This window comes from Callionymus lyra, chromosome 5 (assembly GCF_982586985.1).
Source record: "Callionymus lyra chromosome 5, fCalLyr1.hap1.1, whole genome shotgun sequence".
In the NCBI taxonomy this organism is placed as follows: Eukaryota; Metazoa; Chordata; class Actinopteri; order Syngnathiformes; family Callionymidae; genus Callionymus; species Callionymus lyra.
Genome location: NC_141822.1, coordinates 7,305,760 through 7,377,848, shown reverse-complemented (window position 1 = coordinate 7,377,848; position 72,089 = coordinate 7,305,760). Strand labels below are relative to the sequence as shown.

Here is a 72,089-nt window from a genome sequence, read left to right as displayed (position 1 = left end):
GGAAGCCCACAAACGACATTGGTAGCTCGCTTGAAAACTCTTTGAATGATATCCCTTGTAATGCTGCCTTTCTGACACAAACTTGGGAATTATCTATTGAGGTTTTCTTGTTTTAAGATTCACACTGGAAGTGATAAAATCTTGGTTGGTTTTGAACAAATAGATTTAAAAATGTTAGATTTCACTGTAGCAATTGGTATTGTTCAGTGAAAGGAGGGTGTATGATTCATATCAAATTCACAGGTTAAATAGTTTTTGAATGCTTCCAAAAGTAAGAAACAGACACATAGGGTGTCCGTAAAAATTGAAAGATTGTATGAGATGATGTTTTTGGGAGTAATCTGTGAGCATGAATTTAGTTGGAAGCCACAGTATTTAAAAAATAATAATAATTTGGAAAAAAGAAATGAGAAAAAATCGAATTGTATAATCTACAAAGTCTGGGATTTGTAAAACAATAATTGTCTTTGCATATTATAATTCTCACTTATAAGGCCATATATGAAATTGTGTTGAGGTTTTGGGGAAATACATGTAGAAATACATAGACCCTATGATTAAAAACTCCAGAATGAGTTATTAGAATAATTCGCAATGTTTCCCATTAGAAAAACTACTAATACATAACTTAGAAAGTCTGGCATTTTAAAAATTAGTTGACATTTTACATTTAAAAACATTAGAAGCATTATTTTGAGTTAAGAATTGAGAACTAATGTTAAATATAGTTGGTTTCATTTATGTAAGCGAAATAATGAAAGAGGCTTTGTGACATAGTTTTGTAGAAACTGGTCAGTTTAAAAATAAGATACATTTAAAAAATATAAATGAAAAGCTAATAACATTGAAATGTAAAATACCTAAGGATTACAAGGGGAAATGAATGAAATGTGAAATGATTTTGTTTTTATTTTTTTGTTTAGAAAATTGATATTTTGGGTTTATTTCATGGATTACATAGGATAGGAAAATAAGTTTGGGCTTCAGCCTGCTCCTTTTTCGATTACAGAGTTTGTTTAAGGGTTTATGGTGAGAAAATGGTGTGTAGAAGTTATGGAAATAACTGCAAACTGATTGATCATTTACCATGTACCAGATTTTGAGACAAAAGGTTTGTTTTGAACTTCAACATTTTAAAGGTTGACCTCTGGTTTCAGAGGTCAAAGGAGGGATTGAAGACATATTCTAAATTACTTTCCTATAGGTGTATCCATTGATGAGTTGAATGTATGTCTTCTGTGTATTCAACTGTTAAACATTGATAATGTCATCTCTCATTCAGATCTTAAAACATCCTGTGTTGTGTTTTACGACAGCTCCCTTCCCACAGCAGGGGTTGAAGGCTCAGGGGCTCTGGCCAACTGTGTCTTAACTTTTATGGCCCTTGGTGACATGGCTTAAAGGTGACTGTGAAGATAACATACTGTATGTATTGGGGGAGGAAGGATAAAGCCACGGTAACAAATGTTGTGATTGTTTAGACAAGGATGTTCCCAACTTTTGAAGTATCAAGACACAGAATTTAGGGCCCTCGAACCTGGTTGGAGATAACAGGTGTGAAGGAGGTCAGGAGATTCTTTGTTTAGATTAGTGATCAGATCAAACAACATCTGTTGTTCATTATGGAGTCAGATTTGGTTCTGGGAGTGTCTTGAGTGTCTTGAGGGCTTTAAAAGACGAGACGATCTAAAGATTAAGTGCCACTCTCTGGGAGGACCTGGGTGAGCCAGGATGTCTGACAGAGACTGGACCAAGCGCTGGAACTGTGGTATTTCTGAACAATTTGAATAATTTGCATTTCTTTGTTTAACTGTTGTATTAAAGGTCTTGTAAGGCCTACTTTGGTAATCATACTTTGTTATTAATAAATTGACTGTCTTAATTCTAAAATGTCACTCTTCCTTGGATCAAACGAATGCGCAGAACTCATTAGACAGGAAAGAGATTTGAGTTCCTTTACCGACAGATACATAGTGTTCCTTCTAAATCTACAAGTGTACACGTGCAAACACTCACACACACACGTCTGTAGAAACAGCAGAAAACTGGTGACCTTATCTTGACTTCAGAATCAGAATCAGAATCAGAAAACCTTTATTAGTCCCGCGAGGGGAAATTCGGTTTAACAGCAGCAAGAGAAATAAAAACACCCAGAAATAAAAACGAGAAATAGAATAAAAGATAAATCTGCGCTATATAATATATACACAATCATATTTACATAAATAACAAGAGGTGCAGTTAAATAGTTATCTTGGTGTGTTCTTGTTGTGGAGTCTGATGGCAGCAGGGAGGAAAGACCTGCGGTACCTCTCCCTCACACACCGGGGGTTGAATATAATAAAAGTAGGTGAGCCTTAATTACTTTTCCAGCTGCAATCACTGCAATTTTTTGCCATGTAGTTAATCGAACAATTTAAGAATAATAAAAAACACAAGAAGTAGGAGTGATAATCTACCCAGTAACTGTGTCTCATGACATTTGTTGTCGTAACAGAAGATCAAAGCACTCTTACCCAAGAGTCTAGCATAGCTCTATCTAAATGCTATGACGGAAAAAGGTCTCGGGTTATCAAAATAAACTCTCAACCTTTTCACTCCTAAATTATGACCCTTCCATTCTGTAAAGCCTTTAACTACGATACCTCCAATATGTCTCTCAACATACCCCAGACTATATAAGTGCTGATGCTTTGGTTCTATCGGATCCAATATCGAATGTACAACAACAACAAAGCTTAAAATTATTGGTGAAAAAAATTGAATGAAGTCAGATGAAAGGAATCAGCTAACACAACTACAACCCTGTATTACTTATATCAAGATCTGAATGACCCAAAAGTTACTTTTATTAGACTCAAAACTGAGGTTCTGCTAGTTGGTCCACAGCATCTCAGACAATTTGCATTAGCATGATGTGACCAAAGTACAAATACATCTAAAGGAGGACAGAAAACACTTTTGTTAATACACATGTTCATTTGTTATGCTTTCTAAAAAAGTACATATAACATTGAATTCTAAATAGTGGATTGGAGTTTCTTGTAGAAAAAAAATATTATCATGATGAAGGGATGAATAAGGTAGTAGGCATAGCACAGGTTTGAAATGGGTACCCAGAACTTCAGTGAAAGGAAGCTCATGATTAAACCTAGAAACACAATAAAGTATTATTATTTATAATTAACGACAATCAAATTGACTGACTTGAAAATAAAGTTTGCGTTTGACAATGTCTCTTTATCAAATCCTCATTGTTAAGGCACAACTAATACCAAAACCTAACTCTCTTGATTCACATGTTTGAATTGTTGCAGTAAGTTCCTCATCAAGACCATGTTTTCAAATTATTACTTTATAAAGTTGCTTTGAAATCTTGGCGAACGAGAGGTTACGAGAGCGGAGTCCATTATGGTGTAATAATGGCTTCTCCAGCTCCTCCAGCCAGCTGTAATCACGCTCTGTTTGTTTATACAACCTGGATGTAGCATGTTTAGAATATACGCTTACACTAGTTTTTGGTTATAAAAGGCTAGATGGATCAGAAGTCTTAGCTCAGCTCATGGAGGAGATGCAGGAATGGAAGACACATAAAATATTTCAGTTTCAATAGTACTATATATTTAGACAGAGAAATGTGAACAAAACTTCCTCTAACCAAAGTTAAAGGGTAATATACAATTGTATCAAAAATAAATAATTCAACCGCTCAGGTTTGAAATACAGAAAGATAAAAAAAGAAAATCAGAATCATTATCAATGAGACCAGGGTCCCAAGAGTCCATTCAATCCTTGGTCAGAGGTGCACGTGTGTGAGGGACCATAGGAGGGGGAAGGGGGGGAACCGTGTGGTGTGCGTGTGCTTCAGTGTTCTGACTGGATCGCAGGAGCTCCTGTCCAAACCGGCAGGTGCAGGGGTGAAGATTTTGCTCTGGTCACTTGTTAGCTCGCCATCATATTTCTCAGCGTTTGCATAATCATCATAATCATCATAATCATCATCATCATCATCATCATTATCATCATCGTTGGCACCTGGCCTATAACAGGGCCAGAGCAACAATAAATGTCATGTGTACACATCAATATAAATTGCGGGATAAGTAAATGTTTCATTGAACATGCTTATCATGCTGCAAATGATCAAACACTCACCAGTTCAGTGCGCGCGGCGCGATCAAAATTCTTTGAATAACTTGCAGCGGGACCGGCAGAAGTTGGATCTACTATTGATTAAAGTTACTGGGGCGAAGATTTCAACCCAATTCATTCTTACCTGCTGCAAGGACGAACATGCATGCCACTAACCCCGGAAGCGACAGGGATCTAATATGCATTTTAACGGGGTGTAACTCACCGCGTCAGCAGCGACGCCGCGGTTGCCTTAGCAACGCGATGTCAACATGCGGAAGAGGAATGCACCCAGGTTACATGGAGTTTACTAAATTGAAGATAAATGATATGCAACAGTTCGCTAACACTGATTTAAATCTGGTGTGATCACTCAGTTGAATGTATGCTGTGTTCAGACATATTAGGTCATGGGACTGTGTGCAATGATGAGCTAATGAAGCTTCATGAAACACTGTCCTACTCTTTAGGTCTCAGTAGGTCCTGATCTCAGTTTATGCATAAGTTACTGACAGAAAATTATAAAGTATCTGTCCTTATTGAAACCAAAATGATCTTGACTGTAGACTCTAGTTGACAGTAGTAAGCAAGGGAGGTTACAGCCAAACTCCCTTTTAAAACAATTAAAACTTGGTCCGTTTCTGTCGCTCCAACACGACGTCACGTCCGGGTCTTAATACTTTGCTTTATGGAGAGAATAGGTCAAAATGCAGAGTGTACGGGTCGTTTATTCGCCGCTTCAAGTCAAACAAAGATATCAACTTTTACGATCGAAAGGACTCGCTCTTTGCCGGCAGCTCTACAGGTCAATAGCGCCGGGAAAGACGTTCCCGTGTTATGGAGCTTCGCTATATTTAAGGGAAAGTTTCCTGTCCAGGGGGTCGTCTTTTCCGGGGCAGTGGTTCTTTCAAGTTTCTTCATGTCTCGGGTCACCTGGTAAGTAACTTCCTTGCTTCCCTGTTGTGTGGGCAAGTTCCTTTGTCTTCCAGCCCCCCTTTTTTTGGTGTGTTCCATTTTGCTCTTTTGTTTCACGCCCACAGGTGTGAGCCGGGGAGACAGACAGATGTTCAACTAATCGCTGTTTGGCTCTAAGTCTGCTCCAAGCTTTTCTTGAAACAGTGTAATCAGTCTGAAGTGAAATGTTGGTTGTGAATGTGTATTCAAACGTTTAAGCTCTTAGATGAAGCTAGTAATTTATACTTTATATTTTGATTATCTTTTTAGCATTAATTTAACTATGGCATATACGTATAGTGTATAATAATTTCCAATCTGTAAGGAAATGACAACTTTACTGTAATCAATCACCTAGATTTAACACACATTTCAAATAGTCACTTGATTAACTGATAATCTTACATATTTAATTCATATTAAATAATCCTATTCTTGCATTGCATTCACTTAAACTAAACTCAGGTTCACAACCCAAAGGCCGAGGTCACAAAGCCTCACACACACAGAAAGATTAAACAATCCCAGATTCCAGGACGTCTGGACACCTGTCTGAGAATTCACTCTGAAGGACACATGTCGCTGGGAACAGATTCTTGAAAACAACAACTTTTGGTAAATTTCCACTACGATCACGTGCAACCGGCCATCTTAGAATCAAATGTTTACACTTACTGACCAATCCTACATTCACATTTGACTAGAGGCGTTAACCTGAATATTCTACTATAAAGATCCACCATTTTGTCTGATCTTTGCGTTCTGGCATTCGAAGACGTCTGCGATAGATCTCTCTGCTTGCTAGCGCCCGTGTTCACGTAAGTTTGTCTCTGACTTTTGCATAATCCACTAAACGAGCATTTTTCTTAAACTCATCAATGTGTCTGTCCTTCATTCCATCACCATGTACGAGGCTGGGGAGGGGTCGGTTCATAGAAACACAAAAACCCCGAACAACTTGGTGCACGTGACCCTTGGCGTGGACTGATGGTTTGAAGGCCTTTTCGATTCCGAGACGAACTCTGAGCTGATTGTTCTCCAGGCAACCAGGCCGGCAACTATACCTTACTTCAAGAATCAGGTGAGAAAGATTTTATCTTATTTTTTACATAGATTTTATTTTATTTTATTTTATTTATTTTTTTATATTGTAAGTTAGGAAAGATTAGATATTTTTTAGTTTTGGTTGCCTGGACGAATAAACGTAAGTCTCTGGTTCTGTCACAAATTTAGATTATATTTTTTAATAGTGCTTTCTTAAAGCTGATGCTCGTTTTTGAGGTATTGCATTGTCTGTTGCTGTTTGTTGTTGTATTAAGTGTAGACGACATTATCGTGTCCCGGGAAGAAGAAGCATCGTTGAAAAAAGGAAAAAAACGTTGATTAGAATTTAAGTTGAATTGATAGGCAGAGGAGACGGTTACACGACCTGGTAACCCTTGAGAATTCTGAGTAGGGGTGGAGTGTAGCTGGCTCCCTCTACAGGGCATCTGACGTTTTTCCAGATTCCTAAACTAGTTAGGATGCTTGGCCAATGGGTGATTATAGTAGACGTACTTTTTCAGTAAGCCAAGTAGCTATCATTAATTTGGGGATGTGTGGGATTTGAGCGGGTCTCTCCCAATATCCTGGTCTGAAGACTCTGCCAGCCGGTGTGTAGGCCAGTTAGATCTCATTGTGTTTCTGTGTCGAGGGGCTCCACAGGTATTTGGCAGTATAGTTAGGGCTAGTTAATTTTTCCGAACAATCACGGTGATGGATAAAGTCTCATTGATGATTAGTTTAGAGTTAGTTCGACGGGGGTTGAAATAGAATGGATGAGTTGAGCGGTCTCCTATCCAGGGTGTTTTGAAACTGATTACGGATCGAGAGGCTCTCCAATCTGATTTCGACACTTTAGACACGACAGGCTGGTCAAGAGTCTCGTTCCACGTAGCATAGTGTGTCTCTCTGGCCTGTTTTGGTAAAATACTGTTGTCGTCGTATTGTCATGACATATTGTTCTGTTAAAATTGTCTGTGTCTGTATGTTTGTATCTTTTGAATAATTTTTTTCTCGCTGCAGTACTTGTAAAAATTATCATTCATTTGTGTGAGATCTCTGACTTTCTGTGACTCAGCTGAGAGTCCAGGTTCGTGTGTCTTTGGACACTATCTCTTGCTGATAAGAACTGCTGCTTGGCAGACTTGTCTGCTGCAAGTACGAATGAGCTCCGAAAGAGTTTTTCCTTGTTGGTGGGAGTGGTTTCGCTTGGAGGTTGAACTTTTAAGACTTCCTTCTTTTCCTCACCGACCCTCCCGTTGTATTCATGTCTTCTTTAAACACACATTCTTACGTCATCTTGAATTCTATTCACTATTGGGTTTGATTACTTAATTGAGGTATATATGAATATATACAGTTAATTACTGGTATAATTGGTTTAAGAAGAAAAACAAACCAACTCACATTTCAATTTTCTCCTTCTTCTGCAGTGTTCAATAACAATAACACAATTGACATTGATTGTTGGCACACTGTTGTATGTATTAATGATCTTGATCATCCTCTCTTCATATTTCACATTGTCAATTGATCAACTCACAATTGGTCACATTGAGTGTAACTTGGTTGTTTTGTGTTGCTAATACTGCTTATCTAAAACAAGTGTGTGACTGACTGCTTGCACGTGTGTACGTTTGTTGATATCTAGTTCCTGTTTTCTCTTCTTCTACTCTCAATTTCGGATCTTTGGTGTTGTATTTGCTATGCTGCCCCCTGCTGGTTTGCTCTTTGTTTACTTCCTAATTGACTTTTGTTCTGACTCAATTGGTGTAATTATTTAATTATTGATTAATTGAATCAATTGCAGTTTATTCTGTTTTCTTAGTTTTTCAATTATTACTTTAAATACATTTTATTATTTTAACAATTAGTCATAAATTATTCCATTTTATTTTTATTTTTATTTTTTATTATTATTAATATCTTAGTTTACTATTTGTTTTATTTTTATTATTATCTCGGATTTTATAATGGATTTTAATTAGTTAATTGAAGTTTTGGTTCTTAATTTAGATTTTTAAATTCTTCATCTTTTATATTTTCATTTAATTTTTTTTTTGTTAATCGCTTCTTTACTTATTATTATTTCTAGCATTATTATTAATATTATTAATATAATTATTAATTTGTTCTATTCATTTATTGACCTCCTCTTTTTTAAGACAAAAGTAACTTTTACTACAGGTGACAAGTTAAAGCTCCTGACAGGGAAGAAAATAAGAAACTTTAAACTCTGTTTTTTAATTATTGAGCTCTTGAGCTAGCTTGATACAGCTAATTAAGATTCAAATTAAAGACTTGAAAGAGCTTCTCTAAAAAATAGAGAAGATGATAGATGATGATAGTTCTAGGGTCCTATCATAGCTCCCTATTGGCCACTGGCTGGAGTGCATGGGTGTGGCAGGAGAAGAGGACGAGGGGATGGAAACAAACAAAGAATGTTGGTCAACAATGGCGCATCTTTGGCTTTTACTCCAGGAACTTTGGTCCAGTTCCCTATTGGTGACACCTACAATTGAAGCAGTTTTCCTGAGCTGAACAAACAAGAACTCAACCTCAACAACTCTCCACCAAGAATGAACTTCTGCTCCAGAGAGGGAGGAGCTGTACTGGTTCAACATGATTGAACATCTGATTTCCCTGATCTTGAAAAGACTTTTGAGACTTCATTCCTATGATCCACCTTTGGACCCCCCACACAGCACTAAGAACTATGTCTGGGATGATGATGAACGTGATTATGAAGACAAATGGCACGATCTGGTCACAAACATGAACTTGACTCTTGTCTGCGGTGACATTTTTGTGGGTCCTGATGGTGTGGCTGCTGAACTAACAAACGAACAAGGTGTTCTCTATGCTCTCTCTGACACTTCTGTCTCTCGTGTTGCTCCTGCTGTGGTTGCTGGTGGAGAAGCTATGGCCCTGGGACACATGAATAAGAAATGCAAAGTTGTTTGCGATTTGACGAAAAAATTAGACAAAGCTAAACTGTTAGAGACATGATATCTTAAATTGTAACAGTAAACAGTTAATCCCAGAATAACATACTCTGATTGCTCCACTCAGAGCTACGATGAAAGCAGCCATAAGGCAATAAAAAATAAATAAAAAAAACGTGTGAGGTCGACTGATGCAGAATTTTATTTAAACTAATTAAAAGTGACTCTGTCTAGAGCTGCTGACTTGTCACCTCCAGAAACTAGACTATAGAGACTAGACAATAAAGAATATACTATAGAGACTAGACTATAGTATACTAAACCACTCCATCTTGATGTGAGTGAAATGTATGATATTGTTCTTTTGGAATTAGACGAAAATGGTAAAAATAGAGACTAAATACTGTAGGAGGAAAGGTCAAAGAAAAAATAATAGATTAAGAGATACATTAAAAGAAACACTGAGAAAAATAAATATGGCATTCTTCTCTCTAGTTGCATAAACCAAACACCTATAGACCAAGAGGAAATCTCATTGAAGTGAATATTAATTAAAGAAACTAGTTAAGATAAGCAAAATAGTAATCTAGAATAGATACTGTATTTCTGTTGTGGGTAAATAATCAAAGAGGTCTGACTCACACCTGATCTAATTAACTATAACATTCATAAACAGATTTGAACTCACACAACAATCTCAGACATTCACATAGATATTACAAATAACACACTGATCTCAGAGACAAACAAACAAACACATGACTTACATTTTAAATTGAATAAGATAAAAAAGTGTCTCTGCTACAACCTGCTCCCTGTGTGTGTGAGAGAGTGAAAGAATTCTCTCGAACACCCGCCTCTGTTTCCCTCTTCACCATGAAGTCAAAACATACTGATCATTTCTGCTAACTTCAAGGTTTATTCAAATAAAACACATGACAATCTTTAACAGACATCCACAGATCAAAGTTATGAATACACAACTCATGACACACACACAATATCCTCATCATCACCTGAATAGATACATAACTTCTGATCATTCTTATCCTGTTAGAGGTGGTGTTGAGAAGCCCTCCAGTGAGGGAGAAATAAGAAGCCACTGTCCACTGCAGACTTTTAAATATATCAAAAGATCTCCTTGTTAGAAGGTGAACAAGAAACATGAGCCAGCATGAGTAAAGCTAAAAACTTGACTAGCATACTTTTAAATATATATATGAACAAATGTAGTTTTAGGAAACTACTCTTTGGACATGTGGTGAAATAGTTAAGATGTTTAAATTACCAAACACAAGAAATCATGATTTGCGAAAAATACAACTTCCCACAAACTAATAAGACTTTACTTAAAGCTAAAAGAAGGTACATATTGGTGTTATATATTTAAAAGGACAATCAATTGGGCTGGAAAATGTCCAAACATTGGAGAAGTTTCAAAGAACAGAAAACATATTGTCATGATTAAACATATTTTCGAATTAATCATTTTAAGAATATGCATTTTTTTTAAATAAATTAGTAGAATACTTTTATCTACATCAATAGCAGCCAATTATACAATAGAAAATATGAAAAGTGAAACTTGGAATTAAAAACTGAAATTGATTTATTGAAAAAGTTCAATAAGAAATGGAAATATGTTTCTAAAGCTGCTTCTAACATTCTAAGACAACTATAAACATTAACAAAAAATATAAAGCAGGGAAAAGAAATTGACTCTGGAAAATGTAAGAATAAATTAATAAATAATGCCTTCAGGAAAGAAAATAGTAAATAATCTATTTAGAAACTACAGAATCATATCAATCTTTAAATTAACTTTTTTAAGGGTAAATATACCTTAAATCTAAGTTGATCAAAAAATAAGAACTAGAGCAAGAGATTGATGGAAAATAAACAAGTTGAGTTCTAAATTAAAATATGGACTAGCAAGTGTAATTTATTGAAGGAATTGAATTACATAAGCATTGAAAATTACTAGTCTTCATCTACATGACAAAATGAACCTGAATAAACCTAAAATAAATACCAATTTGAAATACTAGAGTTTAACAGTTATTTGGGGAACTTTAAAATAAAGATAATAAATTGGTTGTAACGATAAGACACTTAAAATTAAATTAAATTGAATTGGTTAATAATGGAAAATAAGGTTACAAATTTTAGTGGAGTTCTATATCTTACAAAGGAGAAGAAAAGAAAAAAGAATGAATCATTTTATAGAGTAGATTTTTATTTTTTAATTTTTAATTTTTAATTTTTAATTTTTTAATTATTCATAAATTAAGTCTTGGTTAGTCTTTTATTAATTGGTTCAACTTAGGTCCGGAAATCCAACAATAGAAATGCTAATATAGAAAAAACAAAATTGAATAAATAAACGGATGCAGAAATGGTCACTTTTTTATTTTGATATTATCCATTTACTTTAGCAATAGACTTTCAAACCAAATCTAAGAGGAATAATAAAGATTAAACAAAGCTTAGAATATATTTTTTTAGCTAATAATGTCATATATTTTAATTTAATTTAATTAATAATTAATTAATCTAATTTAAGAGAGTTAATACAAAGAGTATTATGATTTATTAAATGATTTGACAATAGATTTGGATATAAAGTTGTTCAAGAAAACATTTTTTAAATACAAATAAATAAGGTTGTTTATTTGTCCCTCAGGGGGAGGACTTAGATAGATACTTAGCTGGATAATAGGTTTGTTACGTGATGGTGATTCTTGTTGCACGGTTCTGTCGATCAACACTGCTGAAGGGAGCTCTGTCCAGATTGCATTCAATTAGTTTAAATTTTTGGTGTAGAAAACAGCTCGAGAATAAGGTACGACTGTGTTTTACTATCTCTCTGACTTGGGTAGTAAATAGGAAGGGGTTAATTTTGTCTGCATGAAGTAGTATGAGTCAATTCTAAATAAAAAGCATGATTTAAAGATGTATTGTTTCTCATTTGTCCAAAGAATGCGATGCTGTTCATGTCTTTCCTATGTTGCAGGACGAGCTCAATGATGCACTGTTGACGGGGGAGTACGTCAACAACACCTCACACGAAGAGCCCACATCCAAGTCGCCGAAAACGGGGCTGCTGCTTTCTTTTTACCTCGTTAAAGAGGTTTTTCAAAGCAGTGGATACTGGCTCCATATCAATATATATTTTATCAAAATCTCTACTTCAAAATAGACTTATTAGATTTGAGTTAGTTATTGTGAATATGTTTTTTTTTATGATTTGGCATTCTATTACTTCAGTTTTAATTCATAGCATAATTTGGAATTATTATTATTATTAATTATTTTTTTTGGATTTTTTCTTTTTTTTTGTGATTTGAGAGAAATGCTCATAATGTATAATTGTTTCCATTCAATGAATCTGTGTTTCCTCTGTTGCTTTCTCACCATATGTAATCTTTGTGTGGCACTATACGGATGATAGTTTGGCATGTTTAGTTTATAATCAGATTCGCGATCATTATTTTGAAATCAGACTTGTCTTTGTTTTATTGCATCATTAGTTCATGATGCAATCAGGGGGAGTGTAAGGAAATGACAACTTTACTGTAATCAATCACCTAGATTTAACACACATTTCAAATAGTCACTTGATTAACTGATAATCTTACATATTTAATTCATATTAAATAATCCTATTCTTGCATTGCATTCACTTAAACTAAACTCAGGTTCACAACCCAAAGGCCGAGGTCACAAAGCCTCACACACACAGAAAGATTAAACAATCCCAGATTCCAGGACGTCTGGACACCTGTCTGAGAATTCACTCTGAAGGACACAAGTCGCTGGGAACAGATTCTTGAAAACAACAACTTTTGGTAAATTTCCACTACGATCACGTGCAACCGGCCATCTTAGAATCAAATGTTTACACTTACTGACCAATCCTACATTCACATTTGACTAGAGGCGTTAACCTGAATATTCTACTATAAAGATCCACCATTTTGTCTGATCTTTGCGTTCTGGCATTCGAGGACGTCTGCGATAGATCTCTCTGCTTGCTAGCGCCCGTGTTCACGTAAGTTTGTCTCTGACTGTTGCGGCTTCCAAACACAAACTTTTCGCCGCTGAGAGTATGAGGTTGGGTCCTCAGGTACGTAGATTTATGACGCGCTTTGGTTTCCTTGTGATAACAGATACGCCGAGATCCAGATATGCTTTTGGTGCATTTATTGTTATCCAAACAGCACAGTGTAGCGTGTAGCGTGCAGCGTTTAGCGAAAAATTACGGCTACTTCCAACCTTGACTCTCTCTCTCTCTCATCTGCGTCACCTGTGAGTGCCCACCTTTACGCACACACCTTCCGCACGCACACGCCTACTCCCATGTGAACCGCCCCCTCTGCAACACACACACACTCAAACACACCGTGCAGCACATCTTCAGCCTGTATGTCTCTTACACACCAGCCCCTAATTATTAGGACTCACATAATAATTCACATTTCAAACACAATAGGAGAAATAATAAATCATATCAATTTCAACGAAAATGCAAAAAATGTCTAATAAATTGCTCAAGTCCATGAAAAATCATTATACCAAATATTCCTTCTTCTGGTCGTCATGACCAATTAGTGCAAAGTCCAGCACAAGTAATAAAGACAAAAACAAAAACAAAACACAAAGTCCATATAGAGGTCAGCAATGTCCTCATGCTGCCTCCTCCTTCTCCAGCAACAAACACACCTTGGATATGGGTCTGTCCAAACAATTTGTTCTCGTCTTAATCCGAATTTGACGCACAAATCCCTTGCAATCGGGAAAAGTTTGCAAGACACGTCCCATAATCCAAGAATTACGAGGTGCAGTACTGTCCATAAGCAAAATTAGATCTCCTGCGACAAGGTTTCTCTGGACTCCAGTCCATCTCTGTCGCTCCTGTAACAGAGGCAGGTACTCCTTTGTCCAGCGCTTCCAGAACAGATCTGTTACTGTGCCACTTGGTCAAACAGAATCCCCCTTTAGCGCACAGAGACATGAGCTCATGACAGAGGGTCAGTGCTTCCTCCTCTGTTGCAACTGCCACCAAACAATCATCCGCATAAAAGCAGTGCTGCAGCTTGTCCACTGTCTCCTCCTTATGCTCATGTCCAAAATCCTCTGCACATTTCTTGAGGGCAAAGTTGGCGCAGCTAGGGGAGGATGTAGCTCCGAAAAGATGTACCTTCATCCTGTATTCACATGGTGCTTGGTTCAAGTCTCCTTGTGACCACCAGAGGAATCGCAGCAGATCAGTATCATCTGGGGCCACTTGCACCTGGTGAAACATAGCTTCTATGTCAGCCATGATGACGACAGGTTCCCTCCTGAACCTGGTCACAACTCCAATCAGTGAGCTGGTTAGATCGGGCCCTTGCAACAGCTCTTCATTTGGAGATTGTCCTTTGTAACTGGCACCACAATCAAAAACAACTCTGAGTTTTCTCTTTGTCGGGTGGTAGAAACCATGGTGCGGTATGTAACAGACCTTGCCATCACTTCTTTCCAGCTCTGCATCAGGAACTCTTTCAGCATAGCCTTTACCAAGCAGATCATTAATAAAGGTGTTATACTCCTTGTAAAACACTGGATCCCTCTGGAGCCTCCTCTTCAGATGGTTTTGACGCTGTTCCACCACTTTCCTGTTATTTGGCATGCAGACGTTTGAATTTTTCAAAGGCAGGGCAACCTGGTAATGACCATTGACCCGTTTGGCTGACTTTGTGACCATGTCCATGAACCTCAGGTCTTCCCTGGACAGACCCACTTGTTCCTCCACAGCAGATTCTGGAAAGTCCATTTTAAATTGCTGTTGCCGCAGTTCATCCAAATTTACAATGGACACACGGTTCACCGTTACTGGCTGGTCACAGTAATTGGCCTCTCCACCGTTTCCTGTCAGTGGTCCATTTACCGTCCAGCCCAGCACCGTCCTTATAGCGTAGGGTCCATTGTGCTCACTGCGGATGACTTCCAGCGGTTCCATGGCTCGTGGAACATTCGTTCCAATCAGCAACTCAATTCCAGCCTCAATCTGTGGTAAGGAGATGTGTCTTAAATATGGCCACCTTGTCAGATCCTTATTTGAAGGTATGTTTGCTTTGTGGACTGGCATTGACAACTGAGTGTACGCTTTTGGCAACTCAATGAAGCTGTCATCTTCAAGTGCTGCCACCTCCAGCTCTGGCACAATGTAGCTACTGACCACCTTCTCCTGCCCCATGGTCCTGAGAAGAATGTTGGCTCTCTTCCCAGACAAATTGAGCTTCTGCTTCAGACTCTCAGTACAGAACACTGCAGTACTTCCCGGGTCCAAAAAGGCGTATGTGAGAATGACTTTATTGCCCTTCTTCGCCTTCACTTGGATCGGCACGATAGGAAGCTTGCAATCTGTCTCACCAGCCCCTGTAAGCCCACTGGAAACCAAAGTGTCATCCACTGTAACCTGGATGCTTCTCTCAGCCGGTTCTGCTGTTGCCACACTATCCTTATGGAGCACAGTTGGATGTCTTAGGCCACACTTCGAGCAGGAAATCTTCCTTTGGCAATTTTTGCTTATGTGTCCTATACACAGGCAGCGAAAACAAGCACCATTTTCCTTCAGGAAGTCAATTTTCTCCTTGTGTGCCATTTTTTCCAACCGAGCACACACATCCAATGTGTGTCCTCCAGTGCAGCAGGGACAGATCTTCCTTGCTGGTGGTTTTATGTTTGTAGCTTTATTCACAGGTTGAGCTGTTCTCTCCACATGATTCACTGTGGTAGCGAAGCTGGTTCCTCTGATGCTGGTGCGAGGGGGTGGTTTGTATTTCATTTGTTTAGTTGTCATAACAGTGTCCTGAATGTTTCCAAACACAGGGTCTGTCAAGATTTTTACTTGTTTTTCAACAAAGTTGGTAATGTCCACAAACCTTGCTCTCCTATTGTACCTTTCCTGCAGGTCACATGCGTCGCACCTCCAGCGGTCTCGGAGTTTGTACGGCAGTTTTTTGATGATTTCCACCATGTTTGTGGGTGTGTCAAGATCATTTAAATACTGCACATCCTCCAAAGCGTTGCAGCATCCACGCAGAAAGAGGCCGTACTCCTGAAGGGCTTTCCCATCTTCTGCTTTAATAGTGGGCCATGACAAAGCTCTCTCCATGTATGCGGCTGCCACCTTTTGCTCATTGCCATAGTGTTCTTTCAATAGAGCCTTCGCCTTTACATATCCTCTGCTCGACTCCATGTGCTGACAGCTCCTCACTAGTCCCTTTGCATGCCCTTTGGTGTATTGTTCAAGGAAGTAGAGTCTGTCACAGTTGTTACTGGTGTTTCGCTCAACTCCATTTTTAAATGCTTTAATAAACGAATGGTATTTGAGTGGGTTACCATCGAAAATGGGAATTTCCCTTTTTGGGAGTGCTGAGAGGCATTGTTGTTGCATCAAGAGTGTTGAAATTTCATTTTGTTTTCTCATTATGTCCAGCACACTGTCGTTTTGTGATGCATCAGTTTGTGTGACATTAGTCACAGGATCTTCAGGAATTGTAAGATAACGTTGGAGCATGTAAGAAGGATCTGGGAGATGTTTTATGTCAGGTAAGTGAGTGACTTTAGGCGTCACAACTGTCTGTGTGGTTTCAATTGCATTGGGTTTTAGTTGTTGTTTTGAGCATGTCTTTTCATAGTATGAGTTCATCCCTTCTGAAACCTTTGACTTTGATTTACTGCCGACACTGCTTTGTGATTTTATAACACTTAGTTTTGCCATTTCCTCAGCGATTTCATTCTCCAGTAAAAGCTGTTCTCTTCTTTTGCGTAACTTTAACTCCTCTTCATCCAATGCATGTTTTTCCTTTAATGCCTTTTGTCTTGTTGCCAAAATTGCAAGATTTGTTTCCGTTTTAAAGCGAGCAGATGAGCGTGAAGCTAAAGATGAGGAATGATGTGAGCGCGATTTCTTGGTTGCATTTGAGATGCTGTCACAGGGCTGTAGTTCATCCTGAGGATCTTGTTCAGTGGTAACAGGTACTGGAGGGTCAGCAACAGACAAATTCTTGCTTTTTTCGACAGGAATTTGTACTGCATAATTTATTTCCTTTGTAGGTTGCTCAGAAGTATTTGTATGTAGTGGTAATTCATTTGAGTTTTCATGCGGATTTTCCTTTATCCATTTTTCCACACGTTCCTTGAATGCATCACTGTAATCCATAATGCTAGAAAACCACTCCTTTTGTTTTTTATGTTCATCATCGGGAAGAAGTTGCAATACTTCGTTGTGCAGGTCAGTGGCCTTTTTACACAGTGCATTCAAGTTATTCAGTTGTGATGGGATTTCAGTTACATTTTCTTTCGATTTCATGTGCGCTTTAATTTGCGGAATAAGCTCTTTGATTTTATTAACGGCACTTTTGCGCTCATTCTGCAACCGTTCGATTTTATTTTCCATAGCTTTGGCCGTCAGTTTAATTTCCCTCTTTTCACGTTCCATGTTTGAACATTCAGCATCGGCGTTTATTTGACTCATTTCCGTTGGATTGTATTTTTGTATGTAGCAAAACAATCATATTTCATTCAAGAGCGTATTCAAATCCATCCATAGCATTTCAATTCTTTGACAGAGCAGATTCGATCCAAGAATTTCAACATCAGCCGCCACATTCCACAAAGTCCCGACATCACAATCCAATAAAGCACAGAGAATATGCGCCACCATCAATGCGCCAATGCAACCAGCGTAACATCCATTTAATACATTGTCCTCACTTGACACAATGCATTCCAGTTGAAGCGGATTCCTTAATCCACAAACATTAACAGGTTCAGGCCTACCTGTTCCCAGGTGAATGGATGGCGTGGTGTGGCACTTATCTGTGGCAACTTTGTTCTCAGGCTAGTCGGTGCGTGACGACTTGGTTCTTTGATGCGGCTTGATGATTTTCATTCTACGCCTTTTTTGTTGACAAATGTTGCGGCTTCCAAACACAAACTTTTCGCCGCTGAGAGTATGAGGTTGGGTCCTCAGGTACGTAGATTTATGACGCGCTTTGGTTTCCTTGTGATAACAGATACGCCGAGATCCAGATATGCTTTTGGTGCATTTATTGTTATCCAAACAGCACAGTGTAGCGTGTAGCGTGCAGCGTTTAGCGAAAAATTACGGCTACTTCCAACCTTGACTCTCTCTCTCTCTCATCTGCGTCACCTGTGAGTGCCCACCTTTACGCACACACCTTCCGCACGCACACGCCTACTCCCATGTGAACCGCCCCCTCTGCAACACACACACACTCAAACACACCGTGCAGCACATCTTCAGCCTGTATGTCTCTTACACTGACTTTTGCATAATCCACTAAACGAGCATTTTTCTTAAACTCATCAATGTGTCTGTCCTTCATTCCATCACCATGTACGAGGCTGGGGAGGGGTCGGTTCATGGAAACACAAAAACCCCGAACAAATCTAACATTAGTGATTAAGTTAATTAATTAGGGATTCTTTAGACTTAGATAGTATCATCTTGTTCTTTCTCTTTGTTCTTCTTCTTATTTTATTTTGATTTATTTTCATGAAAAATTGCTGTATTTGCTGTGGCTTATTGGAAAAGAACAATTTCAATCAATAAAGTTCTACCTACCTACCTACATCCGCGCCTCCATCAAGCTCAGATTGCAAAAGCGCAATTGATAACCGCAATAAGCATTTTCCTATGAATATAATCTCTTGATAAAGTATAGTTCTTTGCACTAGGTGTCTATTATTTTATTTTTCAACATTGTTTTTGAGCATTTCTATGATGCAGATAGCAACGAGGGCTACATTGCCTGGAAACTCTCAGCGGCGGCAGTAGCGGTGGAGTTCGGAGAAGGAGCTCTCAAACTTCAGACACCAGTGGACTAGAGTTGGAGAGAGAAGTAACTGAAGAGCAACAGCTGGAAAGAGGCCAATGCTGCTAGGCCATATCTCTAATAAAACACAGCACAGACAAAGAACAGATCTTCATAAAAATGAGAGCAACATTAAAACACAGACAAAAGTTGATCATTTGTGATGCAGCACAGTGCTTTCAGTTTTTCCAAGGTACATTGACACAAAAGGCATTGTAAGTGTAAGGAAATGACAACTTTACTGTAATCAATCATCTAGATTTAACACACATTTCAAATAGTCACTTGATTAACTGATAATCTTTCATATTTAATTCATATTAAATGATCATTTTCCTGCATTGCATTCACTTAAACTAAACTCAAACTACTCAGGTTCACACAGGTCAGGTCACACACACAGAAAGATTAAACAATCCCAGATTCCCAGCAAGTCTGTGGACACCTGTTTGAGAACTCACACTGAAAGACACAACAGGCCAGCAAGTCGCTGGGAACAGACTCTCTCAATAAGACAACAACCTTTGGTAAATTTCCACGACGACCACGTGCGACCGGCCATCTTATAATCAAGTGTTTACAATTACTGACCAATCCTACACGTACAATTGAGTAGAGGCGTTAACCTGAATATTCTACTATAAAGATCCACCATTTTGTGAGATCTTTGCGTTCTGGCATTCGAAGACGTCTGCGATAGATCTCTCTGCTTGCTAGCGCCTGTGTTCACGTAAGTTTGTCTCTGACTTTTGCATAATTCACTAAACGAGCATTTTTCTTAAACTCATCCATGTGTCTGTCCTTCATTTTACACCACCACGTACGAGGCTGGGAGGGGTCGGTTCACCGGAACACAAAATCCCCAGATTCTGTGAAAAAAGGTTCTACCAAATATAGTAAAGTATCTCCCTTTTATGGTCCTCATGTATGTAACATCCGGGACCTCTTTCACCCCAAAGTTGAGACATGTTGGAACATTCTCGAGTTACATTTTAAAACTGATCCTGAAAGAAACTGGCAGCCAGTGAAGAGTTTTGGGGAAATGTGAGTTCTTCTACTAGAGCGGCTCAGAATTGTCTCTGCAGAGTGTTGTATTAACTGCAGGCGAGACAGCACCTTCTTGATTACACACCAAAATAAACTGTTACAATAGTCTAAACGAGAAGACGCAAACACATTTTCCTTTAGTTTAGAGATTTTACTCAGTAACAAACTGGTCAGCTTTTTTGCAGTGTTGCAATAGAGACATGTCTTTGTCAAATACAACAACAAGGTTTCTTAAGCTTGATTTGACACACTTGCCCAAGTCACCCAAGTACTGACTCAGAATAATTAGATTTCATATATTTATTACAAATATTATAATTAGAATGATTCCAAATTATCCAAAACAAATAGTTAAAAGCTGAAACAGGAATAGAGAGTTACAGAGCTTAAGGAAGAAATTCAGGATGGAACAGTTTAGTTTTTAGTTTATATTGTAAGAGGAAGACAAAGTTGCTATAATTTATGGAAGGCAGGACGAAGAGTTTTCAAGACTTTTGGAGCAGAGCGACTTAAGGCCCTGCTACCCATCGTGTCGAGGCTGGCAGAGGGTACAGAGGTGGATTGAAGAGGAAGAACGGAAGAGCCATGTCCAGGACGTCAGACAGGAAGGGGAGAGTGAGGCTTTAAATGACCATGAATGTGAAAAGGAGCAGATTTTAGTTTATTCATTGTTTGATGGGAAGCCAGTGGAGGTGCTGGAGGATGGGGGTGATGTGATAGGCCTTGGGTGTGGGCGGCCGAGTTCTGCACCTATATTATTATGGAGGGCCTTCTGAGGGTGGCCAAAGGAAAGGGAGTTTTAATCCACACCTTTTTTCACTTCCACTTGAGAAGAGCAAACGGTTTCTCCACCAGCACAGTCAAAACATAGGCCAGGACAATGGAGAGCACGACGTGACCAAAGTACAAATACATCTAGAGGTAGACAGAAAAAAAAATACAATGAGAAATACATGTCTGTTTGTTAAGCATTCTTGAAAAAAAAATTACTTACAAAGTTGAATTCTAAAAAGTGGATTGGAGTTTCTTGTAGAAAATAATATATTAACATGACGAAGGGATTAACAAGGTAGCAGGCGTAGCTCAGGTTCGAAATGGGTACCCAGAACTTCAGTGAAAGGAATCTCATGATTAAACCTAGAAACACAATAAAATATTATTATATACAGATTTCTTCACTCGACAATAATTCAATTTTGAGTATTGGATTAAATTTACTCCACCTGTTTGTTTAATATGCAAATCACAATTAACGTGAATTTTGACAGATTATGTTTGATGGTATGTTCTGGAGTAAACTATCTGAGCGTCCACTATCACAGTCAAGCCATCAGACGCTAAATTTGGAGTGCCCGTAACGACAGAACATTACGGTAGCAGTGAACAAGATTTAAAGAAATATCCGGGAGAAAACAACTTTTAAGAAAGTGAAATAATGAATCCTTTATTCAGGTTTCTGCCAATTAAAACATCTTCTCTCGTTTTAACAGAGCCCTCGTCATTTTCAAGTTCATTCAGTAACATTATCCTCTATGACATCAAAAGCCTAGATTGCTCATGGCTAAAACAAACAGCTATGATCCAGAATATCCTTTTCTTTTTTCTCCATGATGAAAATCAATTTGAAATGTTTGTTTTGTTTTAAGGAACACCAGAGCACAGAGACCACTCTGGTTAGAGTTGGCATCCTGACCCAGGCTCTGCCTAAACCAGCCCCTTTTCTTATGCTGCTAAGGGCTTAAATTGTTGGAGTCTTTAGACACCAAGCTCTTCCTCTCTGCGACCTTCTTCCCTGCATAATGTTCATCACCTGTGCAATTTAAACCCACACATTTCTTCTTCTTCACTCACAAAGCTCCACCTCCACTTGTCGAGCTGCTGCTGCATCGACTATCTCCTCCACAATAATGTCAGTGGACCAAGATTTTTCTCCATGACCCTCCCTGACTGCTGTTCTACGCTATACTCTCTTTTCTCCAACTGTATTGTATCGTCCCTCACTCTTTTATTCATCCACCTGTATAGCTATCCACCCCTTCAGCCAGTCACAGCAGGAGGCCGTCCTATTGAGTCTGGTTCTGCTCTAGGTTTCTTCCTTCTAAAAGGTTTTTCCTCACTGCTGCCACGGTGTGATTAACTTATTGTTTATTTGTGGAATCAGTTAGTTCTTTCAATATAGTCTTACTTAAAATGTAAAGTTTCTTGAGATAATTATTGAACTTTAAATAAAGTTACATTTAATTGCCTGACAGAAAAAAAATATCCTTCCTTATTTAAACCAAAAGGATCTGTAGTTTAACAGTAAACGAGAAAAGCAGGTTTAGGTACCTCCACAGCCTTCTTCACAGGCTAATATGACCAAGGAAAGAGCCATCGCCCAGACAGGTCTTTGTAAACCCTGGTAAATGTACTGGGCTACTGGTGGATGCTGTGGGACATGTATGAACACAAAGCACAGTCCCAACACCAAAGCCAGGACTGACAAAGAGCATATCCATGCAAGGGCCACCTGCCACTACAGCAAGACAGAAAAAATAAAATGAGATTCAGAGACAAACAATGGGTTACAAAATAGCACATCTCCAATCGCCTACCTGTTTCTTTAAAAGCATTTCCTTTCTTATTTTCAGGTACATTCCAAACATGATTCCAATTAAAAATGGTCCATATCTCGAATAAGGTTTGACATAGTACAGTCCAACATAATCCTCCATTGAACTGTAATAACATACAGGTGTATATCTATAAGATGTTGTTTTATGGTACGTGATATTGAAAGAAAACAATTTTGTTTTCATTACATATTACAAACGGGTCTGTAACACTCACCGACAAACTGAAATCACAACAGTACCTGTGACAATCACCATCATCAGCAGGCCGACACACAAAAAATAAAACACAACTTTTTTCCTGACAAAGAAAACAAAATTATTAAGATAGAAAAATTGAATTATGGTAAATATCATGAAGTCTAATACATTTATATAGATATTTTTAAGATTATTCTTATTTTTAATTCAAATCTTTGATTAGCCAAACGTACATAGAAACAAAAACAAAGTAAAAGTATTTAAAAAATATATATATAAATAAACAAACATACTTTCTGTAGGCAAGGATCAGTAGAGGGGTTGTGGCGTAGCATTGCATGTCAAGCGGGATGTACCATGTCCAAGGAAGACACTTTTGGTGATTTGGTGACAAGGGTGAAAATGTGCTAGTTAATGATGAGTAAAAATGAAATGATACGAAAGTAGCCGGATAAGAAATCATTGGCAAATGAGTTTTGTTTGACTGACTTACAGTTAAAATGGTTGGGAATAGATTGTTAATCATCAACAGGTTTGTCCACCATGTGTCACATTGTATTTCGTTTTGACGCAATTCCAGGCCATAAGGTCCCTCATTGAAGACAGAAAAAACGCCAACATGAAGTAAAATGAGAAACATATGGAGGGGCTGGATCCTGCAATGACATTAATATAGCATGACTTCACTATTAATTTATTCAAGTAATTCTTGTTCCTTTTAAGTCTAACCTTCTGATCCTCTTGAAGAAGTAATCTGCCACAAGACCTACACTCATGGTGTCATCGTTCCTCTGGATTGAGCTCAGAAGACTTCTGGCACTTAACAAACCCCTGAAACAAAAAGACAACATTATAACAATGCTTTTTCTTACAAACTATAGTCAGTTAGTTATAGTTAGATAGTGCCTCACCCCAAAAGCAAAAAACTGTCCACAGCCAAGGTATACAGAGGGGGGTTAGTGTTCAAAGATGCAAAATATCTTGTGCTGTTATCTGTGGTTGAAACATTTTTGACTTAAATAAAATCCCCAAAACCTTTATACTTTCTGAGATTGCAGTCATACCAATATAGTAAAAGGGTAAGGATTCGTGAGTATGTACATAGATGACCCATAATGTACTCAGTGCTCGGATGCCATTCAAGGATGTGTAGTTATTCTTGACAGGGGTGCTGAAGATTCCCTTAGATGTCGTCTGTAGTGAGAAGGCCTGAAGAAACCGCTGCAAACAATGACGTACAAAGCCCTTCTTCTTTTGCTTGTGGTCTGAAACGAAATCCAATTATTTTAAATGTCAAATACAGAGACCTGTGGACTTCTATGGATAAATGAAAAAACACTAAATTGAATAGAGGGAATCCGCTTAAACAAAAAGTGCTTTACGGCAGATACCCACTTTCTGCATCCGTTTGAAAGATAGGAGTTGAAGTGACTATATGCTATCAGGACAGAGGCTGCAACAAAGAAACTTGAAAAGTTTTGTATAACAAGACAAAAAAGAAAACTACCTGGATAAGCTGTGATAAATGGATTGTAAAAGATTAACATTGGCTAGTGGTGTGGTGTGAAACAAACTCAAAGGTATAGTATAAAGGACACACATTTCAAAGACAGCAAACCGCAACATCTGAAATATAAAGTTTGGCGAAAATATTTAGTTGACGAAAGTCAGTCGTACTTAATCACAGTGGTTTTATTGTCTCAGTTTATGTGCATGTGACAGTAGTTTGTAATAATAATGGTTTCCTATGAAGTCCAGAACGGATGCACAAGTCCCACATACCCGTAACATGAGATGTTTACTTGTACAATTAAGTTGCATTGACATAACTACATATTCATACTCGTAATCCAGAAGGTACGCATGCGTAATTGAAGACTTTTTCAAGTTTACGTATGATTGAATCTGCTGTTCTCAATCACATCGAGAAAAAAAGACGAAACGTGCGCGTGCACACTTTTGCACCACTTCGATCGCCACTCCTACTTCTTTTTTCACCACTTGTAACTTTCCTGAAGTGAGGTGTAAACTCCCACCAGTCAAGTGCCGTCATAAACTGCTGCAGCACTCCTTCCTTCCTTTGACTTCATCGCTATAAAAACAGCTTCAGAACAAAACCTCTGTCACATCGAAGGCTTTTAAATTAAAGTCATAAGGAGCTCGACACTCGTACACTTAGAAATGTTAGATTAAAATTATTATACACTATACTATACGCCATACTTAAATTAATGCTAAAATATAATCAAAATATAAAGTATAAACTACTCGCTTGATCTAAGAGCTTAAACGTTGTAAGACAAGCTTGAAACAGAATTAGAGACACGACACCGGTTATTTAAAACATCTGTTTATCTGCCAATCACACCCTCAATCGTAAATACATTTCTGCATTTAGTTTCGTCTGGCTGAGTAAATCGATGTCTGGTGCTGTGTGAGTGGAATGAGTTGTAAATGGTTCCGCTTCTAAGGCAAAGAAAAAGATAGCTTGTTGTTGTTGTTGTTTTGTGGTGTGGTTTTCCGCTAATGTGTGTTTTTCAAGTTTCGTGTGAAGAAATTCTTAAGTTTCTATTGGGTTAAAAAAGAGTTTTTTTCAAAGGGTAAAAAAGAGCTTTCTTGGTTAATTATTTTTAATCAAGTTATAGGTAAAAGTAGTTTTCTGGTCAATTATCTTAGAAACTTCTATTGGGTTAAAAAGGCATTTTTGCTTTTGAGCTTTTTTTTTTTAAATACATTTTGTGATTATAATATAGGTATTGAAGCGTGACAGGTCTCTTATAGAGAGGGAGACGAACAGTCAACCAGGTCACTGGAGTAATGAATGTCCTTTTTACCAGCAGATCCAAGCATATTACAAATCTCTTAAAATAAAAAGGGGATGTAGATATCTTTAATACACAGACAACAGTATTGGTGCTACTGATGTTCCTAGTTTGGGGATTCCGGGTTTTATGTCCTAATGGGGGACGCCCCGGGTAAATGAAAACGAAAAAGAAAAGAAAAATGAAAATAGAAGCAAACAAAAACTGAAGAATGAACCTAAAACTTAAACTACACTAACAATAAGAATTAACTCATTTAGATTAAAACTAAAACTAAACTAAACTAGATTTAAAATAAACTAAAGAAGAAATAATATGAATAAATAAATAAATAAATAATAAATAATAAATAATAAATAATAAATAATAAATAATAAAAAATAAATACGAACAACAAAACAAATGGGGTGGAAGAAGATGTATTGTGGTCGGCTTCATTGTGATTCCAAGGTGCTGCATTTGTTTGTTTTTGGTATGTGTATGTGTAATTAAGGGTGGAACGGATAAAACATGTCAAAATGGTGGACTCATACTGAAAAGTATGTAGCGTGAAGCAGGACAGACAGCCACAGTTTACGTTTTTATGACCATATGCATACTACTCACTTCTCTGAGTGTTGGGGTGGCTCTGTAATTTATAGTCCTTTTCCATGAGTTTTTTCCCAATCTCATTTACTACCTGAACCCTCAATCTCAACCCTTACGATCAAAATCAGCGCTCCTGCTAAGTTCTAGTGTCCCAATTCTCAAAAATTTGAGGTTTGAGAGTAATGGCTGTAGTAAGCTTCTTAGGGACCTCCCTTGGTTAGTAAGTGGTATTCCAGAATTCTTTGCCCATTAAAACTGAACTCAATGTCAGTTAAAACAAGGAAATAACCACATCAGGCAGAGCTCAGATTGGCTGCCATGCATGTCGATCAAATGGTTATTGAGCCAATTAGTTGGCGTGCAGGAGGTCAGTCTCGGCAGACCTCTTTATTTTTTGGGATTGAGTTGTTACTGTTGGTACGTCCTACTCTGCTCCGTCTCCACATTGAACCACATTCTGAACATCGGAACTTGCAGTAAGATCTACGATGACCAATCTAGTAAGATCATGTATAACGTAAACCACTACTTCATCTACATTTTCATTACAAATCTACTAAAGACGCTAACGTTTGATACTGTGTATGTGTGCCATGATTACATGGCATACATTAATAATCAACATTCTCTTAAAGACATCATCACTAATGGATTACGACAATATTACAGTTTTAACATTACCAATGTGAACTTGCTTTGGCTAGGCAAAGAAACCTACAACAATATGCATTTGAGGTATATTCTACTTACCTGCGTTTTAATTCAGATGTATGGCCCCATCTTGAAGAACTTTTCTCTAGTGAACAGTTTAGCATCTGTAGCTGACAACCTTTAAAATATGCCTGAATCTCAAACAATGTTGTTTTTTTGTTGCCAAACATAACATCATTTCACATTGATGGATTTGGAATACCGCCGATAACGTATACCTATGTGTTCCATTTCCAAGTTTCCAAATAACCGTCGACACGCAGTTTTGAGGGCAAATGGCTTGAGGGTTTGAGATTTAGGTGTTAAGGGGGTGGTAAATGGGATTGGGCCTAAGAATCGATTTTACCAAACGACAGAAGAAGCTGACTATACATTTTTCAAGCTCTTAGGTTATAGATAAACTTTATCACATCGAAAAACAACATTCAAAACTCGACAAAACTCACTTTGGAATAATAGAATTGACTAAGATTTGAAACAATATAGGATAAAAAACGGAAAAAAAAAAAGATTCAGAAAGAGATGGTAGAAATGTGTTGTCTGTGTATTAAAGAGTGAGATCAATAACCTTCTGGAATATAGCATTGATAAACTTATTACACAAATCAATGTTAATGAGCAGATTCAACTTACTGTCTTGATGTAAACTGCAAAGAATCATTTCAGAATTTGAAGAATAATTCAAAATGCAATCTCCATGAATTTGCTCTTTGTCCAATGGGGAAGATTTCTCTGCTGACAGAAGTTTTCTTCTCATATGTTCCTTCAGCACAGCAGTAATCAGTGTTGCAACGAGAGGAAGGGCAACCAAAACACAACAAAGGACCCTGGGAGAGAAAATATAAATTAATCATTTAACTGCTTATGTTCAATCATGATGTAACCAGTCAGGGGGAGGACAAGACAGACAGGCAGTCAAACTGATGGACAGATACATGAAGCTGATTCAATAAGTGAAGTGTCATTATTTTTGAAGGAACCTTCTTTGTGAAAGTCTGTTTTATATGGGGACAGACAGGCTGAAAGACGAAAGTCACCTCGTTGGTGAAGGTCACGAAGGTTTGTGAATTACAATGAATATAAGATTAATATAATAATACGAGACATTTGTGTAAAACAGAACTGCTGAAAGGTATTGGTCTGGAGAGACTAACATATATATCCAAAGGAAAGAGAAAGGAATTCCAAAATCTCTGGAAACCATATATGAACATAAGAAGAAAGGAATGCACGAATAGAAAATGTATAACAACCTCGCAAATTTTGTTGTATTATACTTTTCTGTTTTTGAATAGGACTTTTTTTTTTTGTGAACATGAATTTTTATGTACATATACCGTGCAGGTGTGAGTGAGTGGACGTATGCCTGTTTTTTTGTTTAGTGTCTAATAAATGTGTTTTTGTTTTGTATTCTTTAATATGAGAAAATTACAATAAATATATATTTAAAAAATATTAATAATACGAGAATTATTTCACAAACATAATTTCTTTTTTTTGGGGCCATTTGTGTATGGTGTTTGTTTACTCACAGACAAGTTATTCCGGAAGCATCTGGATCAATAACAGACGACAAACAACTTGTCTTCACTACATCCTTTGTAGAATTGTTAACTAGAATTGATGGTAAAAGAGGAATAAGGGATACCTCTCCAAACTTGAGCCTCCCTTGAAATCAAAAAAGGGAATAAAAAACTTATTTGATTATTGACAACATGTTTGTCAACTACATAATACATTGTTAACTTACCTTCAATCACCAGCGTGTTTACCTCTGTGTCTTTGCATGAGTCAGGAACACAAATCCCCACAAAAAACAGGAACTCTCCCTGTGGTGAAAATTTATTTTAGAAAATCCCCAAATGATAATAATTAAAACACACATTATTAGAAGAAAAAAAAAACACCACACAGAGGGAAAATAATTAAAGCACAAGGTTTTAAATGACTTTGACAAATCATGTTTAATTCAAAATGGTTGAAGCAGATTCTACTCCTTGATTTAATTTGGAACCACAGTATGATGTGTGTTATTTTGTTTATTTTGAAAGTTAAAGATATTTCACCTGAGTCCTCTTTTCTCCTCTCCCTGGGGCTTCACTTTGTACCCTTGTATTTGGATTTTGGATATTGGACTTCGTATCTTGCCTAAGTATTTAAGTTTATTTTTGGGACGGTTTTTGACTTTTCTGTTTAGTGTTCAGAACCCCTTTCCTGGTTTTTCCTTCTTCTTTTTATTCCCTTTATTGGTAGACAATTTGGTTTTGGACTCTGGTATTTATGTTTTAAGATTTGGACTCTTGTTTGTGTTTGAACTTTGTATTATTAAATTGTACTATTTACCTGTTTTGACTCTTACTCGCACTTGGGTTCTGTTACATATAGATTTTGACAGCCTTGTTTTATCTTCTGTTTTGTATAATTACCTGTTTCAGAAATACTTTGCAGTATTGTCCAGAGAAAGAAGTCGCGTGGGCAGAGCGACATTCCGACATCAAGCCAGGTTGGTTGATGTTGCCTCCTTTTACGTTGCTTCCCATCTTTCCATATGAATCATACACTGTAAAGAGGTCACATTTTTACACAAGAAGATGCAAAAGTTACTTTCACTTATTTTATTTATAAACCATGTATGTTTTTAGTCAGTATGTGTTTTGCGGATGCCACGGCTGCCAAGAGTTTGTTGATTATTTATTTCATTTTGTTGGTTTTTATTTTCTTGAATGTCTGTTTAAGTCTTTAACTGTTTTAAGTGTCACAATTTAATTTATACTGTATGTCTTAATACATGCATATTTGACAATAAAAGAACTTGACTTGACTTGACACTTTTGCCCTCTAATGCATTGTTTTTCGGTTGAGTTTACGGTAATTTTAGGCAATAAATCTTTCACGTTGGAAGTGGCGGCGAGATTGCACCAGAGATCCGCTACTGACGGTTTTTTTGACCAATCTGATCGTTACTGACGGCATACAGTTATGAATTTTTTTTTTAAATCTTCAATTCAGAAACTGACATCTTGCCAACACTCAATTCTGCTTTTCCACAATTTTCAACAGCATGAACATTTTCTAACTGACTATACTTTGTGGATTTGATTTGATTGACTGCTCCTGTGTGGCAATCAGGTGTAGAAGAGTGTTAAAGCGTGGGTCGGGATGGCATCGTTGATTTATAAGAAGATAGAAACATATGCTTCTTTGACGACTCAATGTGAAATAAGAGAAGAAACGCTGATTGCATCAAAAAGACAATGTCTTGGTTCAGGACTCAGAAAATGGAGAAAAGTAAAGAAAGGTAAATCTACTTTTTAACTGAAAGCTGATGTATGTATCTGAGACCGGCAATATTTTATAAGCAGCTAAAATAATTAAAAGGAGAAGTTTGGGCATTGTTTAGAGGCATCAATATATTCAAGAATGTAGTACTTACTAGTAACTGCAAATTCTTTTGGATTTTCTTGGTGGAGCTCCTGAAGGAAAACATCAGTGTCATTCCTGCATTTGGTGAGTGCAGAGCAGCCCACGATCAGCAGCAGGAACAAAAAGCCCAAAACCATTTTAATGTCTCTCTGTGGAACCAATGCTGAGAATTTCCAAGTAATACCCGGTCAGCTCAAAATATTTCAATAAAGTCAATGTTTACATGAAGGCTGTCTCTTCAAAACCTAATTATCCAGTACAAAAATATTTTTCCAAATTATTCATTCCATTTAAATGACAAGATAAAAAACATGTTTCTATGTTTTAAAAAAAAGAGTAAATTCTGCCCTTAAAAGAATATATAGACGTATATCCAGTGATGATCAAACTGTATTAATACTGTGTGGATACAGTCACTTAATACGTGCTGGATTGTGAAGGATTTTACATGCAATGACGCTTAACACAAACGTAAATGTATAGTATATATTTTCCTCCAAGTGTATAAAAATGATATCATTTAAGTTATTTCAGAGTTTTTTTAATTAATTAATTTTTTTAGACAAACTCTTGTAAAAAAAACTCTTGCATGGCACTGAGGATGCAGAATTTGCAAGCATGCATAGAGGTTCCAATATGTGGATTGATTCAAACACCAATATACTGTTAAAGAGGATCTTTGAAATGTTTCTCTCCGACATGAAGCTATTGACTTCAATAAAGGAGTCGGCAGTTGCATTTGTTCATAGTAAAGCTGCTGCCATAGAGTTTCTAAAAGAAGAAAAACCGCGTTAGCAAATACATGCCAAAATAAACTGACAAAACTGAACATTGCAAACAAATATTTTTAAATGGATTAGTCAAATATTTTTGTTTCATATGTCAAACAACATTAACTGATTCCACAAGCCTCCAGCCAACACAATTAGTTATTTAAATTAACCAATCATTCTCGTTTAGAACGATAAGAAAGGGGGCACAGAAGGTCCTCTGGTGAAATGAGCAAGAATGGCTGAGGGATGTTGGATGTTGCTGCGATTAACAGTATGAGCTGTGCTGCACCTGAAAATCCCAAAATGAAAATATCTGACAAATGCATGAAAGATATCAATTCAATTAATTTTTCTATTTACTTGCACGAGTCTGCCTAATCTACAGGTACATCTAAAAAAAATTGAATATCAGGAGATAGTTAAAAAAAATGTTGTCTCTCATTTCAGAATGTGAAACCCATTTTTTTTTTTAATACATATTCATTACACATAGACGGAAATATTTCAAACATTTATTTCTTGAAATTCTTTTATAGATAATGAAAAACCAAAATTCAGTCCCTCAGAAAATGAGGATACTTCATAAGACCAATGAAAAAAATATATTTTAATTAGAAAAGGCTTCTGAGAAGTATGTTAATTTCCATGCACTCAATACTTTGTTGGTCCTCCTTTTGTATGAATAACTGCATTAATGCGGAGTGGCATGGAAGTGATCAGCGTGTGGTACTGCTCGGGTGTAAGGGAAGCCCAGGTTGCTTTGATAGCAGCCTTCAGGTCATCTGCATTGTTGGGTCTGGAGTCTCATCTTCCTCTTGACAATACCCAACATATTCTCTATGTGGTTCAGATCAGGTGAGTTTGCTGGCCAATCAAGCACAGTAATACTATGATCATTGAACCAGCTATTGGTACTTTTGGCAGTGTGGGCAGGGTCCAAGTCCTGCTGGAAAACACAAAGAATATGGATTTTTCATTACCTCTGGTGTATATTTTATACTTGATTGGCGAGGATCCATGTTGCTGTCTCCGGTCGAGACTCAAAAGCATTGACTCCCTCAAACCTCTTCTTATTTGCTTCATTTGGCCAGTGTTCTGGCCAACAACCTTATTAAGAAGATCATTTTACACATTTGATGTCATCATCATGTCATTTATTTTAGGAAAAATATTTACATAAGTATATAGTAGTACAGTAATTCATTTCAATTACATTTTTTTGTAAGTGTCTTAACAAAGTTATCTCAAGACACTTTACAGTTTAAGTAAGACTAAAGTGGAGAAAGGAAAAACAGATCCAGGGAACTCAACAAAGAGTAAAACAAAGTTTGGCGAGGAAAACCCTCTTTTAGAAGGCAGAAACCTCGAGCAGAACCAGACTCATTGTTGACGGGTTAGGGAGGAAGGATGGGGGGGTGGGGGTGGTAGAAAGGTATACAGAGAGAAGAGTGAGGGAGGATACAGTGAGAGAAAAGAGGAAAGTATAGAAGAGTCCATGGAGGTGCTGGAGAGAACTCTGGAGTTCAGTACAATACAATACAGTTGTTTTTCATGTCAGTGTACCTCAATGTTTAAAAGGAGGCATCCAAGTTGACGTGACTTATAAGGCTACGTCAACAGGGGGAGTTGTTAGATTAAAATTATTATGTACATATACGCCATACTTAAATCAATGCTAAAAGATAAACAAAATGTATAAAGTATAAATTACTCGCTTGATCTAAGAGCGGGAACGTTTGACTAAACATTCACAATCAACATTCCACTCAGACTTATTCACACTGGTTCTAGGCAAGCTTGGATCAGAATTAGAGATACGGCACCGGTAATTTGAAACATCCTCCTATTTGCAAATCACACCTAAAATTGTAGATCAAAGAACGAAGCAAGACACACCCGGGAAAGGGGGGCTAAAAGACGGAAGAGAAGATAAGCCCCGCTCGAGAACAGTTGAATGATTAGATTACAAGAAAACATATTAGAATGTCAGCCGGAAAGAGACGACCTCCCAGACGGGAAATTTGCCTTAAATATAGCGATGTTTCTACAGCTCGGGACCTTTTCTCCTGGGGCTAGTGACCTGTACAGTCGCGGGGACAAAGTGCGTCCGGTCGATCGTAATTGAAAGCTTGTATTTCGTTTACTTGGAGCGGCGAATAAACGACCCGCTACACACTCTGGATTTGTTCATCTTTCTCCACGACGCGAAGTATAAGACCCGGGACAGAAGTGACGCTGTGTTGGAGCGACGGAAGCGTCTCCGTGTTTTTATCGTTTTATGTCGTTAATTAAATTAACGCTAAAAGATAATTCACACCTTGGGTCGTGGATCAAAGAACAAAGTGGGACACATCCAGGAAGAGGGGGGTGGGGCTGGAAGACGAAGGCCCCCACCCGAGAACATTTGAATGATAGATTTCAAGAGGGCAAGTTAGGAAGTTCGATTTGTGGGTGATCGAGACACATGCAACTTGAAAGAACCATTTGCCCCGAAAGAGACAACCCCCGGGGCGGGAAATTGGACTTAAATATTGCGATGTTTCTACAGCTCGAGACCGTTTCTCGGGGGGCTATTGAACTGTAGAGTTGCGGGAAGTAACTGCGGACGATCGATCGTAAAGCTTGTATTTTGTTTGACTTGAAGCGGCGAACAAACGACCTGTGACACTCTGCATTGACCATTTCTCTCCACAAAACAAAGTATAAGAACCGGAAATGACGGCGCATTGGAGCGACCAGAACGGACTCCTGTTTTGACCGTTTTAAATGGTGCCTTGACGACGGATTCGTGGTGGAGAGTCTTGAGCAAGGAACAGCGACTGATTAAAGTTTTCTCAGCCAAACGAACGGGCCCAAACTAAGGTAAGCAGAAAACCTCTTATAAATTTCTGCATTTAGTTTCATCTGGCTGAGTTAATCAATGTCTGAGTTGTAAGTTGAATGGGTTGTGAATTGGTTCCGCTTGTAAGGCAAACAAAAAGAAAAAGATAGCTTGTTGTTGTTGTGGTTTGGTTTTCCATTACGACTCTCGGTCTAAATAGTAACCATCGATTGAATAAAATTGGCTTGGGATTCTTTCGAGTGGCAAAATAAGCTTTATTGAAAGTGTCCAGTGACATCATGATGTCGGCTGACTCGGGTAAATTCACTGTTCTGGTTCTTTTGCATCTGTCTTCAGCCTTTGACACAGTTGATCACCAGATCCTGCTGAGAAGACTGAGGGATGAAGTGGGACTGTCTGGGTCTGTGTTAGAATGGTTCTCATCTTACCTTTCTGGGCGCAGTTTTAGTGTATCTGCCAATCAAATGAGGTCTGAATCGGCAGATCTGTTGTGTGGAGTCCCTCAAGGTTCTGTTCTGGGTCCTTTATTGTTTTTGCTGTACTTGATTCCCCTCGGTAAAATTATTCAGAGATTTCCAGATGTTTCTTATCACATTTTTGCTGATGACATCCAGCTCTACTGCTCTTTTGATCCAACTGAGCCCCAGAGGCTGAACAGCTTAGTCAATTGTTTGCTAGAAATCAAACAATGGCTGAGTGAAAACACTTTACAGCTAAAAGTGGACAAAACTGAAACACTGGTGATTGCTCCTGATGATAAGGTTCCAGGGTTGAGTCAGAAAATGTTTCCTTCAACTGAGAAAAATTTCTAAACTTAGGAAAATGTTGTCGGAACATGATCTGGAGCTTGTAATCCATGCGTTTGTTTCTTCTCGTCTGGACAATTGTAACAGTTTGTTTTCATGTCTTAACAAGAAGGAGCTGTCTCGCCTGCAGTTGATTCAGAACTCTGCAGCGAGAATTCTGACCCGTTCAAGTAGAAGAACTCACATTTCTCCGATCCTTTAAACCTCTTCACTGGCTTCCAGTTTCTTTCAGGATCAACTTTAAAATTCTGGTTCTTACTTTCAGAGCTATTCATGGTCAGGCTCCTCCTTACATCACTGATCTGATCCAGCCTTACACCCCAGCTCGGGCTCTGAGGTCTGTGGATCAGAATCTACTTATGGTTCCACGCACACGGCTCAGGACCAGAGGAGAGAAATCTTTTCAGGCTGTTGCTCCTAAGCTTTGGAACGATCTTCCTCTCTCTTTGCGCTTGATGGAGTCTACTGACTCCTTTAAGAAACATCTTAAGACGTTTCTATTTGTTAAGGCTTTTCCTTGATTTTCTGGAACTCCTGTGTTGTTCTCAGTATTATCTTGATCTTTAAAGTATGTACTTTTTTGAGTATTGTTTTGATTGTTTAAGCGCTTTGTGACCCTGGTCTCGAAAAGCGCTATATAAATATATATATGACCTGGTCCACTCATTTGTCACATCACGCATCAACTACTGCAACGCCCTTCTCACCGGACTCCCCACCAAACTCATCAACAGACTGCAGATCATTCAGAACTCAGCCGCCCGGATCATCACCCGCACCAAATCATCTGACCACATCACCCCTGTTCTCATCCAACTCCACTGGCTCCCGGTTCAATACCGCATCCACTACAAAAATCTTCTCCTCACCTACAAAGCTCTCCACAACCTAGCCCCCACTTACCTCCGCGACCTTCTCCATGACTACACTCCCTCCCGTTCCCTCCGTTCCTCCTCTGCTGGACTGTTAATCACCCCCACGTCACGCCTCAGCACGATGGGTGCCCGAGCCTTCAGCTGCTCGGCACCAAAACTCTGGAACTCCCTCCCACCACACATAAGACAGTCAGACTCCATCACAACATTCACATCTCGACTTAAAACCCACCATTCAAACTGGCACATTCCCTATGAACCAGACACTCTGCACTGCACTTTTATCTCGATCTTTGTTTGTTCTGTTTTTATTGATGCTATGATCTGTCACTCCTGTTTTGTAAGGTGACCTTGGGTGACCTGAAAGGCGCCGCCATACAAATAAAATGTATATTATTATTATAAATAAATATTACTTACTTACTTACTTACATTGGCATGTTATAGAGGCATTTATATCACCCCTTTAGAGACCACTTGAACCCCGAGAGTACGAATGGAATGTTTTCTTTAAAAAAGCTTTTCTTGGTTAAATAATCAAGTTTTTTATAGGTTACGCTGCCTTATGAGTACTTATATTATGATAAAAAAAACTGAACTTTCTTGATTAATGCAATGTTAACACTAATGTGTGTTTTTCAAGTTTTTAATAAAGAAATGTATAGATAAGCTTTCTTGAATTTCTATTGGCTATGAAAGATCGTTTTTTTCTTGTAAGTTTTATGCTGCGAGTTTATTTTAAAAAAGAGTAAAAACGGCTTACTTGGTCTTTACCAAGATATATGAAAAAGTAGTTTTACGGTGAACTACCGTAGACTTCTGTTGGTTGAAAAAGGCGTTTTTTGATTTGAATTTTATATTTATTTAATTATTATAATATAAGTATTCAAGCTTGTTATAATTTTTTTTTTGAAAAAAAAAAAGCATTTCTTGCGAGGATTGGTGCCGCAAGTTCATTAAAACAAGTTGAAATATTCTTGTAGTTTCTTATGTTTACATTGGTTGCATAGTGAGTACCTATATTGTGATAAAAAAAACGGGCTTTCTTGACTAATGCGACGTTAATGCTAATGCGTGTTTTTCAAGTTTCGTGTAAAGAAATTCTTCAGTTTCTATTCGTTTAAAAAAGATTTTTTTCTTGTAAGTTCTATGATTTTTTTTTAAAAGGGTAAAAACAGCTTTCTATAGGTTAACGTAGTTTTCTGGTCAATTATCTTTGAAACTTCTATTGGGTTAAGAGGCGTTTTTGCTTTTGATTTTCATATCATACGTTTTTTAATAAAGTTTGGGATTATAATATAGGTATTCAAGCGTGACAGTTCTCTTATAGAGAGGGAGACGAACAGTTGGTGTAAAAATAAATTAAAGAAAAATAAATAAAGAAAAAAATAAAATAAAGAAAAATTAAGAAATGGATTTATCTGAACTACGAGTAAAATGGCAGTCTCATGGAATAGGATCATGTGGTGTTGTATTGTTTCGCTCTGTAAGTTCATATATTGATAAAATTGCTCCATTGGATCGGAAAAATGTTGTAAAAAACGGGTATAAATGGGATAAAAAGCAGAGAAAGGTTGGAAATCTGCCTGATTGGGGCTTGCCTATGCCTGAAGAAGAAATTCTTGGTGAAACTGTGAAAAACATTAATCTAGAACTCAATTCATTAGGTGGAGAAAAACAAGCATGTTGTTTAGTGAAAAATACAGACTGGCTTTGTTAGAAAAAACAAAAACTGATAGAGACAGATTTTCTGTGATGATGGAAATGGTAAAAGTAAAGATAAAGTTGATTACTGAAGTGATGGCACCAGTGAAAGCTGCTAAAAAGGAAGTTGTTGATGAAAATAATATAACTGAAAAAACAGATTAACCACCACCTTACCTAGAAGGTGGAAACCAAAATGTAAATCCAGGAGGGCAGCTGATGATGGATAAAGATGGTAATGAAATAGACAAAACAAAAATGATGAATTTAAAATAATTTATGGATAATGTAGCAATAATAACACAAACGCAAGAAATTACCATGAGATATATATGTTTTTTTATCAGGAATCTGTTAATTACAGAAGTTGAATTTATCATTGAAAGTGAAAATGGTTACTCTTGCATCCTTACTGTACAATGCTTGACAATCTCATTTAAAAGGCATGGTTCTGACAGAGAAGTCTAAGCAACAAAAAATAAATATTGGTGACATTGGAGTTAGATTAAAAATTATTATACACTATAAGTATACGCCATACTTAAATTAACGCTAAAAAATAATCAAGATATAAAGTATAAATTACTCGCTTCATCTAAGCGCTTAAACGTATGAATACACATTCACAATCAACATTCCACTCAGACTGATTCACTGTTTCAAGACTTAGAAAGAATTAGAGATACGACACCTGTTATTTAAAATTTCTGTTTGTCTGCGCTTTTCACACCTTGGGTCGTGGGTCAAAGAACGAAGCGGGATACATCCGGGAGGGGGGGGACTAGGAGACGGAAACCCCCACCCAAGAACATTTGAATGATTAGATTAGGAAACAAATTAGGAAGTACTCTCCACAGGGGATCGTGGCACTGGGAGCTTGAAGGAACCATTTGGCGATAGGGGGAGGACCTCCTGGCCCCCTAAATTTGCCTTAAATATAGGGATGTTTCTACAGTTCGAGACCTTTTCTCCTGGGGCTATTGACCTGTACCATCGCCAGGAGAAAGTGCTACGGATCAATGGTAAAGCTTGTATTTTGTTTGACTTGAAGCGGCGAATAAATGACCCGTGACACACTCTGAATTGACCATCTTTCTCCACAAAGCGAAGCATTAAGACCCGGGAACAGGAAGTGACGGCGTGTTGGAGCGAACGGAACGGACTCCTGTTTTGAACGTTCGAGTACGAATCCTTTTAATGAAGTGATTCTAGTGATTCAGCAAAGTCAAAAGAACCCCTGAGTTATCTATCATATCCTCAGGTTCTACGAATTGGTGCGAAGCCCTCTAACCGCTTCGCTATTGGTTTACCACGAGGCACCGCCTCGTCTCTGAGAAAGCTTAATGAACTCGCCACCCAGTAGGGGGCAGTCCACTTCCTATAAAGGCGGGAAACACCCGCCGCACTTCCTCTAACTGAAAACTCAGCGAGAAGGGCGGCCGCTGGGCGACGAGGTTAGAGGGCTTCGCATCAATTCGTAGAGCCTGAGATTATGATAGATAACTCAGGGTTTCTACTTCATATTGGTGCTTCGCCCTCTGACCGCTTCGCTATTGGTTTAAACCCAAGGCGAAGCCTGACGGGATAAATGTACCCCCAGCTGGACGCCGCTCCTGAAGTGGCATCGCTAGGGCCCCGCCGGCCCAGGATCCAAGTCTACTGGAGCCTAGGCCTCGAGGGGGGCACAGCAGCACTCAAAACTGTATGAGCTACTGATCCCGCAGTCACGTAGAGGAGATAGAATTTAGCAAAGGTTGACGTGGACGCCCAGGAAGCAGCTGAGAAGATGTCCTCTGCTGCCACACCCGGCAAAAGAGCCACTGAGGCTGCCACACCACGGGTGGAATGTGCCCTCAGTCCGCTAGGAGCAGATCCACCCGCTGCTTGGTAGGCCCGGATAATGGCCGATCTCACCCAATGAGAAAACCTCTGGGAAGGAGATTGCCTCACCCTGTCGGCATCTACCGTGGCAGATGAATAGGGCATCAGAGCGCCTATACACAGCCACCAGCCGCAATGACACCGAAGACTCCTCGACGCCAAGGAAAGACACTCAGGGCTAGTGGAGAGAGCACAAAGCTCAATTGCTCTCTTCGTGGTTTTTAGTGCCAGAAGGAGCGATACCTTGAAAGACAAGATATCCAGTGGGACTTGGTCAAGAGGCTCGAAGGTCGGGCCTGTGAGAGAGTCCAGTACAAACTGGAGATCCCACTGCCTCGGACAGACCCCATTCGTCCTGGACGGCCCCCCTCGACAGTCTGTCCGCTACTGCGTGCAGCTCGCCCGGTACATGCTGAGCTCTGAGAGTAAGCAGGTGACGCTCTGCCCACAGCCAAATCTTCTTTGCCACACTCAGAAGGGCTGGGGATCTGACTCCACCTTGGCGATTATGTACGCCACGGCGGTGGAGCTGTCGGATAGCACTAGGACGTTGGACAGCTTTCTCTCTGAGTTGTAAAGGAGAAAGTGCGGCGGGTGTTTTCCGCCTTTATAGGAAGTGGACTGCCCCCTGCTGGGTGGCGAGTTCATTAAGCTTTCTCAGAGACAAGGCGGTGCCTCGGGGTAATCCAATAGCGAAGTGGTTAGACGGCGGAGCACCAATATGAAGTAGAACCACCGATCCCATCACTAAAACTGAAGCACTGAAAAAACACGGTTAAAAATACACCATCATATGATATTTGTAAACGAAACACTTGTATTCTATAAATTTAACAATAATGTGTGCGTGTGTAGTACAGGTGAGCCACACATTTTAACCAAACAATTAAATTCTTCGATCACCACTTGCAACTTTCTTGAAGTCAAGCCGTAACATATGACAATTTTTGGCCAATCAGCTGCAGCAGCGCTTCATCCCGACATTGACAGCCATCTAAACAAAACCTCCATAACTAATCCATTATATGACAAAAAAAAAAAGGTAAGTGCCTTCTTGAAAACACGCTTATTTTTATTGAACTCCACTTAACCCGTAATATTTTTTCACCTACAATGATGAATAATGACTGACCAGACAGGAAATACACAACAGGTCAGTTTAGTTTATAATTACTAATATGAATAGCCTTCATATATCACCGATGGTAAAGTAGCTGGACAATTTGTGGGTTTTTATGCAGCTGTGCATGCATGTACGCTTCGTGTATATATATATATATATATATATATATATATATATATATATATATATATATATATATATATATATATATATATATATATTTAAACCTCTGTAAGAAATCTTACCATTTGAAAGAAAGCTGATTTTACAGATCTTTTTCTTTGTTCAATTACATATTTAAGGACTTGAAGTCAGCTGTGCGTCTGCTGATGAGTTACATCAATGCTGCAAGAAGTTATAATGTCAGTCCCTACACTTCTGGGGTAGCGAAACTGCATGCCCACCCATCCACCTCCGGGGTACTGCAGCTGCATGCCCGCCCATCCACACCTGAACCTCTACATGAGCTCTCGTCTTCTGTTTGTCAAGGCACATCTGGACTTGTTGCTACTGAACCACAGGAGATGCAGAGGTTTGGTTGAATTATTTTGAAACTTAAATATTCTGAGGAAATTGCATACTGTGTGTCGTAGAAATGATATATAAAGTTAAGTCATTTAAATGGAAAAACAATATGTTAACCCTTCGGGTCACCTTAACCCTGAGATAACACAAGGGTTCATTTTATTATAATTTTATTATATAACATATAAAGAACACAGAATACAGTGACAAAACTCCTCGGGATGAGATGATCCTTCTTCAAGCAGGTCTAGGCCGTCGAACAGTTCTGATGAATGATCAAGCAGAACACAGGGAGGTAAGGTTTACATTCCATTTATGAATTGTGTCAATGTAATCTCAGTATTTTATTGGTTGAGAGCATTTTCTCAAAATCTTTTCTGTACTGTTCTACCAGTCAATAGGTATTGGAAAATGTATTTATGTATTGGAAAAAGAGGAACATTCCTAAAAGTGGAAAACACTGAATCTTCAAGATTTGAAATACGCTGCTTACTATGTAAAAGTAAGCAGGAACTTCTTATTAAAATAAATTTAAAAATAAAATAAAAATCAAAAAAATCAAATGAATCCTATATATCTGTAAACCATTATCTTATTTGACTGACATTCGTTTTTTCATTTGACAGATTGAAAGGATACTGTTAGAAGAATTTCCACGAATGAGAAACTTGCGTGGTGGATGGCTGCTTTGTAAATCTGCAGGTGAGATAAAATATAAATGACTGTACATTTTTTAATGATATAATTATATTTTCCCTCTGTACATATGCATTTTTATCATGTTTTGATGTGTGAAAGGTAAAAACTTGAACATGTTTTTATGCTCTTAAGTGGGGGTGGCAACGAAAGACAACACCTCTACCTCAGGGGAAACAGGGCTATTGTGCCAAACATTATTAAATCGTCTTCCAACAATGGCAAGAATTTAATATACATATATAAAAAATAGACATGTCTCCACTACCGTATGAGGCATCAGAGGGGCATGCGCATCAGATTCCGAGCCCACAGAACTGTGGAGAACTATTGCAGAGCCAGAATGTGCAGTGGATCTGTAACGACAGCAGCTCCTGCTTCATAAAGAATCAGACACATATCGCAAAGTTAAATTGGACATTGAGAATCATATAGAGGACCAAGAGGCTGCGATCCTCATTTTACAAGACCCCAAATGTGGATTGGGCAAGACCTTTCCAGTCAATTTTAAAAGGTATGGGGACACAGAATAATGCTTCTTGTAAGGTCACAGTGTTTCTGTGTAAATTTATGTAATTTTATGTCTTTGGAGCCAAGGATGGGGGGCCAGGCCTTAAGGTTTAAGTAAAATACAAGATATTCAGAGTTTACTGGAGAAACACATCACATCTTATATCATTAAAATTACTCTTATCTCTCTCTGGAGACAGAGCCAGGGGAGACAGTGTCAATATACACTTCTTCAGCATGGCAATAAATAATGTTCAACACATGGTTAGAAAAGTGATTTTGGTAGTCTCCAACCTATTTTTTTCTTGTTTGTTCAAAATAATAATAAGAGTTTACTACTATACTAAACATAGTATGCCACATTAACATTGTATTCTACATTGTTCACTCTCAACAATGTATGTATAAATATAAAATCTCAAGTCTTTTTTTCTACTTTTAGGGACTAAAAGTGGAAGAGCAATGTTCGAGGGTCAACCAGATCATTTGATCCCATCAACCTCAAAAATCCTTGCTCAAAATGAGCTGTTTGTTGTTGCTGGGAGAATTATAGGACACTCATTTCTTCATGCGGTCCATGTCTGGCGGGTCCAGCAATTATTCATGCGCTCTTGGCCAATGACCCACTTCTTGTCACAATCGGGCTTGAAGATGTTGCTGACTTGGACATCAGAGAGCTGATCAGACCGGTAATTAAATGTAAAAAAAATGGATTTCAATCCATCAATCTAAGATGTCTTGGCCTCAAAGGGTAAAAAGTGTAATGTTCAATTATATTGAATCTCACTTTCTTTGTTAAACTATTGAGGCTTCACGAAGTTGCCCATTCTAAAGGAGGTCAGACAGTAACAGAGGAGCAAAAAATGGCAATAAATAGTTTGGACCTCCCTGTGCTAACCCAGTCCAATGGCACCTGGTTACTGCACAACCTCTTAAAACATGCTGTAAGTACAGGTCTTGTAGATCTCTTCAACTTTGAAGCCTCATTTTAAACATTGAGGTACACTGACATGAAAAATATTGTATTGTACTGAACTCAAGAGTTCTCTCCAGGGCCTCCATGGACTCTTCTATACTCTCCTCTTTTCTCTAACTGTATCCTCCCTCACTCTTCTCTCTCGTATATCTGTCTAAAACAAATGACATGATGATGAGATCACAAGTGTAAAATGATCTGGGTTCTTGGCCGGAACACTAGCCAGATTAAGCAAATAAGAAGAGGTTTGAGTGAGTCAATTGTTTTGAGTCTCGACTGGAGACAACAACATGGATCACACAAATCAGTTACAAAATGTAAACCAGAGGTAATGAAAAATCTATGTTCTTTTGTGTTTTCCAGCAGGACTTGGCACAAGCCACAATCATCAAAATGTCAAGAAATAAATGTTTGAAGTTTTTCAGTCTATGTGTAATGAATCTATATAAAAAAATCACACATTCTGAAATGAGAGACAAAAAATATGGAACTTTCTCATGAAATTCAAATTTTTGGAGATGTACCTGTAGATTAGGCAGACTCGTGCAAGTAAATAGAAAAAATAACAGTAACTAAATAAGCATTTGTTACTACAAAGGCAAATCTGAAAACCCAAATTTAAGCAAGGAAAAAAATTTAAAAATTATGTGTGATCTGATGGGTCTTGTTTATTGAGCCACTTCCATATAGTGTGGTCAGGATTTGGTGAAGATATGATACTGGGGTCCTATGTATCTTGAAACAAGGATTTAAATACGTATTTACCGGTAACAGCAAGTTATTTTGTGTTTCTTCGTTTAGTTACGACAGGAATGAATTTATATCTTTCATGCATTTGTCAGATATTTTCATTTTGGGATTTTCAGGTGCAGCACAGCTCACACTGTTAATCGCAGCAACATCCAACATCCCTCAGCCATTCTTGCTCATTTCACCAGAGGACCTTCTGTGCCCCCTTTCTTATCGTTCTAAACGAGAATGATTGGTTAATTTAAATAACTAATTGTGTTGGCTGGAGGCTTGTGGATTCAGTTAATGTTGTTTGACATATGTAACGTAAATATTTGACTAATCCATTTATAAAGATTTGTTTGTATTGGACTCATAATCCTGAATGACCAGGAACTTGTTATTAATGTTCAGTTTTGTCAGTTTATTTTGGCATGTATTTGCACTCCAGCATCCTCAGTGCATTTTTATACACTTGGAGGAAAATATATACTATACATTTACGTTTGTGTTAAGCCTCATTGCATGTAAAATCACAATCCAGCACATATTAAGTGACTGTATCCGCACAGTATCAATACAGTTTGATCATCACTGGATATACGTCTATATTTTCTTTAAAGGGCAGAATTTACTTTTTAAAAAACCATAGAAACATGTTTTTTAATTTGTCATTTAAATGGAATGAATAATTGGGAAAATTATTTTTGTACTGGATAATTAGGTTTTGAAGAGACAGCCTTCATGTAAACATTGACTTTATTTAAATTATTTTTGAGCTGAGCAGGTATTACTTGGAAATTCTCTGCATTGGTTCCACAGAGAGACATTAAAATGGTTTTGGGCTTTTTGTTCCTGCTGCTGATCGGGGGCTGCTCTGCACTCACCAAATGCAGGAATGACACTGATGTTTTCCTTCAGGAGCTCCACCAAGAAAATCCAAAAGAATTTGCAGTTACTAGTAAGTACTACATTCTTGAATATATTGGTGCCTCTAAACAATGCCCAAACTTCTCCTTTTAATTATTTTAGCTGCTTATAAAATATTGCCGTGTCAGATACATACATCAGCTTTCAGTTAAAAAGTAGATTTACCTATCTTTACTTTTCTCCATTTTCTGAGTCCTGAACCAAGACATTGTCTTTCTGATGCATGCAGCGGATCTTCTCTTATTTCACATCATGTTGTCAAAGAAGCATATGTTTCTATCTTCTTATAAATCAACGATGCCATCCCAACCTACGCTTTAACACTCTTCTACACCTCATTCCTACGCACCCGGAAATACATTTGACCATCTTAACGAAGGCTAACAAACTTGAAAATAAAAATCACACTCGTATCTGTTGCTAACAATGTTTTCTTTAATGTGCGTCAAAGATTGCAGGAGTTTATAAATATTATGAAGGGATGTGATACAAGAGATCAGGTGTGGAGACACGTCTAAATGAATAAGTGTGATAGGTTTTTCTCTGATGAACATGAACTGATAATAATTGAAGTTACTTTTCAATCATTTGTTTAATGCAGTTATTGGTGTCTAAACACAGGCGTGTCATTCTATCCCAACCTTTTGGGATTATTTTCTTTTCAATTTAACTCAAATATTGATCACAATTTAAGACCCTTGATCAAATGTTTTTTTTTAATTAAGTAAGTAATTAAACTATATTTAAAATGATTTGTCCATTGAAGAGCAGTCAATCAAATCAAATCCACAATGTTTAGTCAGTTAGAAACTGTTCATGCTGTTGAAAATTGTGGAAAAGCAGAATTGAGTGTTGGCAAGATGTCAGTTTCTGAATTGAAGATTTAAAAAAAACTTCATAACTGTATGGCGTAAGGAACGATCAGATTGGTGAAAATAAGCAGCAGCAGATCTCTGGTGCAATCTTGCCGTCACTTCCAACATGACATATTTAAATTAACTAAAATGACCATAAACTCAACCGAAAAACAATTGTTGCACACTTAGAACCATAAACTAGATTCCAGGCATGCATTGGTTTCGATAATTTTATTTCTCTGTAGACAGAAACACAGAAACACTTGACTCGGCTGCTTCGCACATGATCGCTCTTCATCGAATGACTCGAATGAGCCGAACGGACCAATATTTAAATTGACACTTATTATCAAACCTTCCATTCTCAGCCTCACCATAACCATTCACAACTTTCTCACACATGCGCACATACAATACATAATTCTAATTTAAATACAATAACTTCTCACGGGTAATGCACAAACTCAGACGCCTCTTGTCAGTCTAACACACAAACAACTATCACACTTTCTGCATATCACTGACATATTATTACCATTCGCGTCACTCTTATTAACTTTCTCGTACATTCACCCACCTGTAGACAGAAACACAGAGACACTTGACTCGGCTGCTTCGCACATGATCGCTCTTCATCGAATGACTCGAATGAGCCGAACGGACCCACAAAGACCCTAAAGCTGCCCATAGTGCCTGCTAAAGTTTAACTCACTGTCCCTGTCAAAAAATAGAAATACAATTGTTCTGCACACATGAATGATACAAATTAACAAAACTCACAAAATAACACAAAATAATGAAAAATAAATAAGCAAATAAGAAAGGGGTGCTCTTTCAATATGCTAAATATTACCATTGCTCCACACAATGCATTAGAGGGCAAAAGTGTCAAGTCAAGTCAAGTTATTTTATAGTCAAATATGCATGTATTAAGACATACAGCCTAAAACGGTCAAAATAGGGAGTCCGTTCCGGTCGCTCCAACACGACGTCACTTCCGGTTGTTGCTGTTATGTTGCTGTTGTCCTTTGGCTACCGTAATTCTACAACTATGAAGCGCACTTGAAATGTTTAATGTCAACAGTGCGATTCTAACCCGATTGTGCTTAACGACCTCAAACCACTTTAAGGAGGTACAGAGTGAATATAAATCGGTAAAAATGCTTCATTTTAATTTTTTGAAGCTTTGATTGTTCACGCATCGCGGAAGTCAAGAGGCTCTCGCGGATTAATACATGCTTAAAAGGTCCTGTAAAAGTGACTATATTGTATATTTGTAGGTGTTTCAACTCCATAATGTTGACATTGTTTATGAATGAGTAAAATAAAGTCTGTGCTATTTTGCTAAATAAACTCTTACCTTGCTGTGACGCTGCCATTAGAGAAAACTCTTTCAGGGAATCACAACGACTTGACAGAGACCAGAGGTGGTTCATCTCCTTGTCAAGAATCTTTCACTTCCTGCCGTCTCCTTACTGCCATAACAACGTCGAATCCTCTTTGTCTGAAAGTCGACAGAACCTGGAAAATATTGTATTAATGAAGTCGTATGATTCCGATCATCTGAAGTGTAAAATCTATTGAAAAAGACTCTTCAGTTGGTACCTTCCACCTTGACAGGCACGACCAAGTGTTTCCTACAACAGAAGCCAGAAAACCTTGACCATAAGCGTCAGCATGTCAGTGCGTCCTGCCACAGAAATGTATTGATCATTATTACCAAACATGACTATTTTAATGACCAAAGAGTGTATGATGTAACCATCTCACCTGCTTTTGACATGTTGACCCCTTCCACCTCCGATGGTTAGTCCAGCACCTGATATGCATCACTCCATCTCACCTAGAAAATAACATAGAATTGCATTTTAGATTATTTCCATGATGGGATGTGCTGTAGGTTTACAAGTTTGTGTTCACTATGTTACAAATATTACTCACTTACTTCACATTTGAAATCATTTGTCAGGAACCACAGAGAGAAAGGTTTCATGTCAAGCAGGTCTGGAGTTCTGAGCAGTTATTGCAGGTCACTTCCATGCAAAAACAAAACAAAAACATAATAGTGGTCCCTTTTATCAAATATTCATCATCTTCCCAACAACATACCATCATAATTTACCTGCACACGCTATATGTATGACCGAAACTATAATAGTCTGCCTGCAATATGATTTTTTAATGTGTGACACAAGGTGTGGTGTGACCTTCATCTTTCTTTCACCATGTTCCTGAGTAGTTCAGTCCATCATCATCATCTTCAGTTGGTCTTACTGTTCTCCTTTGTCACCAGTCGGTCTGACTGTTCCTCCTCGTAGTCTAGCCGGTCCTCTTCATCCATGTCCCGATCCTAGCCATCCTACACATATACGTATATGATTTTGCTTCTATTGCAAGTGCTCTAAGTCCTCTGAGTGCCCTTGTCAGCCTTCCATCTAGAGCTGTGTTGTTGGGTATGAAAGTACAACACACGTCTCCAAACATAGAGCATAAATCACCTTTCTCCAGCATGAGTGCATCAAGGGCTTTTCTGTTTTGATATGCCATCAGGGATGTTGCAGAGAGTTGCTCTCTTTTTTTTATCAGCTTCTCCATGTTCCAAGTTAATTTAACACCTTTCATAACCCCTTTCTGATACTGTAACAATTATAAGAAATGTCTGTTGCCCAACATGGACTGTTGAATGTTTTTTTTATTCTATTTTTATACAAAAGTGTTTCTCTTCTTAATTAGTGTATGATTCATACGGGAGGATCGGGAGCAACTTCTTAGGCGGCAATGAGGACCAAACTGGCATGATGCAGGAATGCCGCTCTGTCCAAACAACTTCTTTTTCAGGACAATTCTGCAAAGTGTTTTTGAACCAGGTAATTGTACAATTAACTTGATTCCTGTTGGGTTTTCCGTTGCTGTTTATCAGTTTGTTTCAGAATACAGTGACAACATTATTTCATATTTTAAAATACATTTATTTTGTATTGATACATACAAAAGACATTTTAATCAAAGTTGTTCTTTTGCAGGGAACTGTTTTCTATTTTGTGGGGATTTGTGTTCCAGACTCTTGCAAAGAGAAGGAGGTGCATCAAATGGTGCATGGGGGTAAGATCTTATTGAATTCAACTTTTCTTACATGATAACAACATACGCAGACATTGAACTCACATCAGATCGAAGCAGTCCATTAAAAAATGCCAAGTATGAAGTCCATCTGCACTTAAAGGACACAGGACATGCTTTTGATGACAGCAATATACAGCTGCTGGCCAGAGAGGAGTGAAAGAAGCCATCTATACTAGGCTAGAAAACCTTTCTCTCAATAGAGGTTGGGACTTAAGGCATAACCTTTCAGCTACTTACGATGCATTTCTTAGCTCTCTCCCTAGAAAAGTATCATGTGATGGTCACACTTTGCTGGACAGTGACGGTCAACAACCCTCTCACTTCATTAATGGGTTTCTACCCCGATGGGTTTCAGTCCATGCATTGTTCCAAACCCCTCCCGGTTGCTCTCTGCTCCTCTCTCTTGGCAGGATATATACTGGCTCCTAAACCCCAGGTTAGTTGAAATCGAAAAAGCATCTCGTGGTGAGAGGCAAAACGTCTTCCTAAAGAAATTCAGTCCAGTTGACTGGCTTTTGAACCTCTTGGATGAAGAAGGGTTGCAACCAAACATAAACAACAGCCAAGGGAGTGACTTTACCAGTAACTTTACCTCCCTTTGCTGACTGTCAATTGTGTCAACAAAAAAAAAATTCTTACATGTTTTCTCGGAAGTTACATTAGCGGGGCGACTTTACAGATCGATAGCCCCGGGCAGACTGGTCCCGAGGTGTAAAAAGTTTGCTATATTTAAGTGAAATTTCCCGTCCGGGAGGTCGTCTTTTTCGGTCCAAAATTTTCTTTCAAGTTCCCTGTGTCACCGATTCCCCGCTGAGAGACATCATAATTTGTTTTCCTGTAATCAAATTATTCAAATGTTTTCGGGCGGGGGTCACTTTCTCTTTCGTCTTTCACTCCCCCTTCCCCGGATGTGTCCTGCTTTGTTCTTTGATACACAATTTAAGGTGTGATTCGCAGATAAACAGATCTTTGAAACTTTCGGTGTCGTAACTCTGATCCAAGCTTGTCTCGAAACAGTGTGAATCAGTCTGGAATAGAATGTTGATTGTGAATGTATAGTCAAACGTTCCCGCTGTTAGATCCAGCGAGTAATTTATACTTTATATTTTGATTATCTTTTAGCATTAATTGAAGTATGTTTATACGTATATAATAATTTAAATCTAACACAGTAAAGTCTACTCAAAAATAACAATGAAAATCAGTGAAAATGAGTGTTACACTGTTGTGGAAGGAGGGGCCCAGAGAGACAGAACGACCACAGGATCGACAGTATTAGTTTGAAAGTCACAGGATAATTTGTTTTATTGACCAACGGCTTAGCATCATCAACAATATTTGAGACTCAGAACAATTTATTGATCGTTTACAATGGGCATTTCCTGGTAGGCGAAGTTATGGTTATGGTTCCCAAATTTACCTGATTTCTAGACAATCGAACATTAGCTCTATCTACGTCACCAGTACAGATCTTTTCCACTCCCAATGTTCCGCATCTGGGAGAACTTCAACCATGTTCCAGTTATGGTGGGGGTCATTTTAACCGAAAGCACTATTTTCCCTACCTTGATTTGTCTGTTGGCCTCTCCGCACTTATTCGGATACTACACCGATCCATGGTGGTAAAGAAAGAGCTAAGCAAAAAGGCAAAGGTCTCTGTATACCGGTCAATCTACATCCCTACCCTCACTAATGGTCCTGGACCGTGGGTATTGAGCAAAAAACAAGATCACAGGGGCCTGCGTAGGGTGGCTGGGATCTCTTTTAGAGATAGGGTCAGAAGCAAGGTTATCCAGGAGAGATGCGGAGTAAAACCACTGCTTTTCCGCTTAGTGGGTAGTCACTTAAGGTGGCTTGATTATATGATTAGGATAACTCTAGGACATCTCCCTGGTGAGGTGTTCAGGAAATGTCCCAACGTTAGGAGACCAAGGTATACCCAGGAAATGCTGGAGAGATTATGTCTCTCAGCTGGTCTGGGAACACATTGGGGTGAGGAAAGTCTAGGCCTCCCTGCTGCTCCGAACATGAATAAGGGCATTAAAACATTAAAAGACATGAATGCAAGACCTTTGCTAAGATTGCTAACTCCTGCCTATATATGAGATGAAATGGGTGAAATGTTACGACATCACTACAAGTAGGTGCATGTAACACGAGCATTTTGCATCAAGGTGATCACACTATTTTTTCATTTGAAGGAGTGATGACGTTTGGAGAGGTCTCTCTTATTCCTACTTTACCATCAATTCTGGTCAATGATTCTACACAGAGTGTGTTGAGGACGCAATGTTTGTCCAAAGTAGTAAATCCAGGGACATCTGGAATCACATGTCTGTAAGTACAGACATTGTTGTCATATCAACAAAGAGTTCTTGTTTCAGTAGTGGACTTGTACTCATGTTCTCCCACAGGATCCTTTGCCTAATTATAGTAGTAATCCCTCTTGCTGCTACACTTACCACTGCAGTAAAAGACTTTCAAGAGAGCAGAAAGATTGAACCAACTGTAGAACCTACCTCACTGATCACAAGTTCAACCAATGGAGACAACAATTTGTCAAATTGTGAAAAAAATGCTGATAGTCTCCAAGATTGCGGTAAGTTGGAGAGAGCTAACGTTCACATTTATATGAAAGTGTAATTTGTGAGATGTATGTTTTAATTTAGTATGTTTGGCTTCTTTTCAGATCACATCAAGACAAAGCAAAGTTGTTTAAGACGTTGTTTGCAGCAGTTTCTTAAGGCCTTCTCTCTACAGACAACCACCAAGGGAATCTTCAGCAGGCCTCCCTCGGTGAAAGGGGTCTACAATTCATTGACAGGCATCAGAGCACTCAGCATGATAGGGATCATTTTTACACATTCATTGAGTTATCCTTTGAACAATGTTCTTGGTATGAAAACATGATCAATACTTATTTCAAAGTTGTTCACTATTTTGAGAACAGTATCTCTTCCACCACAGACAACGAAAATGTGTGGTTTATTGGCCTGAAAGAGAACCCACTGGTGTTTGTGACAGGGACTATTAATCTAAGTGTGGATACTTTCCTACTATTTGGGTGAGTCACCATTCAACTATATGCCTGTCCTTGACACGTTAAACAGATAGCCTCCATGTGTATTGTCGTCTTTTGCTGGATAGATAACACACTAAAACGTTTTCTTTGTGACGAAAATACAATTTGGTAAATTGTTTGTAGTAACATAAGATTGATTTTCGATTTTTTACACCAAATGTTAACTTATCTCTGATACAATCAGAGGTTTGGAGGAGAGAAATCAGAGAAGTTCAAAATATTTTGTTCGTTGATGTATCTCCTATGTTAAAATTATTGTGTTTCAGGGGTATGTTAAGTGCCAAAACTCTCCTGAGCTCAATCCAGAGGAACGATGACACCATGAGTGTAGGTCTTGTGGCAGATTACTATTTCAAGAGGATTATAAGGTTGAGTCAGAAAGTCTTTACTTGCTTGGACACTTTAACCAATTTTAAATGTTTTTCAGGATACAACCCCTCCACATGTTTGTGATTTTATTTGGTGTCAGTGTCACATCTGTGATCAACAAGGGGCCTTACTCGTGGCTAAATGAATATTTTATAAGTTGTGAGGAATACTGGTGGACTAACCTGCTGCTGATTAATAATCTCTTAACAGTGCCTTTACCTGTAAGTGAACCCAGTCAAACCATTTAAAGATGCTATATTTGTCTACTTATCTAATCACTGATCTGCTCCACAAAGTGTCTTCCTTGGACGTGGTACCTCTCTCTTGACATGCAGTGCTTCGCCACAACCCCTCTTCTGATTCTTGCCTATAGAAAGTATGTTTACTTCTTTTATACATATATATATATATGTATATGTATAATATATATATATGTTTTTAAAATGTATTTTACAGAAGCAAAGGTATTTTTGCGGCTTTAGTCGTAGCACTGCTGCTGATGTCCATTTTGACTAGTTCCATAGTAACGGCACTTCTTCACCTACCTGTGTTTATGTCAGCAATTTGGTAAGAGGAGTTAACTTCTTTAGGCTATCTTTGAATGTACAGCTACTAATACTACAAATTAGACCAGTAGTACTTTAACACAGCATGTATGATTTGATCTGATGACTTCTCTAATTCAGGCTTTCACCAGACTACGCAAATCTATACTATACGAAACCTTACTCCAGATATGGAACATTTTTAATTGGTTTCCTATTTGGAATGTACCTGAAAGAGAGGAAGGAAGAACTTTTGAAGAAAAAGGTAGGGTTTCATTGAAAAACCTATTTTTCATTGTGAATACATTTGTTACATTGCACCCTTAAATCACACATTAATTATGTTCTTTGTCCTTGTAAAGTGGCAAGTGGCTCTTGGATGGACATGTTCCTTGCTGGCCATGGCTCTAGTGATTGGATTTTACTATGCTCTTGTAGATGCCCCAGACCATCCATCAGCACCCCATGCCATTTACCAGGGACTACACAGACTGGTCTGGGTGACTGCTGTAAGCTGGATCATATTAGCCTGTGAGGAAGGCTATGGAGGTGCTTCTTATTTATCTCAAACCTATTGAATAACAAATCACAAATATAACAAGTTTGAAGCTATGAATAGTTTGTATAGAACATGGTACTTTTGTCTCTCTCTCTCTCTCGCTGTATATATATATATATATATATATATATATATATATATATATATATATATATATATATATATATATATACTGTGTATATATATATATATATGAAACAAATGACTTAAAAAAATTAAATGGCTATTAGATCTAGATGTAGCGTTGAAATGCTGTCTTTTTTCCAGGGTACATCATGGACTTCCTGTCACTGAACTTGTGGGTTCCTATTTCAAACCTAAGCTTTGCCAGTTACCTTGTACATCCCATTATTGTGGTCATATACCTAACCCTGCAGGAAACTCCAATCCACTTCTCAGGCATAAACTTTGTAAGGAATTAAATATTAATTTCTATATTTCAATTTTTTTTTACAATTTCTTCTCCTTTCCAGTTGTATCTTTTCATGGGGAACACACTGCTCAGCTTCATCGTGAGTTATTCTGCACTTGTTCTAGTGGAGAAACCTTTCTCTCTTCTGGGGCAGAAAATAAGACTATAAGGATTCAACACTGCTTTTGTAAATGGACTAACCGTCATTCCAAGTCAGAGTTGAATATTTCGTATTTCATAGTACATGTACTTTTGCGATTTTTAAAGGTGAAATTCTGTCAGCAGAAGTGCAATCCTGAATGTAATGGTTGTCATCTCTATAAAACCTTTTTCTATTTGTGCTTAAAGATGTATGCTACTTTTTGTGATTATTTCCTTACCACATTGTTTTTTATATGAAATGAGAAAAATGGCTTTTAATTGCTTCAAAAAACTTCAATTTAACGAATAAAATTTCATCCGTGGCCAGAGGGGCTTAACAAAAAGTTCTACAGGCCTGGTAGGATAAAAAAATCTACTTCTCAAACTTAGATTTCCAGTTCACAGCAGACAATAAAAGGTACAGAAGTTCAATAAAAGCAAGATCAAGAAGTGCGATTAAAAAGAAGAAAGGTCAAAGAGATAAATAATTGCAAAGAGTATAGATCAAAGGAAAAAAACACAAAGTTGTAAAAAGGATAAAATGATTAACATAGAATATAATACATCATACTTTCACTCCGCTCCTGCCCCAAAACACAGACTTATAAAGTATAAAGGCCTGGGTACACCACTGGGATCGACAGGTGTCTGACGCCGTCGGGCAGTCCCGTGTGGTCTGACGTAGGCTGCCCCCGTCCCACAAAAAAAATGCCTCGAAACAAAGCAACGAGATGGGGGACAAAAGTGTACTGTAAAAAAATCTCACTACCTGGATGAAGTCCTGGATCTCACAGTAGCAAGCTCAGGGGGCTTCTCTGAATTTGTGTCGGGAACTGGAGATGAACGAGCAAGTTGATTTCAAATATTTCCGTCGCTCCAACACGACGTCACGTCCGGGTCTTATACTTTGCTCTATGGAGAGAAAAGGTCAATGCAGAGTGTAACGGGTCGGTTATTCGAGACAAACAAAGATAAAAGATTTTACGATCGATTGGACACGCTCTTTGCCGGCAGCTCTACTGGTCGATAGCTCCGGGAAAGCAGTCCTGAACGATAGAAATATCGCTATATTTAAGGCAAATTTCCGGGCCGAGAGGTCCTCTCCCTATCGCTCTATTGGTTCCTTCAAACTCCCTTTGTCATGATGTCCTGTGGAGAGTTCTTCCTACTTTGTTTCCTTTTCTAATTATTCAAATGTCCTTGGGTGGGAGTTCCTGTCTCCTAGTCCCCCCCTCACGGGTATGTCCCTGTTTCGTTCTTTTGATCCACGACCCAAGATGTGAAAAGGGCAGACAAACATCTTTAAATACCCGTTGTCATGACTCTACGTCCGTTCCAAGCTTGCCTTGAAAACAGTGTAAATCAGTCTGAGTGAAATGTTGATTGTGAATGTGTATTCAAACGTTTAAGCTCTTAGATGAAGCTAGTAAATTATACTTTATATTTTGATTATCTTTTTAGCATTCATTTAAGTATGGCGTATACGTATAGTGTATAATAATTTTTAATCTAACCCTCATATCTCTCTCGAATGGGTGTCTCGACAATTCGTCAACTTGTCCCTGAAACCTGTGAGGCCATCTACCAGGTGCAACATGAGAAATAACTCAAGGTATGTCTGATTTAAATTGTTATTGTTATTAAGCTGTAAAATACGATTTGAGGTTTGTGTTGAAGTTTACATGCAAACCGTGTTGAGTACTAAACAATTATATCTGTAACATTAGTCAGAAAAATATTCAAATAAATAGGAAGTTCTCTCATTAATGTAATTGAAATAATTTGTGTACGCTATAAAAAGTGAACATTCTGATTCGATTACGCTATGCTCACAAACTCCCACTTTAAGTAGATGTTTTAAATATTTTACTATAAGATATAAAGATACATTCAAAAGGCAGGGGTGTTCAGAGATTTAAAAATAGAAAATACAATTTGTAAATAAATTACAAACTCCATGAATATTGATCAGTCAAATAATACTGAAATCTGAAAAGATTAGGTTTTCACTTTCTTTACTTTTCCTTTTTTCAGTGCCCAGACACAGTGAATGTGAGGTATTAAGTGGTTTCAAGGCTCAGTGGAACTTCCCAAATTGCCTGGGTGCTCTGGGTGGAAAACACATAAACATTCAATGTATTACAATTACAAACACACCTTTTCCATTGTGTTGATGGCACTGGTTGACAGCTCGTACAAATTCTGTATGTAGATCTTGGTTGTAATGGACGTATTTCTGATGTTGGGGTGTTTCGTGAATGCACACTCGGACTACCCTGTTAAACAGAACCACCAACATTCCTGCCCCTGCACCACTCCCAGGAACTGACCGAATGTCTCCATACTGAATTGAGGCAGATGATGCCTTTCCATTGAGTATCTGTGAAAGCAGTATGCAAACCGCGGTCTCATGTAGAACAGTGCATCTTCAACTACAGGCTGTCAAACGCTCGGAGAGTTGTGGAAAATGCATTTGGAATCATGGCCAACCGCTTTTATGTTTTGTTTACCATGAACAACAAACATAATACTACCACAGTGGAGAAGATTGTCCTGGCTTGTTGTGCTCTGCATAACTTTCTACAGACTGAAGGCAGTGATGTTTACAGGGCAGGCATTGTCGACAAGGAAGGACCAGACAGTGGTATTGTTGAAGGAAGATGGAGGCAAGACCTTCCCTTACAACAAGCCTCCCTGCCACGGGCAAACAATGAAACAACAAGGGCCAAAAAGATCAGGGATGAGCGATGCGGTTACTACATGTCCGAGTCTGGCACAGTGCCTTTTCAATGGATCAAGATATAGGGAAATAATTGTGATTTTGTAGAATGATAATTAAAAGTCTTGTCAGCAATATTGGCCTTCTGTACCAATAAACAATTCAATTTATTCAATATATTCAATATAAACAATTCAAGACATCAAGGTAAACAAATAAGTTCATGGAGCAGGAGGTGATGACACGTGTTCCAATGTTATGATATGTACTCTGGATGCATCTGAAAAGAGGACCAGATTACCATGTGTAGATTAGGGCAAGGTGACTCACATGAGGTCGCGTGTGAGTAGGATAACAATTCAAGACATCAAGGTAAACAAATAAGTTCATGGAGCAGAGACGTGTTCCAATGTTATGATAATGTACTATGCATTGAGCGGCTTCATTTACATTATAATACTGGTGTGATGTACCTTGGCACATAATTCATGAACCCTCTATAGCCTGTTGCTCCGAGGATTTTATTTATTTAATTTATACTTAATTTCTTATCTTTCTTCAATTACTTATATTTTCATTATTTATTTTATTGTTATTCGATGTTGGCATCTGAAAACAACTTGTTTTTTAGCTCGTTTAAGGAAAGTATAATAAATAAAAAGGGACACTTCCTTTTTAAAAAATAAAACTTTTATTGAACGACTTACATAATTTTTCAGGGTTGTCAAGGTCATACAGTACAGCATGTAATGCCCTCTCTAAGCGAGGCCTCAGATGGTCAGGCACCTCGATATATTTTCTCTGAATCCACTGGATGGACTGAAAAATCTCCCGTTTTTCAGTCTCTTCCGTCGTGTTTATCATGTCCAACATTTTGTTAATTTTGTCCATCAGGTCCACAGATTTTCTCCACCACTGCATTTCTTGTCATCATGCTCTTTTGGCAGGAGGCAAAAAACTTCCAGATGAAGTGGACGCACAGTCCATCGCTGGCTCAATTGTTGTGGATTCTGCATGTGGTGAAAATTCAATATTGTCCTCCATCTCCTATTGCATCCTCTCTATGAATCCGGCAACACAAGAGGGGATCTCCAAGGGAACCAGCTTTTCTTTTCTTTAGTATGTGGCTTCTTTAGTATGTGGCTCAAGGAATTGCAGCTTCCTCAACATCCATTTCTACCTCGGTGTCCCCTCTATTCCAGAACTACGGGACGGGCACTGCCTCACATAGCGGGTGTACTGTCTGCTTAGGTTCTCCCACTTCTTTTTTAGAACGTTCTTATCTGAAATATTACACAAAATATTTCTATTAATTTACAGCGTAGCAACCCACATTATAACAAACGGCATATTTAGCACGAGCTTGAGTCACTTGTGTACGATCGTAAAAACATTTTCGTCTATCCTTCTTCATATACATTACGCAGGTTTTATGTACACACAAATTTGATAGAATGGAAAATCTTACCTGGGATATTTAGCTTTCGCCAATCTGCCTCCAGCAGTCCGCCTTCACTACTCGGTTGCAGTAGCTTTTCTCTACCATGTTTTAGAACGGCGGCCTCTCCTCGATCAAATTGATCAGCTCCTCCTCAACGGTTTCAGTCCACTGGAACATTATGCGGCCAATAGTAGTTTTCGATGCAAGTGTGGTTTCATCCATTGCTGGTTATCTAGTGTTAACTATCGTCACTTCCAGTTTATTGTCCTGCACTGATTAGCTTGGTAAACCTAGCACTCGACCAATCAGATTGACCATTGAATCCGACTGAGATGAAAAGTCTTAACGTGTGCATCCGCCTCCTTTGTCGTCCGACTAGGACTGATTAGGACGCCGACTCCAGACTGGGGGAGACAAACCACATAGACTTGGGGCACCGACCACAAAGGACTGCCCGACGGGGTCAGATGCCCAATAATCTCTGCGGTGTTTACATACCATTAACATTGAGGAGTACGCCACATCTGTGTCAGCATACGTTCACAAATGCTCTGATAAGCAACATAAGAAGCATCATCATCCGTGCAAATCAGAAAGTCTGGATGACTGTGGAAGTATGCAAAATACTAAAAGCGCGGAACTCTGCCTTCAAGTCTGGGGATAAAGACGCTCTGAGGACATCAAAAGCCAACCTAAATAGTGCCATCATATTAGGAAAATGGGCTCAATGCCAAAAAAAATCCAGGGCTTGTTCCAGGAAGCCATTGACACCAAAATCATGTGGCGAGGAATACGGGTTATTACCAACTTCAAGACACCCCCCTCTTCTGGGTGGGTAACGTTGATCTGGACTTCCTAAATAAATTAAATAACTTCTTTGGGTGGTTTGAGGCATTAAATAACACGACAAAAGCTGTTCCCCATCAGGCAGAAAAGGCACTCTGTCTTAACATAGCTGACGTGCGGAAGACTCTGAGAAGAGTCAACTCTCGGAAGGCAACAGGCCCGGATAACATACCTGAGGCTGGTGCTCAGGCAATGTGCAGATCAGCTGGAATGTGTACTAACGGATATTTTTAACACCTCGCTGAACTAGGCCATAGTGCATTCCTGCTTCAAGACTGTCTTCATCATCCCAGTGCCAAAGAAAACTCATATCACATCACTGAATGACTGTCAACCTTTGGCATTGACTCCCATCATGATGAAGTGCTTGAGAGGTTGGTGAAAGACCATATCACCTCCAGACCCTTTCCATGTTTGACCCTTTCCCGTTTGCCTACCGATGAAATCAGTCCACCGAGAATGCCATCTCCTAAGCTCTACAACTGAACCTTGAACAACTGGAGAAGAAGAACTCCCATGTGAGGATGTTGCTCCTTGATTTAGTTTTGCTTATAACACTATCATCCCACAACGCCTGGTACGTAAGCTGGAACCTCCGGGCTTCGGCTCTTCCCTGTGTAATTGGCTGCTTGACTTTCTAACCCACAGACTACAAACGGTGCATGTCGGAAGTCAAACCATCAGCACAATCACCCTCAGCACTTGTTCCCCTCAAGGCTGTGTCCTGAGCCCCCTACCATTCACTTTAATGACCTTTGATTGCGTTGCCAGGTATGATTCCAACCATATCAGATGATACAACAGTGGTGGGTCTCATTCATCAGGGATGATAACGACCAAGAATACAGAGAGAAAGTGAAGCAGCTGGTGGAGTGGTGCAGGGAAAACAGCCTGATCCTGAATGTTGACAAAACAAAGGAAATCATTGTTGACTTCAGGAAGATCCAGCCTAGCCATGCCCCTCTTCTCATCGACGACACAGCCGTGGAGGTGGTCAGAAGCACCAAGTTCCTGGGGATGAAAATCTCGGACGACCTCACCTGGTCTGCAAACACCACATCACTGGTGTTTGGGAAGCGGGCTCAGAAGCGTCTGTACTCGAGTTGTGAGATGAGATGTTATGTTGAAGTTCACTTCCAAAACAAATGCTGCGTTGATTGTATATTGTTGTTTTATTCCAGCCATAGTTTAAAATTGTGTTTAACTTATCTTTAGTAAGGTTTTCATGGTGAGGTTTTAAATTTGTTGTTACAACAAACGGTTTCTTATTTATTTAAAAACTGCTTCTTGCACCTATTTTAGTAGACACAGTAGACAGTATTTATTTCTAAATCTTTGCACTTTATAACTTGTCTTAGCCAGTAATGCAAACGAAATTTCGTTCTTCGAATATCGAAAATGAGAATAAAGGATGTCTAAGTCTAAGTTCGGGAGGATGGCTTTCTTGCACAATGGGAAAATTGTCAATAAAACGGTTTGATTTTTTAATTAATTTAATTTCATTGTTAAACACTTTAAAGGGCGAGACTTCCAGGATTGATGACATGCAGTAACAAAAATCATTGCTTAACTAATCACAGCAGAGTGGGTGTAGTTGTCGTAAACAAGAGTTAATCTCCAGAAAAACAAAGTGTTTTCAGTGGGTGGGGCTTATGATCATTCTCTACAAACAGACACACACTGATGATACAATAGAGGTCCAATATATATTTGAAAGAGACTCAAATCAACAAATTTGTCATGTTTTTCACATGGTTTTATATGCTTATTCTATGATTCCTGTTGACGCTGGCAGGTCCCTGCAGACAAGGATGATTTAGTCCCAACTTCTTTCCTTTGAAAAGGAGGATCTCTTCTCAGAAGAACTCACCAGAGTATCGTGTCTCCGACAAGGTTGGCATCCTCCCCTGTATTCTGTGACTTCTTGGATGCTAATGTTACTTGGCCTGTGGACTGTTCCTGACATTTTAGAGCTTTAATTTATGATTTTTTGTTTAAGTTGGATTTTATGTTTTTTGACTTGATCATTAAAGTATATTTGAACTTTCCTCCATGGACTTATTTTTGTGGCAACATTAGTTGGATAAAAAAAAGAATATTCAATGTATTGTAGCGTTTGCAAAGAGAGAGACAGTGTGTGAGAACTTTACCAACTTTATTTATGATGCTGAACAGGCTGCTATGGGCCACAGCCAACGCTAAAAAACAATGAACACACATCACATTTGTCCATCTTCTTCCTCACGAACCAAAACTTGCGATGCCTTGACGGGCTTCAGTAATATCCAAACTTAAACCTATAACTCTGAAAAACACTCCAAAACACTCAGTTACAATATATTAATAAATAAAGTTAATTTACAGAAGTCTCTGACATGTACACATTGGCAATTTAAAAAGTCTAAAACATTTATTTTATTTTATTTATTTTCTTTTTTCTTTTTAATTTATTTATTTTTCTCTTATATTTCTACTCTTGTCTACTTTATTCGGTACTGTGTATTCTTGTTTCTTGTTATTTTAATTTTCTTTGTTTCCTTTGCTTTAATAACCTGGTTTTCTTTTGTACTCGTTTGCACTTTGTTATAAAAACTGTATAAATAAAATATATATAAAAAAAAAAAAGTCTAAAACAAGGAACTGATAAATGATTCAATTGATTGCTATTGGGATTGAACTCTTGGAAAATGTTGTTTATGTTTGTCCATTTATTATACGTGTTTAATGAAATATCTTGTGGAGAGAAATGAATATTTCTTGTTCACTGTTCTCTTCTGGCATGAAGTGTAATTTATAATCAGAGCTGACGGATACAAAAATATAAATAAATTATACTTATTAGTTATACTGTATTAAGTTGATAGTAAGAAACAGACAACAGGTATGATTGTTATAAGTAAAGGGTAAATATGGTCCTAATAAATGTGAAGAAGCATGACAGTGAGAGGACTTTTTTCATGGATTAGGATGGATGAGTATTCAGGATCTAGTGTTCTTTTACTGGTACAGTTCACGCTAACTGGTGTAAATCAATAACATGATGAGATACAAAATGGATTAATAATTTGGTTTCATGTGGTTATATAAAAAGCTTCACACTGAAATATCTTCTATAAAGAGTTCTTACGATGGCTGTGACTGGTCCTTTGCTGCTGCTCACATTTGTGACTTTATGCTCTGCACTGAAGGATTTCCAAGAGCATAACATTTCTGACAAATGCATGAGAGACACAACCTCATTCCTCTGGGAACTGAACCAGGAAAACCCAAAAGAATACAGTGTTGTCAGTAAGTTCACTGCAAAAAGTCCTCAGAAACTATTTGACAGGTTGCTTGTTTTAATAAGAATATTTCAAATGTAATTTTATGTTCAAACAAAGATGGAACTACGACAGGTATAGATGATTGTTAGGTGTTTTAGTCATTATTTTTACTCATTATTTAACAAACGTGCTGCCATAAAAAGTCAGATAGCTTGTTTCACCAAATAGTGTTCTCTGTTTCCATATGCAAACACAACAAGTTTGTTTAAGGTATTTCAAAGTTAAAACTTCTCATGATAAACAACTTTATCAATCTGTGCTTTTTACGTCCATACATATATATTTTCCTAACAGAGAATAAAGTACTTCAAATAATATTAATAGTTTGACATTGAGTGAGCTTCAGCTTCTGCCATGTTCCAAGCTAATTAAAAACCTTCTGATAAGAAATTTCTGTTGCCCAACATGGCCTGTCGAATGTTTTTTTAATTCTATTTTTATACAAAGTCTTTTCCTTCTTAATTAGTGTATGATTCATACGGCAAGATCGGGAGCATGATGCAGGAATGCCGCTCTGTCCAAACAACTTCTTTCTCAGGACAATTCTGCAAAGTCTTTTTGAACCAGGTAATTGTACAATTAACTTGATTGCTGTTGTGTTTTCCGTTGCTGTTTATCAGTTTGTTTCAGAATACAGTGACTACATTATTTCATATTTTAAAATACATTTATTTTGTATTGATACATACAAAAGACATTTTAATCAAAGTTGTTCTTTTGCAGGGAACTGTTTTCTATTTTGTGGGGATTTGTGTTCCAGACTCTTGCAAAGAGAAGGAGGTGCATCAAATGGTGCATGGGGGTAAGATCTTATTGAATTCACCTTTTCTGACATGATAACAACATACGCAGGTATAAAAATTAACCTCACATAAGATCGAAGCAGTCCATTAAAAAATGCCAACTCTGAAGTCCATCTGCACCTAAACGACACCTAATGACAGCAACGCACAGCTGCTGGACAGAGAAGATCGAAAGAAGCCATCTATACTAGGCTAGAAAACCCTTCCGTCAACATAGATTGGGCTTAAGGCATAACCTTTCAGCTACTTACAATGCAGTTCTTAGCTCTCTCCCTAGAAAAGTTCCCAAGGAACAACGAGTATCATGTGATGGTCACACTTTGCTAGACAATGATGGTCAACAACCCTCTCATTAAACTAATGGGTTTCAGTCAATACACTGTTCTAAACCCCTCGCTGTTGCTCTCTGCTCCCCCCTCTAGGTAGATACTGGCTCCTAAACCCCAGCTTAGTTGAAATCGAAAAAGAGAGGCGAAAGGTCTTTCCAAACAAACTTTACACAGTCCAGTTGAGTCACCTTTGAACCTCTTGGATGAAGTAGGGTTGCGACCAAACATAAACAGCAGCCAAGGGAGTAACTTTACCTCCCACTAGTAGCTGACTGTCAATTGAGTAAAAATAAAAAAAATAAAAAATTCTTACATGTTTTCACTGAAGTTACATTAGTGGGTAACTCTTATGCTTTGAGACTTTTTTTTCATTAAAGTTTACTCAAAAAATAACACTGAAAGTCAGTGAAAATGAGTGTTACAATGTTCTGCATCTGGAAGAACTTCAACCATGTTCCGGGTAATGTGTGACGACCACAGGATCGACTGTATTAGTTTGATAGTCACAGGATAATTTGTTTTATTGACCAACGGCCAAGCATTATCAACAATATTTCAGACTCAGAACATTTTATTGATCGTTTACAATGGGCAGTTCCGTGTAGGCGAAGTTTCGGTTATGGTTCCCGAAGTTACATGATTTCTAGACAATCAGACACCAATACAGATATTTTCCACTCCCAATGTTCCGCATCTGGTTGAACTTCAACCATGTTCCTGTAAGGTGGTGGACATTGTGACCGAAAGCACTATATTCCCTACCTCGATTGGCCTGTTGGCCTTCTCTGGGGTTGGGGTGAGATGCATCCCCAAGTGGATGAGTTTAAGTACCCTGGTGTATTTACATGAGTAAGGGAAGAACGGACCGTGAGATCATCTGCACTTATTTGGATTCTACACCAATCCATGGTGGTAAAGAAAGAGCTAAGCCAAAAGGCAAAGGTCTCTGTATACCGGTCAATCTACGTCCCTACCCTCACTTATGGTCACGGACCATGGGTATTGAGCAAAAGAACAAGATCACAGGGGCCCGTGTAGGGTGGCTGGGATCTCTTTTAGAGAAGCAAGGTCATCCAGGAGAGGTGCAGAGTAGAACCACTTCTGCTAAGTGGGGAGTCAGTTCAGGTGGTTTGAGCATCTGATTAGGATAACTCTAGGACGTCTCCCTGGTGAGGTGTTCAGGAAATTTCCCAACGTTAGGAGACCAAGGTATACCCAGGAAATGCTGGAGAGATTATGTCTCTCAGCTGGTCTGGGAACAACCTGGGAATAGATGGAAGATGTAGACGGGGTTGAGAAAAGTCTTTTGCTAACATTGCTAACTCCTGCCTATATATGAGATGAAATGGGTGAGGTGTTACGACATCACTACAAGTAGGTGCATGTTACACAAGAGCATTTTACATGAAGGTGATCACACTATTTTTTCATTTGAAGGAATGATGACATTTGGAGAGGTCTCTCTTATTCCTACTTTACCATCAATTCTGGTCAATGATTCCAAACAGAGTGTGGTGAGGACGCAATGTTTGTCCAAAGTAGTAAATCCAGGGACATCTGGAATCACATGTCTGTAAGTAAAGCCATTTATCTGATATCACCTCAAACTTCTTGTTTCAGTAATGGCCTTATACTCATGTTCTCCCACAGGGTCCTTTGCTTAATTACAGTAGTAATCCCTCTTGCGGCTACACTGACCACTGCAGTAAAAGACTTCCAAGAGAGCAGAAAGTATGCACCAACTGTAGAACCTACCTCAGTGATCATGAGTCCAACCAATGGAGACAACAATTTGTCAAATTGTGAAAAAAATGCAGATAGTCTCCAAGATTGCGGTAATTTGGCGAGAGCTAACGTTCACATTTATATGAAAGTGTTCTTATTGAGATGTATGTTTTAATTTAGTGTGTTTGGCTTCTTTGCAGATCACATCAAGACGAAGCAAAGTTGTTTAGGACGTTGTTTGCAGCAGTTTCTTAAGGCCTTCTCTCTACAGACAACCACCAAGGTACTCTTCAGCAGGCCTCCCTCGGTGAAAGGGGTCTACAATTCATTGACAGGCATCAGAGCACTCAGCATGCTAGCGGTCATTTTTACACATTCATTGAATTATCAGGGACTATTACTCTAAGTGTGGATATTTTCCTACTATTTGGGTGAGTCACCACTCAACTATATGCCTGTCATTGACACATAAAACACATAGCCTCCACGTTTTCATTGTGACGAAAATATAATCTGGTAAATTGTATGTAGTAACACAAGATTGATTTTGTATTTTTACACCAAATGTTAAATTATCTCTGATACAATCAGAGGTTTGGAGGAGAGAATTCAGAGAAGTTCAAAATATCTTGTTTGTTCATGTATCTCCTATGTTGAAATTATTGTGTTTCAGGGGTATGTTAAGTGCCAAAACTCTCCTGAACTCAATCCAGAGGAACGATGACACCATGAGTGTAGGTCTTGAGGCAGATTACTATTTCAAGAGGATTATAAAGTTGAGTCAGAAAGTCTTTACTTGCTTTGACATTTCAGCCACAATTTTACATGTTTTTTTCAGGATACAACCCCTCCACATGTGATTTTATTTGGTGTCAGTGTCACATCTGTGATCAACAAGGGGCCTTACTCGTGGCTAAATGAACATTTTATAAATTGTGAGGAATACTGGTGGACTAACCTGCTGCTGATTAATAATCTCTTCACAGTGCCTTTACCTGTAAGTGAACCCAGTCAAACCATTTAAAGATGCTATATTTGTCTACTTATCTAATCACTGATCTGCTCCACAAAGTGTCTTCCTTGGACGTGATACCTCTCTCTTGACATGCAGTGCTTCGCCACAACCCCTCTTCTGATTCTTGTGTTTACTTCTTATATATATATATATATGAATAATAATTAAAAATAATATTCTTTTTTTTTTTTTTCTACCTTTTATCAAACATTTTAACCTCTCAACTCTAATTTTAAAAATGTATTTTACAGAAGCAAAGGTATTTTTGTGGCTTTAGTCGTAGCACTGCTGCTGATGACCATTTTGACTAGTTCCATATTAACGGCACTTCTGCACCTACCGGTGTCTTTGACAGCAACTTGGTAAGATGAGTTTTCTTTATTAGGCTATCTTTGAATGTACAGCAACTAATACTACAAATTAGACCAGTCGTACTTTAGCACAGCATGTATGATTTGATCTGATGACTTCTCTAATTCAGGCTTTCACCAGACTACGCAAATCTATACTATGCGAAACCTTACTCCAGATATGGAACATTTTTAATTGGTTTCTTGTTTGGAATGTACCTGAAAGAGAGGAAGGAAGAACTTTTGAAGAAAAAGGTAGGGCATCATTGAAAAACCTATTTTTCATTGTGAATACATTTGTTACATTTCACCCTTAAATCACACATTAATTACGTTCTTTGTCCTTTTAAAGTGGCAAGTTGCTCTTGGATGGACGTGTTCCTTGCTGGCCATGGCTCTAGTGATTGGATTTTACTATGCTCTTGAAGATGCCCCAGACCATCCATCAGCACCCCATGCCATTTACCAGGGACTACACAGACTGGTCTGGGTGACTGCTGTAAGCTGGATCATATTAGCCTGTGAGGAAGGCTATGGAGGTGCTTCTCATTTATCTCAAACCTATTGAATAACAAATCACAAATTGTTGTGATTCTTTAATCTAACAATAGTTTGTATAGAACATGGTTCTTTTCTCTCTCTCTCTCTCCCTCTCTCTCTCTCTCTCTTTCTCTCTCTCTCTCTCTCTATATATATATATATATGAAACAAATGACTTTAAAAATTAAATAGCTATAAGATCTAGATTTAGTGTTGAAATGCTGTCTTTTTTCCAGGGTACATCATGAACTTCCTGTCACTGAACTTGTGGGTTCCTATTTCAAACCTTAGCTTTGCCTGTTACCTTGTACATCCCATTATTGTGTTCATATACCTATCCCTGCAGGAAACTCCAATCCACTTCTCAGGCATCAACTTAGTAAGTAATTAAATATTCATGTCTATATTTCATTATATTTTGATTTATTTTCATGAAAAATTGCTGTATTTGCTGTGGCTAATTGGAAAAGAACAATTTCAATCAATAAAGTTCTACCTACTTACCTACATCCGAGGCTCCATCAAGCTCAGATTGCAAAAGCGCAATTGATAACCGTAATAAGCATTTTCCTATGAATATAATCTCTTGATAAAGTACAGTTCTTTGCACTAGGTGTCTCTTATTTTATTTTTCAACATTGTTTTTGAGCATTTCTATGATGCAGATAGCAACGAGGGCTACATTGCCTGGAAGCTAAAAACACACAGCGACAACTCAGCAGCGGCAGTAGCGGTGGAGTTCGGAGAAGGAGCTCTCAAACTTCAGACAGCAGTGGACTAGAGTTGGAGAGGGAAGTAACTGAAGAGCCACAGCTGGAAAGAGGCCAATGCTGCTAGGCCATATCTCTAATAAAACACAGCACAGACAAAGAACAGATCTTCATAAAAATGAGAGCAACATTAAAACACAGACAAAAGTTGATCCATGATCTTTTGTGATGCAGCAGCACAGTGCTTTCAGTTGTCCCAAGGTACATTGACACAAAAGGAATTGTAAGGTGACCTGAATTGTAAAATTGTTGAATGTTATTTTGTAAAGATGAAAATGGTTACTTCCTTCCATTGCAACCATCATCAAGTACAGCTGAATTTGCTTATTTTCCTTTAGGTTCTACAAGACTTTAAACCAGGGGTCTCAAACTCAATTTGCCTGGGGGCCACTGGATGCAGAGTCTGGGTGAGGCTGGGCCGCAAGAAAATATTTCTTAAAAACAATCTTTTTAAATGTCTTTATTTTTATTTTCAACACAAAATAAAATCAAAATATAAATGAACAAAATGAGAATTAAGTAAATAAATAAATGCTTTCTTGAAGAAATCTTGTTGCCTCAGTAGACTGGTTTTAAAATTTGCAACCCGGTTCACTCTCTCATATCCCTGGTATTCTGCATAATCCTCAGCATGTCTAGTTGTATAATCAAGTTTCAAATTGTATACCTTGTGCACCGCAACTTTCTCTGTGCAAATAAGACACGTCGGGGTGCCCCCGTGCTCAAAAAATAAATATTGCATCTCCCACTTTTCCTGGAATCGTCTTTGCTCATCACTAACCTTGCTCTTCACTGCAGGCTTTGAAAAAGACATGTTTGGGGTTGTGGAATATATTTGTATTTAGCCGACGCACGGAGAATACTCTTATTTCTGCAATGTGTGTCGTTCCGCTTTTCCTCCCTACAGCAACACGGCGCTCGCCGTGGAGTTTACAGTTACGGTAGCACAATTAGCCCCGAACGGGCGAACATCACGACTATCGTGTTACACGTCCGTTTCGCCCAGCGACTCTCTGTCGGAGCATCAGCGCTGGGGTCCAGTGCACCATTTTTGTATTGTTACCGGACCGCTCGTCTCCCCGGCCCGGACCGTTTACAGCGGCGCCTGGGGAGGGAGCAGGGGAGAGACACAGTGACAGAGAGAGTGAGAGAGAGAGAGAGAGAGCGAGCAGGCGGGCGAGCGAGGGAGGGAGGGAGTGAGTAAGTAAGTAAGTAAGTAAGTAATTCTTATTTGTATAGCGCTTTTCTAGACCAGGATCACAAAGCGCTTAAACAATCAAAACAATATTCAATAAAGTATATACTTTAAAGGTCAAGATAAAACTGATAACACAACAGGAGTTCTAGAAAATCAAGGAAAAGCCTGAACAAATAGAAACGTCTTAAGATGTTTCTTAAAGGAGTCAGTAGACTCCATCAAGCGCAAAGAGAGAGGAATATTGTTCCAAAGCTTAGGAGCAACAGCCTGAAAAGATTTCTCTCCTCTGGTCCTGAGCCGTGTGCGTGGAACCATAAGTAGATTCTGATCCACAGACCTCAGAGCCCGAGCTGGGGTGTAAGGCTGGATCAGATCAGTGATGTAAGGAGGAGCCTGACCATGAATAGCTCTGAAAGTAAGAACCAGAATTTTAAAGTTGATCCTGAAATAAACTGGAAGCCAGTGAAGAGTTTTAAGGATCGGAGAAATGTGAGTTCTTCTACTTGAGCAGGTCAGAATTCTCGCTGCAGAGTTCTGAATCAACTGCAGACGAGACAGTACATTTGCCCCATCCGTTTAACTGGAGTTTCCTCCTTTCTCTGTTGATTGTTTTTATTTATTATCTCAATTATTTTAACTGTTTTAGGTTTTGATGATTTATTTTAGCGTATTCTCTATGTTAAATACAGCTCAAATATTTCACAACAATTATTTCGCACGCATTTCCAATACATTCAATCACAAACTATGCACGTCTAGTTTGCCTATGAAATAAGAAGTTGTAAGTTTCTAATTTCCACTGAACAGTAATGACTTTGTAGTTTTTGTTCTAAAAAGATTTTGTACAGACTAAGCACTTTTTAGTTTGCCTATGAAATAAGAAGTTATAAGTTTTAAATTTCAACTTAATAGTAATTACTTTTGAGTTTTCTTCCTGAAAAGATTTTTTTTTTTTTTTTTACAAACTAAGCACGTCTAGTTTGCCTATGAAATAAGAAGTTATAAGTTTAAAATTTCCACTGAACAGTAATAACTTTTTGGTTTTCGTCCTAAAAAGATTTGTTTTACAAACTAAGCACGTCTAGTTTGCCTATAAAATAAGAAGGTATAAGTTTCGAATTTCCACTAAACAGGAATTACTTTTTAGTTTTCGTCATAAAAAGAGTTTTCACAAACTAAGCGTGTCTAGTTTGCCTATGAAATAAGAAGTTATAAGTTTCGAATTTCCACTGAACAGTAATTACTTTTAATTTTCGTCCTAAATTTTTTTTTTTTTACAAATTAAGCACGTCTAGTTTGCCTATGAAATAAGAAGTTATAAGTTACAAAATTTCCACTCAACAGTAATTACTTACTAGAAGTAAAAAGTTTCTGTCTGACCTGTTCGCTCTTGTTCTGTCTCCTAGGTCCGGATGTCATTTGCGTCCTCCTGGAGAATGGCCCAGAGAAACTGGCCACAGGGAAAAGTGGATTTATCGGAACCCTGGCTGGTCCCCGCCGTGAACAGTCTTCAGTTTCTCCCGATCACCCTCCAGAAGATAACGTTGACATCCACCTCGAAGGACCAAGTTTATGTCAGAGATTTTCTCCCGGACGATCGGAATGAGTAAAGAGACAATTGTTAGAATAACAAACAGAGTCAAAATCCAGATTTTACCAACAGCAAGGAGTGGGGGGCGCTTCTCATGGCTCATCCCAAACCACTGATGTTCCTCTCTCCTTGTTGGCTTTTTATTCGAAAGCTCCAAGGATGAAACACTTGAATACAAATAGTTTGTTCATTTGTTGCTGGACGCAGCCAGCAAAAAACAGTTTTCTGTATGAGTCAGTGAGCGTGGCATAACAGCCTGCACGGGCAGACCACCTTGCATATCTTGTTGAGGTCACTGTATCTTAATGCACAAACTGTCATTTCTCGAGAAACGAAACTCTAACAGGGCACACTCCTTCTAGCTCTTTGTGATCCGCAGCAAGCATGACTACATTTTTATTGTGATAATAAAAGCAACATAAATTCTTTAACATTGTTCTTAAGTGGAGCGAGAGTCACCAGATGTGGTAGCATGACAACATACTGAATAAAGTAAATTTCAGTCAGCAAATATCTGGAACTAAGAATATATTTAAGAGGGTTTACTTAATCCATTGTCAATATGTATAAACACATTTTCATAATTGTTGTCTTTTATGAATAGCAATAGATGTAAACACCTTTTTATAATATAAATAGCAATTAACATAAATTAATTTACATCTTAGTTTAAAAAATGTATTCATTCTTTTTTTTCTGGTGATGTGAAGTGATTCTCAAACTGTGCAACAGATTTCTGCCTGACTTATATAAAAAAAATGTTGTCCAGCATAGTTATACTTTTGATTGATATCTTGCAGGCGGGTCGCAGCCTTCAGGAGCACTCTGGACCAGCCCAGCAGAGGCAGCCCTACGGTCCTGGCAGTTGGCATGACCATGATCCATGCCATCCCTGCATGGCTAACTCTTCCTTGTTAGCCTTTGATGAACTTTTCAAGACACAATATGCGTGTGGCATCTCCTACGACCAGGAGGAGATGCCATATTCTATGATGACTTTGAAGTGGCAAATCCACTTGGATATAGACATGGTATCCATAAGATTGGAAGTATATACTTTATTTTACAAAATCTGTCTCCAAAGATAAACTCAGCACTTATGAATAGTAATCTTTTGGCTCTTTTTCATACAGAGGACATAAAGAAGTATGGATTTAATGCCATCTTAGAACCCCTTGTACAAGATATGACTACTAGTACTTGAGTTTATGGGAGTTGAAGTTCCTTACTCTGATGAAGCAGTTTATGGAACAATAGCACAGGTGACTGGAGACAATTTGGGATTGCACTCGCTACTTGGGTATGTAGAATCATTCAATTCAAAATAGTTTTGCCGCTTTTTTCTGGTAGACAAACAAACCTCACAGACAATTTTCAGTGATGATGATCCAAGAATAACACTCTGCAATAAAGTACTGCATGGTCAGCATTGCAATGACTTGAAAGCAGATCCTACACTGCCCTCAACATTCGGATTGAAGCAAACATGTTTACTCAATGATTCACAGTACTTTGATGTTTCTGATAACTATGCTGTAGACATTATGCATGACATATTGGAAGGAGTTGGGCAGTTAGAGCTTAAGTTGCTTTTTGGTTACCTATCAGACAACAAAAGC

General features: G+C 38.3%; 2 protein-coding genes and 2 pseudogenes across 2 annotated transcripts; 3 read left to right on the top strand and 1 right to left on the bottom strand.

Moving 5' to 3' along the window:
- Window positions 1–20,468: 20,468 nt before the first annotated feature.
- LOC148079186 (O-acyltransferase like protein-like) lies at window positions 20,469–30,499 on the bottom strand. Its single transcript, XM_087792270.1, has 16 exons — window positions 30,373–30,499; window positions 29,366–29,499; window positions 28,686–28,768; window positions 28,472–28,603; window positions 27,680–27,766; window positions 27,573–27,586; window positions 23,883–24,083; window positions 23,730–23,811; window positions 23,548–23,649; window positions 23,312–23,474; window positions 23,112–23,191; window positions 22,835–22,918; window positions 22,600–22,723; window positions 22,334–22,520; window positions 21,000–21,142; window positions 20,469–20,920 (listed from the first exon to the last, which is right to left on the bottom strand). The coding sequence occupies exons 1-16, from the start codon at window positions 30,497–30,499 to the stop codon at window positions 20,822–20,824; spliced, it is 1,842 nt and encodes a 613-aa protein (XP_087648396.1). The 3' UTR covers window positions 20,469–20,821.
- Window positions 30,500–31,829: 1,330 nt separating this feature from the next.
- Window positions 31,830–35,304, top strand: LOC148079185 (uncharacterized; annotated as a pseudogene).
- Window positions 35,305–44,636: 9,332 nt separating this feature from the next.
- On the top strand, window positions 44,637–53,848 carry LOC148079184 (O-acyltransferase like protein-like). Its single transcript, XM_087792269.1, has 15 exons — window positions 44,637–44,763; window positions 48,323–48,456; window positions 48,613–48,691; window positions 50,914–51,049; window positions 51,127–51,311; window positions 51,402–51,608; window positions 51,680–51,776; window positions 52,061–52,162; window positions 52,222–52,384; window positions 52,460–52,539; window positions 52,620–52,730; window positions 52,850–52,973; window positions 53,071–53,257; window positions 53,535–53,677; window positions 53,741–53,848. The coding sequence occupies exons 1-15, from the start codon at window positions 44,637–44,639 to the stop codon at window positions 53,846–53,848; spliced, it is 1,983 nt and encodes a 660-aa protein (XP_087648395.1).
- An 8,196-nt stretch (window positions 53,849–62,044) lies between these two features.
- Window positions 62,045–67,935, top strand: LOC148079183 (O-acyltransferase like protein-like; annotated as a pseudogene).
- Window positions 67,936–72,089: the final 4,154 nt, after the last annotated feature.

What these genes read in the sequence shown, in the direction of transcription:
- LOC148079186 (XM_087792270.1), bottom strand. Translation starts at nt 30,499, where the DNA reads ATGGTTTTGGGCTTTTTGTTCCTGCTGCTGATCGTGGGCTGCTCTGCA. An exon ending in ACGCTGGTGATTGAAGGTAA is followed by an intron (nt 28,604 to 28,685) that starts GTTAACAATGTA and finishes ATTTCAAGGGAG; the next exon opens with GCTCAAGTTTGGAGAGGTAT. An exon ending in ACTTTTTAGAATTCAACTTT is followed by an intron (nt 20,921 to 20,999) that starts GTAAGTAATTTT and finishes GTCTACCTCTAG; the next exon opens with ATGTATTTGTACTTTGGTCA.
- LOC148079184 (XM_087792269.1), top strand. Translation starts at nt 44,637, where the DNA reads ATGGTTTTGGGCTTTTTGTTCCTGCTGCTGATCGGGGGCTGCTCTGCA. An exon ending in GCATCAAATGGTGCATGGGG is followed by an intron (nt 48,692 to 50,913) that starts GTAAGATCTTAT and finishes TTTCATTTGAAG; the next exon opens with GAGTGATGACGTTTGGAGAG. An exon ending in ACATCTGGAATCACATGTCT is followed by an intron (nt 51,050 to 51,126) that starts GTAAGTACAGAC and finishes GTTCTCCCACAG; the next exon opens with GATCCTTTGCCTAATTATAG.